At 45.6% G+C, this 72089-nt stretch overlaps 2 protein-coding genes across 5 annotated transcripts in view; one reads left to right on the top strand and one right to left on the bottom strand.

Moving 5' to 3' along the window:
• Positions 1–38554: 38554 nt before the first annotated feature.
• LOC146202296 (uncharacterized) lies at positions 38555–50113 on the top strand. 2 transcript variants are annotated; one of them, XM_084584352.1, is made up of 3 exons: positions 38555–38712; positions 39896–40188; positions 49971–50113. In XM_084584352.1, exons 1-3 carry the CDS (start codon positions 38701–38703, stop codon positions 49972–49974), a joined length of 309 nt encoding a protein of 102 aa, XP_084440478.1. In that variant the 5' UTR covers positions 38555–38700; the 3' UTR covers positions 49975–50113. The 2 variants fall into 2 exon arrangements, with proteins under 2 accessions (XP_084440478.1, XP_084440485.1); XM_084584359.1 differs by lacking the exon at positions 49971–50113 and having other exon boundaries at positions 39896–40192.
• Positions 50114–70094: 19981 nt separating this feature from the next.
• Positions 70095–72089, bottom strand: part of LOC146202295 (protein FAM13A) — a 107552-nt gene continuing 105557 nt past the window's right edge. For all 3 annotated transcript variants that reach the window (XM_084588067.1, XM_084588068.1, XM_084588066.1), the window contains one exon: positions 70095–72089. This exon is cut by the window's right edge and continues 1077 nt beyond it. The gene's annotated coding sequence lies outside the window, so the exon portion shown is untranslated.

The following is a 72089-nucleotide window of genomic DNA, read 5'->3' as shown; positions in this document are numbered from 1 at the left end:
CGTAGGTGATTATAAAATGTCTACAACACATTTCATTTCATTTCATTTTATTACCTTAAAGGCCCCTAAAAAGAGGTGTTACATAAGGGGTGGCAAGAGCAAAAATACATCATCACAATAACAGGAAAGTTTTGACACTATCGATGAACTGTGGTGTGCAAGTGATGAGAGCAATGTTGTCCGAAGGCCGTTCCAGTCTGCAGCTGTTCGAGGAAAAAAGGAATTTGAAAACGTGACGGTACGTGAACGTGGACGGGCAACTTGTAGCTGATGGCTGTTGCGATGAGATATGCGTGTGGGGGGAAGAATATAAGGTGCGATGCGCATAGGACTGTGGAAAAGTTTCGCTAAAATTAAAGTCCTTATTTCTTATGTGTCTGTTTCTATGAATTGGTTGCGCTGTTGTGAGTGCTATGGAGTGCTTAGGTGCTTGGACGGCAACTGCAAAATATGCTCACTTTGATTTCTGCCATTTATAAAATGTTCTTCGAGAGGAGGAAACACATATGCGACTTTGAGCGTGCTACACTGCACGACAGCACAGATTCTAATAACTAGCCGAACAGTAGCATTAGTTTCTGCGCTTTCACTAACGTTTCATGGGCCTCAAAAGAACACACCGAGAAGAATATGTTGATTAAAGAACTCCAGGTAAGCGTAGTTAGCGCAGGTCTAGCCATAACGGCTTGCTCTATTGCTCGCAATGTCACTGATGCAAGCGAAAAATCATTGTGACTAGTTCCAGAGTCCTCTATGCATGTACCAAATGCCCATCCCTTTCTTCCTGCCTGCCCTTTTACATCCACTCTTCGTTTTCCACCAGTTCCACCAACCACCACTACATCGCTTTGGATAGCCTCCCTGTCTTTTTCGTTTCCTTGCTCTCCATCCAAATACATTTGTGGTAATACTTAACACTCTAGTGTAACAATACTTTTGAGACTCAGAAAATATTCGTGTCATTCGCAGCAAACCAAAAATCTGAATGTAAAAGTAAAGAAACTGCACTTTTATACCGCTCCTAAATACTAGTTAAGAATGTTTATGGGGCTAATCTTTGCACTCTTTCCTTCAATTTTGTCAGGAATAGTGCTCTCGGAAAGAAATAAACGTGTGCTCGTCATCCCAGTTGCACTGGCGATATAAAGGCAGGTCGGAGAACGCAATTTTTCAGCCATCATCGTATACTCGGTGGGAGAATGTTTAGACTCTAGCGACAGAGCCATGAATATCGCTTACGTTACCGGCCGTAGTTGCCGGCTACGTAGTCGTCATTGGTGGCAGCCTTCGTCAATATATCTTTTGGCGAAATAATGTGGTGACATCATATAATTTAACCCCACTAATCAACAGGACAGAAACAAAAAGTAATGGCTGTGGCACCAGCAGAGTAAAGAATTTGCTGGAGCCACAGGAAGCGAAGATTCGAAACGCAACGCCGAATGACAACAAACTGTAGACCTCGTGTCTATTATCATAATCAAGATCCGCTTCTACTTTTGGCTATACGCTCTCGTTCCTTTTACGAAAGCGACCTCACAGCAGTCTTGCCCCGTTTATAGGCCGCCACGGTGCCATAGTGGACTAGCGATGCCAAGGACACGGGTTTGATCCCGGCCGCGGCGGAGGTTTTTGATGAAGGCGTGGTGGCGAAAGGCAAGGCGCTTGTGTGCTGCGCGATGTGCTGTGCTGATACGTTAATCAATACCAGATGGTCGAAATTTCCACTACGTCGCCCCTCACAGCCTTCGTCGCTTTGGGACATTAAACCCGTATAGACAAAATCTATCTGACCTCTTTTCCATTATTATTTGCCAGCCTGTGGTACTCTGGTAACTAAAAACCTGCGCAGACTGTTTTCGACCTTTAGGCCAGTTCATTTCACACTTGGTATTGTGTTGTTGTTGTTGTTGTTGTTGTTGTTTTTTAAGTAACGGTGCGTTGTTCTTCACGCTCGTATATAAAAAAATAATCCACTTTCTATGGTAAGCACCCATGCCTCAACAACGAATCACTTGCATTTCTTAAAACTCAAGGAGTACATCGAGAAGCTGACACCAATATACTCAAGTAACTGCTTTGGTGGACAAGTTTGAGTCATTGGCTTGCCATGGATTGACGTGGTGGCGAGCCAGACAGTGCAGTACATGTGCTGGCACTCACCGGTTTGTCTAGACTCTTAACGCTGAAATCTCAGGACGTTGGAGTACTTCCATTGAAAAACGAAACAGTGCTACGAGAGAACGGGACACAAACTGCTTTATTGGTCTGCCGTTCGACTACTCGTGTCCCAAACTGGTGTACCGTCGTTGACTATTATAGTTTATTTTCTGTCAATCCCCATTTGATGACTTCTATCCTAATCCTCTCTTACGCTGTTCCTAACGAAATTAAAGTACCAAGCAACATTGCCCGAGAAAACATCCCTTCGTTTCTGGTACGGAACTCGACACATATTAGACATTCTGACAAGGAGATTCGAATATTTCATAGTTTAGTATTTGATTCCCGCGTGATCGCAATGCCCATATTGTAGCGCCCGAAGAAGACGAAGCGCGATCGCTTCGATAAAGAAGACACTGCTGTTTAGAGACCTCTGTTATTGAGACGGAATTAATCGCTTTTTTTCTGGTCAGTAGGGCCTTTTTTTTTTTTTTTTGTCTATCTAATTGCATATTTGGTGAGGGTGGCAGATTGGGCGAGTTGGTTGTTCATGATGACAACTGAAGCGCTCGGAAACACGGACAACACGAAGAAAACAACACATATAGCGCATGTGTTGTCTTCTTCGTGTTGTCCCTGTTTCCGAGCGCTACAGACTTCATCTTATTGTATATAATTTAAAACTCTATATAATAAGGCATGTAATTTAATCCCATCACACTGTTTAATTCTATTTCTGATGGTTACATGTGTGGCCAATCCCTCTCGCAGGTATGTGCATTATCTAAGGGCACAACAATAACAACAACATCTGCTCGCGTTCTGTGTTCCCTGTTGTTGCGCTGGTTCTCAAACCAGTACCTCGCCGTTGCCTCCAGAGAGACCTAGATGCTCTGCTGGCACTGATCGGGGGTCCATCCGTTATGGCGCGTAACCCGTTCATAATACTGGACTAGGTCTTCAAAGTCGCCCAGGCCATCGCCACGAAACGGGATGAGAGTCCAATTGGGGTCATAGGCACGTAGATGACCAGCGGCGCAGCCGCATCGTCAGGTTGTTGAGAGTGGGAGGCCATGTTGACGTTAACCCGAGATATCTTTCCCTCGGGCAAGAGTCCGAATTTCTGAGTTTGGCCTTGCTGACTACGGCTAGCACGGCTCTCGTGTGCTGCCGCGGACCCCCAAAAAATTCGGCGGCCATGAATTAACACCGGGCTCGAATTACATGTTAGAGTGGGTGGCACGAGATTTTCTCCCAGCACCTCCCGCAATGTCAAGAGTTAACATAGAGACAGGGGGGCCACAGAAACGCATGATTCCGTTCTCTCAGCGGTAGGATCGTAGGGTCCTCTGAGCAGCGTCACCTGGCGACAAAAAGCAGAAATATTGTTAAAACGAAGACGACCGCAATCAGAGCCCTTTATTTTCAGTGTTTTTGTAGCGCAATGGATTAACTTTGCGTTTCTGAACGCCGAAACATAAATTTCAGTCCACTTTGTACTGTTTTCTTTATCCTGTATTCTTTTTTTTTTTTTTTTTTTTTTTACAATTCACCACAACAAAAAAAAATTGCTAACATATTCCCTGTGGGTTTGCTGCCCTTTATCTTGCCTTATGACAATTTTTTTCTGCACAAATGGCAGTAAAATCAGCCGTGAACGAGCCGGGAGGCGACATCAAACTTTGGGGTACGGCAACGCATGCACTATGTAATTGCCTCCACCGAAATTATTGCCAACATCAGTGGGTGTGTATTACCTATAGTTTGCGTTCACAGATACTTCTGCGCAGCAATCACCTTTTAACTCGCTGACAGACAAGCAGTGAGGAGAAAGAAGCCCGTTGAGAGATCTGAATTACGCCACAGAGACCCAAGGCCAGCAGTACAAATGGGAGATAGATAGATGGATTTATTGAAGGGAAATGCAGAGAGGTTGGCCGGAATAATTCAAATCTGGCCTGAACCAACGCAACAGCAAGGAACTCACAACATGAGGTCCCTCAGCAGCAACGTCTTCTCCGTCGAAGCTATCGCGCATTATCTTCTTCGGGCGCTACAATATTTCGATTTAGTACACTATAGTGCGGCAGGAGATTTGAGAGTGAATTCTGAAGGCGTGCATGTTTGGCTAAAATTAATGAGGGGAACAGTAACAGAGTCGCGTTTCGTGTACAGCTCGAAGATGATTTTCAGTATTCTTGCATGCGCGTGAGGGACATACCAGATAGCTAAGTCGCCTGGAATTCCTTTTTGTATGTTTTGTTGCCAGTGGTCAGTACTATTTGAGGCTCTCTCGCAGGAAGTATTTAAAGGTGTATTTTTAGCTTGCCTTTTTCTGCCAGGAGCGCGAAACGAGACTTGATTATCCGTAGAAAAGTCAGAGGATGAAAAAGCTATTTGTAAACTACTGCACAAAACCTGAGATTCTTGTTTGTACAATGAAAAAAAATTCAAGTCCCCGTGTCACGCTTTTTTTTTTCTCCTTCCTTTTCTCTTCATTTGTTTCGCCATTTCTTTCTTCCTTTCTTTCCTTCTTTGTCTTTTATTTTCCTTTGTTTCTTTGTCAGCCTTTTCCTTGGCGCATGTGGTTTAGTTCCCATTCCTAATTTCTATTAACGGAAGACACACAGAACGCGAAGTAGCGGCCAAGCACTAGAGATCAGCGTGGCGAATGTCTTATTTCCCTTTCTGCCCTGCTTTGGTTGTTCCTTACGTCTCGCCAACTATATGCGGCAAGTCCGAGTTTGCCTTTGATGCCCCGCATCTGGTCGTTCACCTTTATCTGGAGCAAGGTCAAAGTTCGAGCGCGTCGCAGCTGTCCTTTTTCCGGAACGGCATCCTGTTTGTAAACCCAACGAGCGCCTTTGTTATGCAGGCCTGCATGGGTTTAGCGATGTCCTGCAAGTCGTCCATTCTCATTTGGCCTCGTTCACAGGCCAACAAACTGAGCGCTCGGTTCGGTCGTGCCTTCTTACTGTGTACTGGGTCGCCAAGTTAGATAACCGCGGCTCCGGGCCAACTCTGCCGAAGTCACGGCGGCCTGTCATCTTCAATCCAGACAACAATCACTGAGGAGGAGTAGGCCTTCAAAAACGCACAAACAGCGTCTCACCGAAGGCGTGCGTGGATAAAACGACAAGCAGAACCCGGAAGTCGATGCAGTACTTCATATGTTAGCCGGAAGTTGTGGACGCTGAGAGGCGCTGCGCATAGTGAAAGGTGATCGCGCATATCATTACGTTTTGTTGCGTTGCACGTGAACGAAGAGGTTGAACATAATTCGCTCCCGCTTGGCCCGGAAGATGGGGAGGGCGAGGCAGCGTGAAAGTGCACTTCCTGTACGAATCGAGTCCGGAATGAGAGCAGGAAAGGCAAGGAAGCTGTATAAAAGACGACTGCGAACCTGAATGAGCATCCACTGCCCGGCTTGGATACGTAGCCTGCACGATGCCCATCGTCGGGTGGAAGACAAAAAGGGAGTTCTTGGTAAGTGCCTACAGCCGCCTTCCACGCGTGTCTTTCTCTTAGGGAAAAGTTTACTTTTGGATCACATTACCAAACACAGATCATTCATATTTGATGGTCCAAACAGAATTGCTATACGCACGCCGGTCGCAATAATTTGGTTCACATGTGTGTATTTGTGAGCTGGTCACACAAATACACGCATTCAATGGCTTCTCAAAGCCTGGTGCTAACACGAGCGTTAACGCACAGGCTAATGTTTCTTTCTCGTTATTTATAAAAAAAAATTAAGTCACGCACTTTCTAGTCTCTATAGGATGGCCGATATGCGAACAATACTATGAGGTAGTTGCTTAGGGTGAAGGAAAAAATTGGCTGGGACTTATCTAAGGTTAAGCCTGGATATCTCGAAGCGAAAAGCTTGGGTGATGCTTATGGTTTAGCTTATGGTTATGCTTTAGGATTAAACCAATGAATATGCTTACGGTTTAGCTTGTGGTTATGCTTTAGGCGTTTCCAACTCGGCGTTGCTGCGTCGTTTAGCCAGACTTTCTTCTCGTTGTTCGGGTGTTTCGGACGCTCGTTGAGCTTTCAGCCTTTCATTTCTTCGCTCCTTTTCAGCCAACTCCCGTGGTAGCACTTCTGTATCGGTAGTATGTATCGGCGACATGTTAAAGACGCTTCGTGTTTACTCTTATTTCAATGTCAGGTTTACGGCTAGCACGGCGCTAAGCTTTCGTGCCTAAAAACTGTGGATGCTTGGGAGTGAAAGTGGAAAGAGAGAAAGGGGAGTCGTAGTGGAGGGCTACGGAGTAGTTTCGACCACTTGGGAATCTTTAACATGCGCTGTACGATGTCAACGCACGTTAAAGATCCCCAGGTGGTCGAAATTACTCCATAGCCCTCCACTACCGAATCCCCTTTCTTTCTTTCGACTTTCACTCCCACCTTACTGCCTATCCTCTCCACAGAGCAAGTGTGACAGATACTGCGTCTTTCCCTGCTTGTGATGTCAACGCACGTTAAAGATCCCCAGGTGGTCGAAATTACTCCATAGCCCTCCACTACCGAATCCCCTTTCTTTCTTTCGACTTTCACTCCCACCTTACTGCCTATCCTCTCCACAGAGCAAGTGTGACAGATACTGCGTCTTTCCCTGCTTGTGACGCAGTCGGCGGCAGCCACCTGCGCCGAGCGTGACGTCACTCATTCTCCGACATAAGCCGGCTCACGCGAAGCGCGTTGTTTACTAGCGTAGTGCAGCTTTTCGCTTCAAAATTTCCTTCCAGAGCAGAAACGTTTCCAGGGGTAGAAAAAAGCCCCCGACAAAGCGGTCTCTAGGTAATCGAGTCCTCAAGGAAAAAATTACCTAAAGAGTGCATTTCTTGGGGAGCCACCTAAAAAAGAAAAAAGAATCACTTTTGAGTGGACGTTCTTTACATCGAGAATATATGTAAGCGTGAAATGTTTTGCGGCTCCAGATCCCCCATGGTCATGCAGTGCACGTCACGCTATAAAAGGCCACACCTCCAAGCACTTCCGTTTGCGGCTTTGTTTAAGTGCAAAACGATGCAAAGAAGCACGTGTCTTCCGCCACTCCATTTCCGTCATCGATCATTATCTTTACACGGGCGCCCCACGTCTGTTGACGGTCTCATCGCTTACATGCTGACTGGTGGAATCGCTGAAGCAGACAGTAATGCAGCTGGACGCAGGGAAACCCATTCTACTTTTTGATGGCACATTGAAAATCTACAGCTTCTTCGGAGCGCAAGGCATGAATGGATTACCACACTGTTGAACGGCCATGGCCCGCAATTCTCCCCCGCCTTCTGTTCTAGGCATCTTCATGAACGTTTGTTTGGTGTCATTCATCAAGAGTCCACGCTCCACCGTAGGAAAATAAGTTCGCCGCACCGTTACCATGTTGTTAACTTTCTTAATGTAGCCTTAGGTACCGGAAACAAACGTTTTCCTAATTTAATCTAGTATTTTTTCTGGCATTAGACCTTTCAATACACTCGCTGTAGCTTTTGCGTCGTCAAGCGGCAAGAAAGCGAGAACATTTAACTTTTCCATCAAAGTACGAAATTCTTGATTTGGCCTGTAAATGATCATTTGGGCGAACTTCTGTATCGTTCGCCTGGAGCTTTCACACAAGAGGAAGGAGAATGGCTTTATGATAACATCTTTTCGTCTCCAAAAGCAGCTTTGATAGCTTTCCCGGTCGCCCTTTCAAATTAGCGCATAAAGACAGCGATAAACCATGCGCTTTCATTGTCATCATCATCACCATCATCATAATCATCATCAGCACACTGCAGAGCGAAGGCCTCTCCCATATTACTCCAATTAACCCGGTTCTGTGCTAGCTGCGTCCACTTGATCCCACTTATCAAAACTCAGGACTACAAAGCGATAACAAAATTTAAAAACAAATTATGGGGAACACTTAAGCTCCGCCTTTAAGGGTATGACACGAGAGCGTTGACTACCAACCCACATATACTATAAAGCACCACTTCAACCAAGCCGTCTAAATGTGTCGGCGTGGCCTAGGGGTAACGTGAATGCAATGGTGCTGGCAGGCTGGTTCTGATATCATCCTCCCATAGGAAAGGGTTGGCAGCTCCCGCCAAATGTTTCGTCACGGCGCAGCCACGCTGACGGCTCGAAACCTTGGCGTAAATAGCTCTCGCTACAAAACAAAATGCTGCTGGTAGCTATTGCACATTCACCCACTCCTACCAATGTTTCATTCGACCACACACTTGATTGCATTTTGGTTACGGAATGTTCGATGGCACCCGTTTGTAGATCCTTTTTTTTTTTTCTTCTTCTTTTTAAGGGAGTCTTTTTGGGGGGACGTTCCTACCTCTAAATACTTCCCGCATTTTGAGATTGCAGCTCATCGCAGCAAGCTGACCTTAAACGTTTGAAACGAGCGACACAACCGTGGGTTTACTCATTGACGTCGGACAGGTATTGATGACATTGCTATCACTGTGCTTCACAAAGCTCATTCCAATGGTTCCGCGGAAAAAAGTTATTTGTCGTCTCTGACGAAGAATTTCATGCATGCTTCATAAGACCATTAATCGCTAAATTTCACAGTGCAGATTTCACTTCCCCCGAACGCTGATGAGTGAACCTGGGTTTCTAAAAACACTTCATCGTCAAACTGCTCAAGCAAAATCTGCACCTCTAAAAGGCGTAACAACATGTCAGACTGTATATACTGCTGGTAGGACGGCACTAAAAAAACGGCGTTAAATTCTATGGCTGTTTGCGTTTTTCATAACGAGACGACCATATTTTTGGCCAAGCCAGTAAATAATGATAAATAACATTAAGGCTACCGCACAGACGTTGCGGCCTTACTGCCTGAGAAAGGTTATCCCGGTATTAACAACAATGGTAGGATTTATCTGTTGTTTAACCTAAAACTTACATGTAACTAACTGCCTGATGTATATTTTCTTCGCATGACACTTAACGTAGAAATGTTATTCGCACAAGTTACTGGCTACAGCTGAAAAACAAAATAAAATCAAAACGTTTCAATATGTTGCAGCTCCCCTTTCACGTATGATTCCTACAAGATAAGAATAGGACGCTTTGAAAATTTCTGGCAAATATAGGGCAATGCCATCCACTACGGGCCTAATGCATGATGCAAAACAGTTCAAAGCATGACGGCAAGAACGGGAACAAAGGTTATTTACTGTTCTCACAATGCACAGCACTAGTTTTTGTGCTGTCCAATTCGTAGCCATACCACTTACGAACCTTGCGGTCGCGGCACTTTCTCGTTCTGTACAACTCCCTGATGCTGACGCGTCTGCAGGTGACCCTTGCCTTGGCCTCTGCGCTGCTCCACTCCTGCTGGGGCGGCTTCCACGGAGGTGGCGGAGGTGGTGGCATCATCATTTTGACAACGGGAGGTGGCCACGGCGGTGGTGGCTTTGGAGGCGGCTTCGGCGGTGGTTTCGGCGGCGGCGGCTTCGGCGGTGGCCACGGAGACACCTTCGTCTCGGGTCCTTCCTATCTAGTCAACACGATTCACCGGGTGAGCAAGATCGGCCATGGTGGTCATGTTCTCGGAGCAGTTGGGCCTTGGAAACCCTGGTGGTGATCTCGCTTGGATTCAAAGAAGTCCGGCTGCTCGCCCCTTCAGTTTTGTGCCTCCCTACTCTCCTCTGTGATCAGCTGCTTCTCTTAAAGTGAGGAACAGTCTGTACAAAGGATACTGATGTATCATCCTTCTCCAAACCAAGCGAAAATATCACGACAAGGCATTGTGTGCGCTGCATAGTGCGGCTCTACAAAAGCCATGTCATTCACGTCTGTCGTGTCGGTCTCCCGACACTTCATTTCCATCTACCTGTGCTTTTAAAACTGCGCATTTTCTCGAAGAAACATGCAGCCGTGTTCACGGTTTACATGTTTCTCACTGCAAGACGCGAAGCCAAGCAGCTGCAAACATTTGTGACTCTCGCACATGAGCCACTCAGCTCAAGGCAGAAACGAAGTTCAAATAAAGGTTTACAAAGTTGTTTGTCCATGTCGTTGCATCTACTAAAAATTAAGCTGGCACGCTTCAAACATGAAGACAACGGGAAAATCTCGGCTAGAAAAACACCCATCAAATTAGAATGGAACATCCTGTTTTGACGACTTCAAATTGTAGCACTATATCGGAGAACAACTTTGGCCAGCATATTTTCACCTCGCTACCTTCAAGAATGCACTATTCATGCAGACTGTATTCTGCAGCCGAAGACAACAGTTATGTGTAAAGTAGCTAAACTTGGAAGCCTCTGCTCGATACCCGTCGCGCTCGTTCATGAGGGGCGGCAGTAATTTGAGCCCCCGGTCTCCAAGGGGTTTCTCGCCCTCATATTCCGTGCTCGAATGGAGGGTCTGGCGATATTTTGGGGTGGGCCTGCGGGCACCTTGGAGAAAAGCTCGGATTTCGATAGCAGAAATTCAACCACGCTTGTTGCTCCAGGTCTCTCACCACCCTCCACAGGACGCGATTAAAATACATCCTGATAAACAAAGCACACCACTCACATTTCGGGTCCACGCCCTGTGGCGAAACGTGCCGTCCCCCAGTAATGTGTTCCACCTCGTGCCTGGAAAGAGTCACCAATAATTTCATCACACGCACTCTCTCAGCGTCGTCGAGCTGCGCGTGACTGCCGGGTTCCAGGTGATACGGCGCCGTCGCCCCCACCGCTGGTCCAATGAACCACCGCAGCGGCTCCGATGGTTTTGAGAGTATACCATGGTGCGCATTAGCGAAACTTTGAAAGGTCGGCTTAATGGCGCCGGTCGCGGGCTCGTTACAGTTTCCGAGTGGCGTTGATGAGTGCGATAAGGCCTCTAATAGAAAATTTCGTGTCCTAAATTCATCCTATCCCAGTACCAACGAACTGCTACCAAGGTTCACTATTTAACATTCAGAGCGCTCATTGGTTGAACTACTGCAGACGGAGAGGAATGTTCACTCCAGACCCCTCCATTCCCGTATTTTTCCCACTTTATCAAAAAGAAACGTTCAGCTTTAGTAGTATGTTGAAACGTTACAGTGCTGCCTCTCTGCAGTTTATCATTCAAGACAAAAGCGGTTTCCCTTATCGACCGACTGTAGACTCGCCGCTTTTTTGTTGTTGCTGTTGTTGTTTTATCAACGATCACTGCGAAAAGTATTCACCTTTTTACGCCTCTTCCAAGGGAAAAAAGTGCAGCAGAAGAAGCCCCGAAATATGCTTAGGAGAGTGTTGCTAGTTTGTATGGCATATTCGTGCGTTTGTAATTTACTTGAAGGAGGGCAGAAGCCTGGATGTTGGGATGTTCGGAGCAGCGCGAGTTAATACATGTCATTGCTGTTTAGTATACATGCTTTCCTCAGAATCGAAAAAGCGAAGTTGGGTGCACTTTAGAATTCAGGAAATATGTGCCACATTTTCATGCGGCACTAAAACGCCTTCATTCATGCAGCTTCATACGGCTTCTCAATAGGCCATAGTTTACGTGTAACTGCTGGAAAGGACACTGCATCACGCCACCTTTTTGATACTGTCTCTGCTCCGGCGGGTATTCTCCAATGTCCTGAGAATACGTTATGTCACCATCCGTCTCTTTTCTCTTTATCATAGAATAATAAACCACAATGATCGGGTAACACTTAAAAAATCTCTAAATAATATAGCGCAGTGGTGCGCAAAATAGCAAATTGTGATAAATCTTGAGAAAACAGTCTGCATGTCCGGTAAAAAAAAAAAAAAGCATATTTTTCCTATTTCCTTTATGGTTTTGAAGCTATTGCTCTTCAAAAAGAAACATAGTATATATACCTAGGTGTTGTAGTCTCTTCTTACCTTGGCTGAGAAGCACACTGACAACCCACCATACCCTGAATAAACTGTGTGTGTTTTTTTTTTCTTAAACAAAAGTTATCTCATTCTGAACCAGTCAGACAAAGCAATTTACCTACGTCACTTTATTAGGCCAGCCCCTGAATACGTCAAAGAGATCTCGCTCCCACATTCCATAATCCAAGTACTCACGCTTAAATTAAAGGGTGCAAGAAATAAGAGCGCACAGATTCATCAATGGAACTTCTGTCTCGCGTGTCGCAACACTTGAATGCAGAGTGAAGGCTCGGAACTAAACTAAACACTTCAGCTTTCATCTCCTACAAACGAATCGGATAAACACGACATAACCATGACTAAAGACTTAGGAATTCCTTTTGTAACAACGATAGTTCCCGTTACTCTTTTCCTCCTGCGAGTTGTATAGACGATGGAAAAGTTTAAACCCTGTCATAACGGCCCAGTCCAGTGTACAGCAATTTATAATGCATTTAAAGGACATACTGATAAGTTGACCCTGCCATATATTCACCATGCACAAGGCCACGCTTATACTGCAATAATAATCAAAACATTTACTTGGTTGTTGTTTATAGAGAAGGATTGTTAGCCGTTCTCGGGCGTGACCATTTTATGACGACTGGCTTCATTGGGACTGCGGAGTTGCTATATCTCCGCGGTCGCGTGTTCCCGGTAGCCACGATTAGCTAGCCTTCAGGCGCTGTAGAATACAAACATATTTTCACCGCACATTTGTGCTGGAACAATTTTATTTGTGTTGTCGTAGAGTTAAAATCAACGCGTTATTCATGGGATTTAGTTTTACACTTAGGTTAGTTGTGCTGATGCTCAGCACAAAGCCGCACTATACCGGGGAAAACGTTTTTGTACGGCTCCAATGTAACTGCACTTTCAGTGCGCTGTTCATCCTTCCTGCCAGCCAAAGCGCAAACCTCACCAATTATGCTGTGTTGCCGCCTGCGTGGTGCTGTGCCAGTCACATCAAGAAACTATCGCCGTGTGCTCACCTGAGTTGCCAAGCTAACAGGAGGCAACTTTTGTAGCGCTTATTTAGAAACACCGCCGCATTAGGAACGTTTCTTTTCATGCCTGAAAAATCTACAGTGCCTATCAAGCTGTTGCGCCTGCATGTTACGAATGATACACATTTTTAAATCCGGCAACTACATTGTCGTACATGCCAAAAACAGCAACAATAGCAAAGTAATGCTAGCTGGAGCACGATAACTATGTTTTCATGTGGTATATGAAGTTAAGCGTCCCAAAGTGACATAGGCTATGAGTTACACTGTAGTGGAGTGATGCGAAAATTCAGACCACCTAAGGTTCTTTAACGTGTGCTGACACCGCACACTTCACGAACGCCTTCTGTTTCGTCTTCATTGAAGCCACCTGAGCCACTGAGTCACCGACGTGGGGCACAACACCATTGCGCTATTTGTATTTGGTCTTAAATAAATATTAACAGAGTATCCAGCTCTCGCGACTTTTTTAGCCAGAAGACGAGTATACAAATCTATTGGTGTGTGTGAAAGCGCTATGTAGCCGTTTGATCCAGTGTCATAGCATGTCATGAAATCGTGTTAATTTGTTGCGTCTCAAGCAGGTACTAACTGCTGAAGGATACTACGCTCAAGAAGTTTCCAAGCAACTTCTCTCTGAAATACGAAAAAGACAATTTGAATTGCTGGTGGTCGCGCTTACATTGCCGCTAAGGAACGGTAAACGAAAGCCGAAGACGAACCTCAGGTGACCGAAAACACGCGTTTTGGCTAAGCATCCTTCATCGCGACGCTCGCCGGTCTAGTTACCTCTTAAAACGTGGAGTAAGATAAAAGAAAAATCTGTATCATCATGCGCAAAATCAAAACGCGAAAAAGAAACATGCGTACGTTTATCGTATGTGAACGACAACCACAAAAAAAAAAAAAAACAGCACATTTCTGTTCATAAACAGTTACTTCCAGTCCCTAACCTGCATGGCAGACTGCCCTCGGATATCGCGTCAACAAGGAAACTATGCGCGTCATATAGCTGTAATTCTCTCTACTCTCTAGAGCATGGAAAAATATTACTAGAGATGCACAGCACACACCTACATGCATAGGTGGTAGAGCGCATTAAGGGGAGAACTGAAGAGCGCATGCTGAAACACACATTCTACGAGAGACGGCCGCGCGGTCCTCGGGCCACTCGCTCCTGGCAGGTGGCGGCTGGCGGTTAGAGTAAGAGCGCGCCGGCAGCCTGCATGAAAGGGTAATATATATATATATATATATATATATATATATATATATATGAAATTATGTGATATTAGGAAGATATATATATATATATATATATATATATATATATATATATATATATATATATATATATATATATATATATATATATATATATATATATATATATATATATATATGAAATTATGTGATATTAGGAAGATAGTTAGACACCGGAAAGCATGGCGTGATATGGTGCATAGGGTCACAAAGAGTCGGACACGACTGAACGACTGAACTGAACTGATATATATATATCCGCTATTTATGTTTTATTTCTATATTTTAGCACAGTGGCGCCTTTCGAGTGTGGCATACTGGAGACCGTAAAGCGTGGCGTGATATGGTCCATGGGGTCACGAAGAGTCGGACACGACTGAACGAATGAATTGAACTGATATATAGGTATATATATATATATATCTATATATATATATATATATATATATTGTTAAGCGGGGATCCAGGCACTGGTAGCGAGCAGGACCGGAGCGGGGGTGGCCTAGCTTGCAGTCAGCTGGTCCGCAAAATCACTTCCTCTTCCTCTTTCTCGGCGATCTGCCCACCTAATCGGAACTTCTTTACAATCTTGCCTCCGCAGAAAAGAGGAGCCATCCTGGCGAGTCAAGGAGACGAAAGGAATGCGGGATCGTAGTAAGGCTTCAAACGGTCGACGTGAACCATCTCACGCCCACGGCGGCGAAGGTCGGTGGAAGCGGCTAGCGGTTCAACTAGGTAATTGACGAGAGAAGTCTGTTGGAGCAGCCGGGTCAAAATGGCGCAATACGGGGGGTGAGGTAAGCATCGTGCGCAATTTCGTAAAAGCAGTATCGGAAGCCGGCGACCAGGCAGAAAGATCTTTGTGGGCGCTGAGAAGTCGCGTCAGAGGAGCAATGATGGTCGCAAAGTTCCGAACGAAACGCCTAAAATAGGAGCAAGCCTATGAAGCTGCGCAGTTGCTTGATAGATGTTGGCTTCGGGAACTCAGCGACAGCGCTGAGTTTAGATGGATCAGGAAGGATGCCATCCTTGGACACTGAATGCCCTAAAATAGTAAGTTGGCGAGCGGCGAAATGGCACTTTTTCAAACTGAGCTGCAGACCAGCGTCGCTAAGACATTGCAAGACAGTTTCAAGGCGATTTAGGTGGGTCGCGAAGTCGGGTGAAAATACGACGATGTCATCCAGGTAGCAGAGCATGTGTTCCACTTCAAACCGCGGAGAATATTGTCCATCATGCGTTCAAAGGTGGCGGGCGCGTTACACAGGCCAAACGGAATGACGTTGAACTCATAAAGCCCGTCGGGAGTGACAAAAGCTGTCTTGGGGCAGTCGTCTTCAGCCATTGAAACTTGCCAGTAGCCAGATCGTAAATCGATTTCCGCGTCTGTACGGGAAAAAAAAAAAAAAAGCGTGCTGTCTCACGTGCTCTAGCAGCAGTTTGGAGCTAGAAAGCGTTTTCATATCAGCTTTGGTAACGGTACAAACACCACGCGTACTGCGCCAAAACAAATGAGTATAATTATAGCCAGCATGTATTAAACCGCAGAAAGTTATGCTCACTCCAATGAAATTAATCTTCGCAATCAGCACAATCACAGAAAACGTAATCAACTATTCTATCAATAAAAGAATTGTTCGCGACAACATGGCAAGATGGTTTTGATACAAGCATTAAAAAATCAAGTTAGAATGGCGCCGACTGGGATAATATTTCACGCAAATCTGTCGGAAGTCGAGGTTAGCTGTGACGTCCTGCATATTGCAAAATTATTTAAAATCGGCATTTTTTGTTAGCCTCTTGTGCTTTGGTGCTTCAGTAGCTGTACGAAACTCCAAGCAACTCAAGACTGCTATCAATATAAGCATTGTTCACCAGCAATGAAACGTTCCTGTCGATACCACCATTCGTGATATTAAAGTAGCGCTTAATATTTCGCTATCACCTGCAAGTGCAAGCAATGCGGCTTCAAAAGCGGGGGATTCCTCTTGAAACGCAATTTCGTCACAACTTTTTTTTTTTTTAAGTATTCTCTGTCTTGCGGGGAGATTGCGACATTTTCTTACATTTCTTTTCCCCATTCATATGCTTTTTCTTTACTTGCTTTCTTAGACCTCCTCCCCTTGACGAAGTTTCCTTGCCGCGCCATTTACCCGCTGTTTGCATTTTTTTTCTCTCTCTCTCTTTTCTTTGTTCAGTTTTCTCCTCTGCTCCTTTCCTCACCTCGCCCATCACCTCTTCCTTTCCCTTCACCTGTGCGGTAGTCGTTTTGACTTCTTCTTTACTGCCTCGAACCTTGTTTGCCACTCCGTACTTGTTTTTGGTTCTGGTTGTGTCTATATAATGGCTCTTAGCTCAACTTGTGAGCCACATGCTTTACATGATTTCAATTTGTCAAGAACCTGTTCTGCGTTTGGATCGACTTAGGTTGGCGAGAAAAACTATCAGATTAACTATTTGCAACGAGGTACCGTTTGCGTAGCTCCAAAATGAAAGGGAGTGAAATTCCAAATCTACTACTTGAAAATAGTGCTACCTCAGCATCTCAGACAAAAAAAAAAAAAAAAAAATTCCCCGTCTCTTATATTCCGCGTTTAGTGTCGCGACTTCTCGCAGCAGTTCAGAGTTGGAACGCCTTCTTATGTCAGCCTCAGTACAAACACCGCACGTACTACGGAACAACTAATGGGTACGGATGTATATCAAGCCAGTATCCAAGCTCAGCATAAATGCGCACATCTATAATATTATTCATGGCAGTCAGCGAAATCGAAGAAATCTATAGGAACATATATAATAACTGTCATCAATAAAGGAATGGGTCGCCAGAACTTGCAAAATGTCTTTTGGTGCACTCATTCAAACATACAACTAAAATATCGTTAAGTTTTGCAGGAGGTCACGTTTAGCTGCGACACCCGGTGCATTGAAAAATTAAAAAAAAAATACCGACGATTACGTTACTTCCTAATGCGAAATTTGAGTGCAGCAAATAAGCTGTTTCACCTTTTCGATAGATTGAGGCAAAGAAATCGAGCAACACATGTATGCGCTATCACATAATTTTTTAGAGCGCGCGAAGAAAGGAATTAAGTTCGAGCCGGCACTTTGACAACCGGAGACTCGCAGGAAGAGGGGGGAGGGGGGCGACGTGTACACCCAGCGGCAAACGATGGGGGCAGAAGCGCGCGCAGCAAGCGGACAACGCGATAAAGGGAGGAGGGAAGAGATAGCAGCGACTGACTGATGCTGCTGACGCCGATAGTGAGTCAACCCCAGCTGCGGAGTTGGTTTCAGGGACAACTCCGCCGATGCCGACGCAAACAATATGATACCCTCGCTTCCGCAGCGCCAAGAACCAGGTCTAGCCGTGGGAAGGTGGTCACGTATTCGTCGACGTGCCAGGGCCTACGTGAAATAACCGGCGCGTCGGCAACTGAAGAGCACCCTATCCGCCACACAGAAACAGGGGGGGGGGGGGGGGGGGGGGGGACCCTCCCCTCCTCTTTCTGCATGGCGGCGACGGTGTTCTATGCAGTCACGTTATATTGACTCTCTAGCGGCGTCAGCGGCATCCAGCGATATCAGTCGGTCGCTGCTAGCGCTGGGGGGATGAAAGGGGGGCGGAGCTGGTTACGAGGCCGACGACGATGCCGACGCCGACACCGACGCGAAACCCAGGAACGGACGCCAAAGAGCTGCGCTCTAAAATAAAAAGAAACGGCATCTATTGTCTCTTGTCAGCGCGCGCTTCGGAGGGCACCAAACAGGAACGCAACCCCCGCTTTCATCTCTCTCTCTCTCTCTCTCTCTCTCTCTCTCTCTCTCTCTATGTGTGTGTGTGTTCGCGCACCGCCGTCTGCATGCGAGCCCGCGATGGCCGCGCGGCCGCTCCGCCAGCGCTCGCTCGGTCGCGACACGCAAGCCGTGACGTAGAGTCGCGTGAGAGAAGCGAGCACGCTCACTGGTCCGTCTTTCGTGGGGCGGAGTCCGCCGCTCGCCGGACCGGCGGCGCCTTGGAGCGAAACCCACGCCGCCGGCGCGACGGAGGCGACGGAGGAGAGAAAAACCGGCTGTGAGAATGAGGCCTAACGTCAATAACCGACACAGCAGCACCAGTATCTACAAGCGCAAGAGTACAAACATTTGCAATGGTAACCTCGATTAAATTGTTCGGTGGCGAAGCAGGACTTTCACTGTTCGACGAAAGCGCAGTTCTTGCCTGCGGAACTGCGGCCGACGGCGGCACAGGCGTGCAACATGGCCAGGGATACCACATGCAAAGCAAATCGGCCGATTGTCAGATGTGCGCCAAGGGCGTAGAATAGGTGACGCACGACGCTGAGTGAAAAATGCCCGCTGAGGCGAACCGTACGATGGAAAAGGCGTAGGAGGGGGTGGTCTCGCGGCAACCTCAGCATAAGACAGTAAACTGGGTCCGGGCGTCAGGACAACGTCGGCATGAATGAGCGGAGCTGTGAGTGGAGCGGCATGAAGAGGTGGTTGTCGAGGGGGCGGAAGTGCTTCGGCAACTTGTTCCTAGATAACCTGGCGTATGTTCGAAGCGAGGTGTGAGCTGGATTGCAGAACATTTGAAATTAACGATAATTGCCGGGCAACTTCTTCCCGTACGAAGTCTGATTTCTTGAATAAGTGCGGAGCTGACAGTGCCATCAGACATAGCCGCGATCGTGCCTTCAGGTTGTAGAGGGACGATGCGTTGGCGACGAAGTTCGTCGTAGCTTTGACACATCGTGACAATATCACTTACAGTGCGGGGCTCTTTGGCCATGAGAATGTTGAATACGCCTTCATGGATGCCCATCATGATGTGGCGAATCTTCTGAGCTTCAGTCATCGATGCATTTACACGATGGCACAAATCTAAAACGTCTTCGATGTAGCTTGTGAAGGTTTCGCCTGTCTGCTGCACCCGCTCGCGCAAACGGTGTTCTGCGCGAAGCTTGCGGACCGCAGGGCGACCGAAGACATCCACAAAGCGAGATTTGAACAAGGCCCAAGTTGGAATGTCAAAGGAAACCAGTTCGAGCTCAGCTGTGAAAATTGCGGTGGTCAAAAACCGCGTCTGCCGGGGCGAGAAAAAAGAAAAAAAAATGAGCCTCGTGATTTGTGAACCCCAACTTTGCGACTTGTGTGAGGTAGAATATCACGTTGTTTAGCTTCAAGATGTCATCCCACTTATTGTAGGTGCTTACGCGTTCATACGACGAAAGCCAGTCCTCCACGTCCTGATCGTCGGTACCGCTGAAGACTGCCGGGTCCCGCTGGCGAAGCACCCCGGAGCATGGAATAGAAGGGGCCGAAATAGCGGGGCCGGTGGTGTTAGTGCTGGAGTCAGTCATTGAGGTATAGGAATTCGGCGGCTGCGGGGCTCCAGGGCGAGGAAATGGAAGAGAAATCCCGCGACCTCCACCAATTGTTAAGCGGGGATCCAATCACTTCCTCTTTCTCGACGATCTGCCCACCTAATCGGAACTTCTTCTTTACAATATATATATATATATATATATATATATATATATATATATATATATATATATATATATATATATATATATATATATTGTTACCTTTGTTACCGAGACCCCCGTAAGCTTGTAGCTTACGGGGGTCTCGGTTCTGGCAGTCTTGAAGCCATAGGTAGCGTAAGAGGGTTCTAGCACAGCTTTCGCCCTCGCTCTTGATCACGTTCTACGTGACGCTGGCGGTAACAAAGGACGTTCCACGTCCGCCGCTGTGGTTGAGGGTGGCGCTGGTGAACACTCTCAAGGTTCGTATACAGACAACATAAATACCCAAGCAAGTAGCAGGGGGGACAGCGGCCGATGTAGCTCAGCTGGAAGAGCACCGAACGCGATATTCGCAGGTCGTGGGTTCGGTTCCCACCATCGGCACGTTGTTTTTTCTTCTACTTTGTGTTTAATTATCTTTCCCCTAAACAGATTACATTACTAATTTCTGTGATTATCCAAGTAAACATTAAAAACAAAAAGACATAAAGTACCATCCCCAACGCTTTCCTTGTCCTCGCCGACTGTTGGCTTCTTTCCTTCATATATATATATATATATATATATATATATATATATATATATATATATATATATATATATATATATATATATATATATATATATATATGTGTGTGTGTGTGTGTGTGTGTGTGTGTGTGTGTGTGTGTGTGTGTGTGTGTGTGTGTGTGTGTGTGTGTGTGTGTGTGTGTGTGTGTGTGTGTGTGTGTGTGTGTGTGTGTGTGTGTGTGTGTGTGTGTGTGTGTGTGTGTGTGTGTGTGTGTGTGTGTGTGTGTGTGTGTGTGTGTGTGTGTGTGTGTGTGTGTGTGTGTGTGTGTGTGTGTGTGTGTGTGTGTGTGTGTGTGTGTGTGTGTGTGTGAGAGAGGTTGTAATTAATGTCACCCCCCCCCCTTTTTGCATGCCTCTGAAGTTTATATATCACTCCTTAAACGTGCCCTAACTTTAAATTATTTCGAGTTTTATTCGTCCTATTATCTGCAGATATTCGGAACCAACATGGGCACTTTATTCGCGCTGACTTCCGCGAATATATTCATGGGAGTTATAGAATCCGAAACACTAAATTAAAATCCTGAAAAACCACTCAAGTATGTACCTTTGCTATTTTGGCGATATATTCATGACATAGCAGCATGGACCAGAATCACTCCAATCATTCTCGCATCTCAATAATCATCACAGTAGCATTAAATTTGCTTGTCAGTCTTCGCAATTGAAAGTCAACTTTCTCGATAACCATGTTGTCAGTGCGAAAAAGAAAACGCTTGCTTGTAGAGAAAGCCAATGGATAAGCTACAATAACTAGATTTTACCAGTCATCCTCCGAGACATTTTAAGCAAGGAATATTTGTAGGACAGGCGGCACGGCTTAGAAGAGTATGTAGCGATGATAATGACTACTAAACGAACTACATTCAGAAATCAACACTGATTCAAAGAAACTATCCCGGTAACTTCCCTAATATGGCCTTCGAAGAAGCAACCACTTTAAACCGCAACGATGTGCTCCCGAAACGATCAAAGGGCAACACTGAGTGCCAGGCTTCATTTGTAACAAAATACTCCAATACGTTTCCAAACATAAACAATACTCTTCGGAAATACTACTCTATACTGACGTGCAATGAATGCCTGAAGGAAACATTAACGGAGGCATCAAGGGCAACATACAAACGTAACACAGACCTCAGAGTTATTCTAGTACATTCTAAAATCGACAACAAGCACCCAATACAACCACACCCTTGCTGTCGACCCAGATGTAAGACGTGAAATTATATACAAAAAACACTACGGTTAAAAGTACTGCAAGCTATTTCACTTTTCACATAAAATCAGGCTTTAATTGCACATCTACAAACGTTGTCTGCATTCCAGATTGCTCTTTCTGTCATAAACAGTACGTCAGAGAGATAGGGCAATCAATGAATATAAGGTTTGATGGCCATCGGGCAGACATAGGCAAAAACCTCCCGAAAACAGTTTCCCAGCATTTCAATCAGAAAGTTCGAAGAAATGAAATTAAATATTCACCAGCCAGCCTTAAAAATCGTGAAGGGACAGGTAATATAGAGAGGTAAATCTAATCCATATATTCGGGACATTGGAACCAGCAGGAATAAATACCTCGAAAGGAACATTCTGTGCCGTCAGCACATGTGCACTCTATCCCTCGCTGCAATAACATAAGCTGCATGTGTTTTTCCAAAGACGCTTTCTTCTTATCACTTCCTACGTTGGTTGGCCCTTAACCCCCCCCCCCCCCCCGCCATATACACATATACACACACACTTTTTTTCCTTCAGGACGTGGCAGGTGTAGTTCACTTGGCCTGTTATTATTCAGTTTCTTTGTCCTTCTCCCCTCATCGCGGAATGCAATTGAGAACTGTTCCCCTGCAGATGTATTCTTTATCAGGGTCCTTTGGAATGCCTGTTCCCTTTCAAGAAAGGTGTTGACTCATCATCTACCCCCCCCCCCCCCCCCCCCGGCTTGTAGTTGTTCCTGCTGCTACCGATATTTATTTTCTTCTTCAGGCTACAGGATCACCGGTTCCAGGCTGAAAAATACATACCGAAGAAACATTTTTCACTCCTTGACCTATACTTTCTTCTCCGCCACCCTCTCCCTAGCTTTCTTATTCGGAAGCAAAATCGTATTTAAACCCCTGGCAGTGATGATCGCGCTGCCCAGACGAAAACAAGTCCACCTGTCGAAACGTTGGCTCCACTTGCGAACTGAGGCTTCCCCCCTCTGCCCTTATTCAGTGCTTTTTCAGAAGTTGTAATTCTGTTACGCCATTTTGCTCTGCCGGTAACTTACATTGTAACATCGTTAGACTCACACTTGAGTCCATCCGTCTAAAAATCCCGCGGGGGATAGAAAGTATACTGAAATAAAATAAATAAAAGGTGAGAACATATTTATTTATTTATTTATTTATTTATTTATTTATTTATTTATTTATTTATTTATTTATTTTATTATTTATTTATTTATTTATTTATTTATTTATTTATTTATTTATTTATTTATTTATTTATTTATTTATTTAATTTATTTATTTATTTATTACAGGCTCCTGCAGCGCCCAAAGGCATTATTGCAGGGGGGGGGGGGGGGGGGGGGGGGGGGGGAGATGACAAATAATCTTGCTGGGAACACCAGTGGTAGAATAAAATACATAAAAATGAAGAAAATAACACGGCACAAGTGATAATGCAAAATGAGAAACATGCATCTAAAGGGGGCAACTGCGCGACGTACAAAGTGATGAAAACACTCAAAAACAAAGTAATGAAGAAAACACACGCAAGAGAACTGGGCGCCACGTCACATATCCGATAAAAAAGCCCGAAATAAATTTTCAGTGCAACACTCAGTGATGCCAGCCGGCAGTCGGTTCCACTCATTGATCGTCAGTGGAAAGAACGAGGTTTTATACATATCTGTCCGGCATTTTATTTCTCGGATTTTCCTCTGGTGATCACGCCGTCTAGATAAAAAGTGAGGTTGAAGTAGATACCGATCTTTATCAATGCTGAGCTTTTCAAAATAAATGCGATACATGATCTGCAGTCTCAAATGTTTTTTGCGGTGAGCTAATGATTCCCTATCAAGATGATGTTTAATAGACGTGAAACTAGATGAAAAGTTGTAATTGTTAGACACAAATCTGGCAGCATTATTTTGGACGCGTTCGAGAATGTCAGATAAGTAAATAAACTGGGGATCCCATACAGGGCATGCATATTCAAGAACTGGCCTTATGTAAGTGAAATACAGGAGCTGCTTGACATTTGACTGCGCTTTGTTGAAATTACGCTTTAAAAAATTAAACATTCTGCAGGCTTTCTATGTAATATGCTCAACTTGTCTCGTCCACGCAAGGTTAGATGTGAGATATACGCCGAGATACTTATATTCAGAAACTTTTTGCATGGGAACATTATTTATTGAGTAACAGGTCTGTAGGGGGAACGCTTACGAGTGAACGAGACAAGTTTGCATTTTGAAATGTTCAAAGACATTTGCCATTTTGAGCACCAGTACTGGATAAAATTTAAGTCTCGCTGAAGTTTTAATGCGTCAGAACTTTCCACAACATGGTAAAGCACATAGTCGTCAGCATATAGCCGAACTTGGCAGGTGAGGTCAAGAACAATATCATTAATAAAAATGAGAAAAAGAAGGGGTCCAAGGACAGACCCCTGGGGCACACCTGAGGAGACGTTTACGAAATCGGAGTGACAACCATTAATTATAACACGCTGCATGCGGTCCTGGAGATATGAATGAAGCCAGTCGATGATATTGGGATGCAGACCAAGACAACGTAACTTATGTAATAATAGCACATGAGGTACAGAATCAAACGCTTTTTTTTAAATCCAGAAATACACAATCAATTTGATATCCGTGGTCAAAAGAGGAAAACTGATCATTACTGAACTCAAGCAACTGGGTGGTACAGGAAAAACCCATTCTAAAGCCATGCTGAACTGGCGTAAAAAAGTCACGAGTCAAGGTGTTTCATGACTGCACTGTAAATTATATGTTCCAATGTTTTAGAACACACGCTAGTCAGAGAAATGTGTCGGTAATTAACAACAGACATTTTCGAACCGCTTTTATGCACTGGGACAACATTAGCATTTTTCCAGTCATTTGGCCAACATGCCTAGTTAAGCGATGTTTGGAACAAGGTGACTAAATAAAGAGCAATTTCATTCGCACATGATTTTAAAACAAAGGTAAGTACACCACCAGGGCCGCTGGCGGAGGCGGCCCTGATGTTACTAAGCAGTTTTAAAACACCCTGGTAAGTAAAAACAATTTCAGGCATGGTTTCGGTAATAGATTCACGAGTGTTCGGAAGTTCTCCGATGTACGCTGGCGCAAAGGCAGACTGAAAATGTGCATTAAAGCGGCAAGCTTTATCACAATTAGTAGTAACGAGGTCGTCATCGACGTCTAAGTTTGGGATTCCGACTGGTTCGCGTCCGTTGTGTTTCAGAAACGTCCACAATTCCTTGGGGTTACTACGCAGTTTAGAACCCAGATTATTAAAGAAGTTATCCTCATGAGCTTTAATTTCAGCTTTTAGTGTACTGCCAACTTGCCAAGGGCCCGAATTGACTGCAATACAGCAGGGCAACGATTCTTTTTATACGATTGAAGAAGGCGATGTTTTTTCCTGACAAGCCGTCTGATTTGTCGCGTGATCCATGGTTTGTCGCGGCGCCGCTTACCAGAAAGACGTTTTGTTGGGATGTATTTATCAATTAGGCTGCCCAATTTATTTTTGAATACCTCCCAGAGTGAACTGCAGTCTAAACTGGCTTAGAATAATAAAATTGGGAAGGAAGGAAGCAAGTTCGTTATTCATTGATGTGTAATCGCCCCTGGTAAAAACAAAGACTTTCCTAGGGAGACCTTTCGGAATTAAAATTAAATTAAAACGCAATTGACAAAGTAGCGAGCTCCCCTGGCTGACCCTTTATTACAACGTCCGGACGCCCGTGTGCCGATACAGTGAGAAAAGTTAACGAACCAAGATCAAGTAGCCGGAATTCATCCGGAGCCCTTCAATGTGGCGTGCGCTGTATCCAGGTATCACAAATAAAGACGGAAGAATAAAAAAAAAAAGTGTTCTGTATCCGTTCCTGCCTTCTGGAAAATATAATGTAATAATTTGTGATCGACTTAAAAAAAAATTAGAGGGTCTCTCAGATGTCTCTTAAGAGGAGAATGGCGAAAGCCTACCCTTCCTATCCTATAATTTGCCTCCCATCGTTAGCCTCTTGTCGGCATTAGTTGCAGTGCTACATATAATTATAACTGGTTTACGGGAAAGGAAAGGCGCAGTGTCTATCAGACTTACTCCGGCCAGTGTGAGTTTGGACGGTACACCATCGCTGCTGTAGCGTGGCTTCCTTGGCGCGCGGTCAAGTGTGGCTTTGCACATGGTAGGGACGCATTCCGTCTCGGTCAATCAGAACGCCGAAAAAGCGGGACACACTTTGTCCACGACAGCATGAGCCATTAAAATCTCGCGCCTTAACATTCTAGCAGCTGCACAGTGTCCACAATTAAATGGCCGGAAGGTCGTTTCATCAACTGTTTTCAGGTAATTTAGATATCGGCCAAGCACCGCGTGGAAAAAAAAAAAAAAAAAAGCTGTTCTAATGCCTTCATAAACAAAACAATGCCGGGAATAAATACCAGCCGGAATTCTGACCTTAGTTGCGAAGTCTGATGTTATTTGCCAGGTAACTTTTACGTATGCATTGATATACCACTCAGGCTGATCCTACCTACGCGAGTAACCCAACAACACAAGATGCAGCCTTACAGATGAGCTAAAAACCTACAAATTATTACTCTTCGAGCACGAAGTCTATTTCGCGATGATTAGACTTTTATGAGCCGCGTTTTCAGCCGTCGCTCTAGCGCTTAAAGATGAATGCGGGCATCAAATCAGAAATTCAGAAAACGTGTTCACAAAAATAAAAACAAAAATTGTTCCGCTTTAATAGAGAAACTTGCTACTAACACCACACGACGACACGAGTTTAGGACCCGCTGGCTGCGACTAAATGTCTGCCTTAGCGTAAACAGATGATTGAGGAAAGCTTCCAGAACAGCAGAAAATATCAATAGATGGCATATTCTGACTTCTGTGTCAATGCCCTGATAGATTTGTGAACCCCACGAAGGTCTGACGAAGAGGGAAATATGCGCGAAAGAACGGGTTAAAGAAACGTAATTTGAGTGAGATGCAAGATCGGGGACCCCTCCAGTCGCTTCCCTCAAGGATACATTTCGAACAACACCATGCATGAGACATGTAGGGCCCATCGATTTTGAACGTTATTACCACGATAGCAATAAATGTTCTTTTACTAAGCAAATACGGCGTAGGCGTAGGCGTTAAAATCACGGATGTGGTGCTCGCAGGTAGGATATAGCTGGCAGCTGGCATGGCCGGGCGCTGATTCTTCGGTGGTTCGTTGGATTTAACAAGACCCCGTGATATCGGAAATTTGGGAGGAGCTACCGCCTCGGGTTACTCGTTTGAGGTGCGAAGGTGGAATAAGGATCGACCTTCCAGTACTCTTGAATGAAAAGTCATGCGGCCTTCATACGGCTTAGTTAAAGCGGGGCTTTATATATGGGATGGCCGCCTACACGCTACCGCGTCATACCCTTAAAGGCGAAACCTGAGTGTCCCCCGTGTTTTCTTTTTTTCCAGAACTCAGGGGCTAACAGTGGGACGATATTTCCTCAGCTGATAATCGGATACAAATTAGGTTATTCGCCAAAAACTTCCAAATTTCGGGCTTTTTCGAGTCATCTTCTGCAGCACAAGCAATTTATTGTTAGCATTTATCTTTCTATAGGTAACAAATATAAAACGATCTACTCTATGCTCATTCTCTCTATGCCTTCCAAGGTCATGTTTGGCGAACGTTTGACCTTCACCACAGGTAATGATGATGATAATGACCTCCGACAAAATGGCACATGCCCACGGCGGGGGATTGGCCAAGGTGCATTGTAGATTTTAAATATATATGGTCAAGTACTGGAGTATTCAGAAAAATATGGGTGTTAAACTAGAATTTGAAAGAAATAAAAAGGAAAAGAAAAAGTAACGAATTCATACCTAGCATAAGAACCTGTTGAAATTATGTAATCATGAATAGAATCGCACACTGGTTTTAAGGCATATCCCTTGGTGCTTCCCCCGAAGGAGGGGAGAACTAGAATGGTTAGTGGAAGGCCTAATCTCGAAAGGGGAGTCGCTAAGTAAATTTTGCGGAGAGATCCGAACCTCCGGCAGAAGAGGAAAAAATGATCTATGGATTCAATTTCTTTGCAATACTCACAGAGGTTAGTAGCGGATAGCCCCGAACGACATAAATACAGATTTAGTTTCGGTAATCTGCAGCGAAAAAGAGTCATAAACACTTCACATAGCACTGAAACACACATGTAGCCACGCCAAGGCCATCTGAGGTATTGGTAATTTGGTGCAGAAAGGAGAGGCTCGCGACTGAGGTGATGGAAACATTGAAAATTTTGAAATCGTGCTAAAGTAAACGGCATTAGGTATGCACGGAACAAGAGGTCCACCAAGAGCGGATTTTGCTAACAAATCTGCCCTTTCATTATATGTAATAACACAGTGAGTGGCCAGGGCCGCGCGTTGTCCCGGCGGTGTTCTCTTCATCTTCGCTTCTTCGCACACCTGCTAAACTCGCTACGTAGAGGCGCAGCTGAGCGCGCTCACCCGCCTCCGCCGCTGTGATACCGCGTGACTATAGGATAAGATGCTTCGCCGGCGGTTTCTCCTTCAGTTTCGCCTTGGGTGAGGCGCGCGCTAAACCGAATGCGTCAACTCTTCTGCGCCGTCGTCAGGCCACGTCTGATCATCCTGCAGAGCTATTTGCTCTGTATATCAAGGTTTAGAATAGAAGAAGAAGAAGCTTTAGAATAACTGAACCTCACCAATTATAGAGCGTCAGTTCTACTACGTTATTTTGAAAGTTTCGCGTTATTCCAACTCATAGTGCCTGATGCGTTCTACGGATAGTGGCACGCTGTCATGCGCCGCATATTTTTTCATCTCGCGCATGCGCATTAAACATCGTCGGCTTCATTGTCTTGTGTCACAGAGCACTATGCTATCTCCGCAGCAGATCACGCCTCGTGTAAGACTGCAAAACACTCTCATGCTGGGCAGTAAACATCGTCGTCCTCATCAAGTTTACCGTGTAAATTACTCTCGCGCTGTACAATGAACATCGTCTTCTTCAGTAAGTTCCGTCTACGCCGCTGCTTCTTTTAACCCAAGCAAATACACTGTACGCACACGCCATCTCGCTAAATGCAGAAACCGCAGCCGCCTCAGTCAAGCAGCCGAGGGCATAAAACAACGAGAAGCCAGACTAGCCTGTTTCCGAGAAGCTTACCAAGCACGGAAGTGAGCCAAGATAAAAGCGGCAGTAGCAACTGCGGCTGCGGCCGATGGCTGTTTCAAGGATTGTTGAACATCGATATTTTTTTCTTCTTCGAGTGTGGCGATCACTTCGTCGTGCTTTTCAATCTAATCTGTGTAGTCTTGTGTCATTGCAAGACCTGCCTGCCTTCGAACAATACGAAAACATCAATTCAACATCATAGTGGCTATTTGAGACGCGTACAAAAACCTTGGAACAGCAGAACGTCATTAGCGTTGACAGCGATTGATGCCGTGATGCCGACAAGGTGTCTACTCTGTGCCTCTGTTTCGGCCTGTCACTTCCAAGATGTACTTTTTCGAGCTTATCCTGCTTACAAACGAGCTTACAAACTTGATGCGTCATCGATAAGCACAAAGGGTTAAAGAGGTTTGAGATCACCAGTCGACCCAAAAATTCCGAGAGCACTGTGGAATCTCCACTGCAAAAATGCGAAAGCCTAAGCGTTGCTGGTGCACACGGTGCATAACGTTTGCTCTCGTTATCATTATCAAGTAAATTCATGGCTACTGTCATCATTGTCTTCATCACGAATTGCAGCGTCATTGTCATCGCTATATATTATCATCCTCACGGTAGACAAGGAGAATTATGATGTTCGTTTCACGATTGCGGGCGTGGAACGGTTGGTTAAAGCGCTCGGCTGGGTATCCGAGGGATGGAGGCTGTATTCTCGGTGGAGACGAAATTTTTATTCCAATGACGTCATCAGGATCATTGACAAGTGACACATCAGCACACAGATCCGACGCACAGATCCCGCGCAGAGTATTTCGTTCCATGAGCCTAGAAAAGCTTTCGCCTTAATAGCACACATCTGGAATATGCGCAACAAATCCGCTATGGTTTGTGCAATGTCTTCAGATTTGCGCACTGAAAAATATGCGTATAGAACCTTATTTTTCAGGTACAAATCAGGTCCGATCTGCTTTTTAACAAATCTATTCGGGGTACAAAGATTTGGGAAAATTGGTTTTCACCCGAAAACGAAAAGCACTACGCATAATGCGGCAAAGCAGGGATATGACGCGCATATACCTCCAGCAGGCAAATATAAAAAATAAGGACTACGAAGAAGGCCAAAAGCCTCCGAGATCAAGGAAAGTACTGTAAATTCTTTTTTGGGGGGGCTGATCATTGTTAAAGTGTTAATGTAATAATTTTGTAGGTGAGTGATAATTGATTAGAAAGCAGCATAAACAACCAGATACAACATTTAGGATCCAAAACCACGGCTTCCGAAACGAAAAGAAAAAGAAGGGACCAACGCCTTGCTTGTAGTAGGTGGTTGTACGTATACTTAGTAAGGCTTTAGTAAATGCGCGAGATTTATGCCAGCAGCCTTACCTTACCGTAAATCAAATAATGTTGGGATTAATTTGAATAACGTGTTTGTTCGCTTTCAATTGACGCCTTTAGAAAAAGACGAGTGAGAGTCCGCTACTTCCCTTTCAATCTAGAACTCGGGAGAAGCTGAGACAATGAGCCATTCACTGTTGCCATGTTAGCGCGTTATTAAAAATAGCAGTGTAATAAATAAAATTCTTTCCAAGTCACTAGCCTGGAAACGTGCTCACTCAGCAAGCATGTACGGCTGTTGTGCCAAAGTGAAGAACGCTGCACGACTCGAGCAGCGTTTCCCACCGGAATTTTACACTGCGCCTGAGAAAGAGAGTCTGCAGAAACAAAAAACAACGGTTAAAAAATGACGTAGCATCACGGTAGCGGGAGTTATGCTGAAGGAAAACACATCGTCGCAGTATCCCTCCGGCTTTAGAATATTTCTTGCGTGGGAGGCACGCTTTTCTAAATACTGCGACACTTACGAACGCAACCCTTAGCCGGCTTGTTTACGCCTGGAGGCGCCTCCGCCAAAGGGGGCACAGGAGCGCGGAAAAGGGCAGGGGCCGCCGAAGCAGAACCATTTCACTTTCTGATTAACACGTACGATGGCGTGCCACTGTCAGGAAGGGAATGCCGCAGCGGGGCACAGGTTACACTAAGTTGAAAGTGAATATCTCAGAGCATCAGCGCTCTGGTGCACCAGGATAGCTCCTCGGCGCTCAGTAGCCAGGGGGTCAGGAAAGCCCCCTTAATTTTCTTCTTGCCTTTTTATTTCTCGCGCAGCAAGGTAGGGCCTATATAACGCCGAGGTCCCAAGGGTGCTGCATATCACTGATCCGCCGAGAAGCCTCGAGACGACAGCACTCCTTCGCAACTCAATCCGAGGACCATGAACTCCCTGGTGAGCGCACGTGTAACGGGGCACGCAAGGCATGGCACACGGCGCGTAGAGATTCAGATTTTGGAGACGCAAGTTAGATCTTGCAAGCGATCAAGTTTTCTTAGGCAGTGTTAGCAGCAAGTTTAAGAGATTACGGCCAGCAGTGTTTCTTTAGTGATTGCGAAGGGCGGCATGAACTTGGTGTATATCGTGAAACGTGGATCGCTACGGCCTCAGTAGCGCGCCGCTTTCACGCAGTGTCTTGTTCAGAGGCACCTTGGCGTGTCTTCGGCTTGCCGTTATTCCTCGCATTAGCGCCTTGCAGACTAGGGGTAAACGCAGCGAATGGGCCATTCGTCATTTTGACTGCAATCCTAGCTCTCGCTGAAGCCCAACGCGGCTAATGTTTGGCTTTTGCAGGTGGGCACTAATACGGCAAAGACAACCACGTCAGTTTAAGGGCTCGTCACTCGCCCCACGGCAAGAACATTAGTGCTCGTCAGTGATAATGATGATGATAAGTGTTTACGGGTACTCTGTATCACCGGTTTACAGAAGTCTGTCAAAGACAATGAAAGTATGTTCCTGGCAGATGCCTTTGCCCGCAAATAACGCCAGCTTGCCCGCATCGATGAACACCGCGAAGCAAAATTACAGTGCTTTGAAATGGCTAAGTCGAAAATGTTAAGTACAAAGTCGCGGCCACTTTGTTCATTTATGTCAGCGCAATTTCTCTCTCTCTCTCTCTCTCTCTCGGCTTATCCGCTCAACAAACTCTATCGGTCGCAGGTGATCGCCCTTGTTTTGTGTGGCCTTGTGGCTACGGTTCATTGCGGCCACTTCGGCGGCGGCGGCCACAGCGTCATCGTCGTCAAGGGCCTCCAGACCGGCGGTGGTGGTGGCGCAGGGTTCGGCCACGGAAGCGCAGCCTCTGCCACCACCGCGGGAGCAGCAGGCCCCCAAGTTGTACAAGGACCCACATACGTCGTCAAGACGTTGCACCAGGTACGCGCGGAGACTTGCTGGAGGCAACGAGTTTTCAAAGCTCCTCCCTCATCCATTTCCCCGCAGACAAAGATATCGTATATTTTGCATTACTTCCCTATACGTAATCAGATAGGACGAAAACGTGAGCAAATTATTAACCGGGACGGTGAAGCAAGGGTACACAAGCAGAAAGCTAACAGTTACTTTAAGAATGAACTTATGCACTGGTTCATAAAGAAAATAACCAAGACATAGCCGAATATAAGCTAAAGCCCGGTGCGAACAACGACGCGTGCGTAATTTTCCTCAGAGCGAACGGATGAACTCTCTGGAATGCGTTTGTAAGAAGAAGAAAAAAAGTTTGATCATTGACTGTTTCCATTGAATTTCTTCTTTCTTTTTTTATTTCTACAGGTTAAGAAGGTCTCCCACGGCGGAGCCATCGTCTCAGGCGGATCGGGTGGCCACTCCGGTGGATACGGTGGCAGCTTCGGGATCGGCGGCGGATACTCTCACGGTCTCAGCGGCGGCTTCTCTGGCGGCTATGGTGGCTTTGGAAAGGGCTACGGGGGCCTCGGCGGTCACGGAGGCTGGTGGTTAGTACAGTTCTACCATTCAATCTTTACCTAAGCTTCGCACGCGGCTTATTTGCGCAGGGAAAGAACAAAGAAAATGCGCCACGTACCTCGTCTGTCAGTAGAGACGACGTCACCGACAACTCTATCGTTTCTTTATATGCATTGCGGTAAGCGCTACCTATACCTCAGCCTATTACCTGCTAATCCCTCTGAATTCTTGGCTTTTTGTTTTGTTTGTTTGCGTGGCCACTTTAATCCGGCCGACACACGTTGAAGCGGATTATAAACTAGACTGTCACTATGAACTCATTATGATTCTGCTGTAATTATGAATTTGCTGTGCCTTTCGGCGTTCTGCGTCATCGATGGTGGCTCTCGGTTCGCTCGTGCAAGTAAAAGAGCTGGGGGGCTGGTTCGTTAATATCACCGATGAGCTCATTCTCCCCTGCGTTCCCGCACGTGCAAGAGCTTCAGACGAACCATTCCGGTTTAGCGCACTATTTAGAATAGGTTTTGTGAGGTTATCATGAGTGTACTCTGTCTTAAACAGTCACAACATCCGTACGCATCGTGAAGTTTGCACAAGACACGAGGGCACGCCTTTTTACGTCGACGCGAGCACGAGTCTAACGACCTCATGTCATTTCAGGTGACCAGCGTTGACTGCCAATCGTTCATCCTAAGCAGCAACAAATGTCACGTCATCGGTCAACATTCATCCTTGGAGCGACGAACATCGCCTGCAGGTGTGTAGGCAAAAAAAATGATGTAAATAAAACGTTGACCGAACATACTCCAGCAGTTTCCTTTTTGTCAAGTGTCGCCTATTCCTCGGCATTGCCTCGCCTTGCGCTCGCACGGTGACACACAGTCCTATACCGGCCACGCGTCACCTGGCGCCAAAATTGACCGCAGACGCAGCAGGCGAGCCGCATGCGGTGCAGTTCGGAGCATCACAGTCACGTGGCACTCCTTAAGTGGAGGAAGTACCTTCCGCACTTCTCGTCCGGCATGTGTGAATGGAAGCAGCCGCTAATCACTGCGGGGTGGTCTCGCCGCAGCGTCGGCCGGTGCTCAATATAGCGTCGCTTCACCACGCTTCAGGGACGTTCAGTGGACCGAACATGATCTTGAGATGGGACCCGCCAAGAGGCAGAGCATACTTGAGAGCCCTTCAGCACGGGGCGATATAGCCGCCTACATCCCGCTCTTAGAAGGTGCGGTTCGGCGGTGCACGCTCCCGTGAACACTGCCCAAGCCGAAGGTTAGCCCGGAAGACTTCTCTAAATATGTCACGCGGACCTCAAGAGCCGCAATTTTCCTGCATATACTGAAAGTAGTTTCCTTTTTCAGAACAGCTGCCTGTGCTATATTCGGTCGTGTTATTTATTGGGCGGACGCGAGATACAAACACAGCACAACTGCGGCTGTGTGTATATTTCCTCGGCCGCAAATGTATTTTTGAATCTCCACAGTGGGTAGGAAATTGTTCAGGCTCGGGAAACGCAAAAGGAGAAATCGTTGATGCAGAATAAATGAAAATAAAGTTCAAATCGGCCTTGAGTTGCTTCTGTTGGAGTAAGACACCCAGCGCGCTAACAAAAGCAAGTGGCAATCGGAATACTAATTATAATGGGCTGTTTGTCCTGTCGTTGAATTTAGCTCCTCTCGGTATGCACAGAAGATTCCTGGTTTTTAATTACTGGGAAATATAAACACGGCATCAGCGTTAATAGGTCACCACTGTATCCACCTACACTAGAGTAAGAAGAAAATTTAGTTCCACCTTTATGCGTATGACAATACAGCGTTCGTTGCTCCCGCTTTCCTGACCTCATTTCGGATGCTCGTTCACGTACATGTGCTTTTCCACTCGCCTAATTACAGATCCCTTAATTTGTTCATCTAATATCTTGCACCACCCACTCTTTAGCGTACAGCGCCGTATGTTAAAAGACACCCGACATAGATATTAAGCCCCCGCCCCACATACGCACACTTTAACCATGCCATGCTAGCGTTCCTGATTGGCCTAAGACTATCCTGCCTTACTCGGGATCCAAAGGTCCCAGTGGGTTTGATTCCCATCTCACCATCCCATATCAAAATGGCAGCCTCAACCGGCAACTCCTGTCATGCTATGTGGTCCTGATGCAACAAGCCACCGACCAATCACTTTGTCCCGCCATGTCACCTGCCAAAGTCAGGCCCGTGATTGTTCGCTGTCAGCGTCGACAACACCCGATCTCCTGTAGAACGGGGCGTTTAACGCTATCGCGGAAGTGGCGAGAACAGCGAATGAAACAAACCGCTTGCTTTCCGGTGTATACATTCGTTTTCGCCTCAAGATTACCTCCTGAAATATTTGCGGGGCGCACGAGGTGCCAAAAGGAATGTTTTCATACAGCCAGTGCACGCGCTCTACACCAATAGCTAGCAGTTTGCAGTGATCCCGCCATAAAGTGCGTGCAACTGGTTTCGACTGCACGTTACACGCGATGGCTTTTCGCAAATTCGTCATATATTCTCTACTCGCTCACTAGTAAAAGTTTGACGTCATGTGTACTTGTCATCAACGGTCAAAAAGACGTTGAAAAGTGCAGATTCTCAGTTGGAGCATGCAGTTGACTCTTATATTCGTGCAATACATTTTTCCCCGCTTTGATTCGTTTCCAGAAGAGGAAAGAACTACGTACGTATTCTCTATTTGAAACCAGAAGGCAGAAGGCCATGAAACGAAACCTCACTGATTTCATGAAGGGGCCGTCGTATAGGTAAGTCTTGTACCGCGCTCGAAATTCAGCGCGTAGGGCGTTCAAGCAGGGCGCAAAATTGTGGCACATAGCGAGCTTGCCGAGAGCCCGGCGACAATATGCGGCGGCACGCGTGTATGCACGTGAAGCCCATTTCTTGCGAACCACTCAAGTCATTCTAATTTATTTTGGGCACACAAATTAATTATACCATCACTACTGTGTGTGCCCTTAAATCGTGTGGGTTTCTGCGAGCGTTATGCGCGGCTCGAAAATAGTCCTGCTTCCGTAAAGGAAATCATATTCGCAATAAAAGTGACCACCATACACCGACAAGAAGTGCTAGAAAATGCCTCAAAACGAGACTCACTAAAGGCGGGCAGCAAAAACCTATAACTTACTTGATAAGCTTGATAAAGCAAACGCTATCTCTCTCTCGCTCTCCCTCTCTGACCTTCCCTTTCTGTTCTGCGCAAGTGACGCGGCGTGAAACGTAGAGGCAGGTTCAGAGATTGCAGCTCCTGGGATCCGTGACCCGCCATGCGTAACCGCGCGGCGCCGTTACCTTATTTTATGCTGATGCATACGAAAAGGGTGCGCTCACCTCCTTCAGTGCTGCTATATCGGTCAGCGGTCGCATTTTATTTTTCAGTAGCGCGCGCATAAATAACCCTGGCTCCTCTGGGCATCTTTAAGTAAGGCAAAGATCGCAAAAGAACACCAGAAATAGTCAACAAAGATGCTGTAGAGTAGCGTTTTTCTTTTTTCCTTTTGTAGCATGAGCTGCAACTTTTTTTAGATTTTACGGAGGCCCTCCTGGAGAAACCAGTAAGGCACTGAGGCAGTGAAGTCCTTATAACATTCACCGGGGTGCGATCTTGTTTTCTGCACATGCGTGACAGTATGCATGTGCATGAAATTCTGGCTCTCGTCTACAGGCTGGTCTGCTTTTGCGGCTAGAAACAGCCACTCAGTGAAACCCAAAAAGTAGCAGCGGAAACAGTGGGTTTTACTGTGCAATCGAAGAGGAGTGCGGCTTCTCTCATTTCGCGCGTCAGCATGCGTAACAATGAGTGTGTAATTATGGAGTTGCGAGGTCCAGGGCAGAAAACTAAGTGCCCGTGTGACCTGAGGCTAAACGAAGGCAGTGTAACTGAGAATAACAGGTAACCTCAGAGAAGATCCAAAGTTACAGCCGCCCCGACTTTCGCCCAGAATCCTCTGAAATAACAACTGCATGCATGAGTGTCTCGGTCAAAAAATCTTAGTCTCTATTCGGTCTGCGTCTTTGCAGACCGAAAATGCAAAGCTGAATGGATATGGCCGTTGAATTGACGCTCTGATCCTGTTTCTGATACTTGCCCTGATTCCTGCTTCTTACCCTGTTTCTGATCCTGCTGCGATCGTCTCGGCATCGCCGGCTCTCTCGGCGCTTAAGAGTTTGTTCCGCTTCAGGGACGCGCAACTCGAGATCATCATATCGCCTTCGCTTATGCTGGACTTATCGGCCGCGTTTACGAAGTTCGTCCTCCGAGCACACCTTCGAACCAACCGCCTACGCTGCAATTTAGCGAGTAACTGAGTAACGGCGAGCTCCCAGCCACGCGACGCGATATGCTGGCGGAGTATAAGCGCACTGCTTCGGATGACGCGAAACCGTCCCGATTCTCCTTACAACTTAGCCCTGTGAAGTTTGAACGTATTGCGATTCACCCAACCTAACAATGCGACAGAATATGAAGTGAACCTTGCGCAAACATAAAGTGCACGAAACAAACCCGCTAAACTTACACCGCGGAACACTGTCGGCATACATACCGGCAGGCAAGGAGCGATTCCTTGATATTGATTCGCTGCGCAACGTTTGCGTTGGTCTATAATCTTGAAAAAGGGTTCTTCACCGAGGCACTCAATCATGCAGTTGTTATTTAAGAGGTTTTTGACGAAAGTCGGGGCGGCGGCAACTTTGAATCGTCTCCTAAAGTTACCCACTATTCTCAGTTAACGTACCTTCGTTCAGCCTCAGGCCACGCGGGCACTTAGCTTTCTACCCTGGACCTCGCAACTCCCTAATTACACATTCATCGTTACTAGGCTGGCGCGCGAAATGAGAGAAGCCGCACTCCTCTTAGGTTGCAGCAAAGGTCCACGTTATGAGAGCTGCTAGCTGACATTACTTGTTATCGTATGTGCATTCCTTAGGCAGCACTTCGACAAGCCAAGTTAAAAGGCAACTTTGACAATTGAGAAATGAATGCTTTAGAAACGGTGGTACGTTCGCGTGATGCCCATGGGTACCTAACATACATTGAATTATAATCGCTGCGTGGAAAGTCATGCATTCCTTCAAACAAAAATGCACGCTCTTGCAACCATGTCATCCAGAGAAAATAAGAAATATTTGCGCTCAGTAAGTAAACGTATATTCTCGCAACAACTTGTAATTAAAAGAACCAATCTTACATTCGGCGGCGCGGTCGGCAATGGAACAAGGTTTCGCAGATTAGGAACGGTATCGACGCTACAGGTACGCTGTAAACGGAGCGTGAAGCATATGGTGGCGCTGCTCAAAGAACGAAACCAGAACAAACGAAATGCATAGCATCCATTCTCGCTTCATTGAGGCTGCCGTTTACCACAACTTCCGAACGAACGCGACAAAGGAAGTGAAAACGGGGCAACAGGCGCGGAAGGGCGCGTGACGAATAAAAACGGCGCCGAAGGCGAGAGGGCATTTCACATTTATTCCGTCTTTTAGTTTTGTTGGAATAACGCGAACTTTTGCGCGAGGTTGGGACTCGCGTACGTAACCGAAACGATCTTGGCAGCGGGCGGAGCTCGCGCGCACGAAAGTCGGTCCGCGAATGACGGACAAAAACAACACTTCTGTTGACGACCGTTCGGGCCCACGCTTACACGCACTCCCACGCCAAGGTGCCGCGTAACAATGCACGCCAGCCGTGTGTGTGAACCAAATCTGCGCTTCTATCAGAGGTAACGCAGCGAGTGCCAGCAACAAAATAAGGAAATGCCCGGCCGTTGCGCACACACGCACAATAGAATGAACGGAAGAGAATGTGGGCGAAAACTAAATGACCGGCCTGATAGGCCCCGCGCGGAAGTCAACGTCACACCTCCTCCACTTTCTAGCAGCGCGCGGGCCCACTATATAAAACCAGAGCTAGGGCAGCCAAGCGCAGCAGTTGAAACCCGAGCAGCAGACGTTGCGTGAATCGATCACCCGCCCCGCCTGGATACGAACATGAACGCCTTGGTGAGTTGCCTCGCTCTCCCGCGCAGCGGTAGCGTTGAAAGGCTTACCTCGGTGCCCGACGGTCTCCCCGTGCCAGAGGCTGACAGGGGGTGACCGCCTTGACGGTTCAGTAAGTGTCGCAGGGTACACATGAAGCGCTGCGAGGCAAAGAAGGGCAATGGCCGGTCAAATTAGATCTTCGCGTTGGTCACGGGCCGTTATCATTTAGCCCATGTCGTTTAGGGCGTATTCCAGCACCGCCTCCAAAAAAAAAAAAAATAATAATAATGCAGTCCCTTTTCTGACCAGTGTGTAGCAAACTACTATACGTCGTATCCGAGAGCAAAAATGCTTTAATATATGCGCAGTATATATTATTTCTAAAAATTTCCCTGAAAGCAGAAACATCGCACTTGTCGGTTCCGTATTTTTAGAGTACTGCGAACAAAATTCCGTAGCGAACTGCTGACACTAGAGGACGCGCCCAATCTGCGCACATGATATTAGCTACTCTTTTGCTAAATCGTTCAACCGTTCAACTACGTACGAGTAGATACTGTTATAAATTTATTCGCACATCATATGCATCTATTTGTGTACACGAAGCTTGTGCATGGTTTTATGTGGTACTTTTTTATTACTTTTGATACTCGCTCGAGAGCCTAAGCAGGCAGTGCAAAACAAACGTAGTACGCCTCTGATATGCGCCAGGTGAAAGGAATTTTTCGCCAGTTACTTCGTTGACAACGATTTGCGAGATACGAAGATTTTTCATCGTCTTCAATTCTGCACTATCGGGCCCCTTTCGCTTCGGGGAATATAACACCCTTAAGCGAAAGTGGCTAGACAGTACAGAATTATGAGCTGTGAACTAAGAGCTAGCTATATGCGTATTGAATACTGCGTTTTCTAGCATTACCATAAGGTACTCTTGAAACTTGAGACTCATATGAGCTAATTCAATGCACTGCAAGCGATAAGACAAGACCTTGTTCTGCTCTTTTGCGACGTTGCGAGCTCGATTTCAAGTCCTCAGAAACGAGCCGCAAAATGACGTTGGCCTCAAATACTCACTCGCGGTGCGGTACGCGTAAAGTTCAAAGAACCATAGAGCAGTGGATATTAATCGCAGGTTGCAATAACCACACTAATCGCAAGCTAGTCGCCAGCATAACATCCTCCTGGCGTTTACGCTCTTCAAAAGGTCCTCGCCTTGGTACTCTGCTCCGTCATGTCGGCGGCAATGGCCGGGGGATATGGCGGCGGTCATGGTGCTATCATCTTGACTGGACACGGTGGCGGTCACGGTGGTGGATACGGCGGAGGATACGGCGGCGGATACAGCAAGTCAGTGCCTGGGCCCTCGTTCCTCGTGAACACTGTCCACCACGTACACAAGCTGAGCCACGGTGGAGCCATCATCGGTGGCTACGACTTGGTGCCTCACGGCGGAGGATACGGTGGAGGATACGGTGGAGGATACGGTGGACACGGGTGGTAATAATGCACGCCCCCCATAGCATTCTGTTTTGCGTGTGTGCATGTCGATTACAGAAAGAGCCCTAGCGCCGCTCTATATCATTATGGTAGCATGGATTATCGGCTCCTAACCTAAGAGCAAGTAACCTTACTTTTTTTTTTCCCTAATTTTCAAGAGTCAGCCAACAGCAGAAAAAGTGATCACCAAAACTTTTGGCACCGATATGTGGCTTGTAAGAAGTATTGGTACTTGTAATGAAATTTGAAGGAGCAACTGTCACATTTCGTAAATTCCTCACGAACGAGTGAGTAAAAACAAACGAGTGAGTTTGAGAAACCTAGTTATACCGCAACGATAACGACGTGTCACCTCTGCGTATACTATCAACGGCTTGAACAGACGTCAATACTTACAACTGACGACGGTCGCCAACAAATGAATTCAGTAAGAGGCGACATCTTGAAGGCCACCAAAATTCTTCTCGTTCGAGCAAGGTTACATGAGTGGCGAAGAAAATCGTTTTAGATACTTTAACGCTCATACACCATTTTTGTCTTATAATGACAACCAATATGAAAGCGTGGCGACGCGCACACAAGCGAGTAGATCACGGACAGCCACTGCAGCACGTCCTAATCATGTTGTTTATAGCATGGCCAAGTTTGAATGTGAGGAGAGGGCCTATGAACCAATCTATTAGTTTTCGCTTTGTTTTTTTTTTGTTTGTTTGTTTTTTTTTTTATACTTCAATACAGCGTTTCCCAAATAAAATGGCCCAAGATTTAAAAACAACCGAAACTTTCTTCCAAGATGAAATCAAGCGAAGTTTTTAGGGTTGTTCTAAAGTATCGACTAGTATTCATTCGTCCCGCCCACTTGAATTAGTCGACATTAATTAAGTAACTTTTTATATATATGGCTAGAAGGATGAATAGAAGGATTGTCGACCACGAGAATGCACAGATCCAGATGTTTCCAATGAGTTACCCTTAACGTAGCCCTTTTTATTCGACAAAAATAAAATCCCATGAATCTTAAAAAATGCCACGTGACAGCGTGCTACATGTGCCCCAGGGAGAAAGGAAAAAACAGGAAACGCCCTGTCCATACAACACCCTGGGAGGAAATACATCCCCGCGGTGACACTTACGGCCTTCGCTTTGGGTACCTTTAGGAGGACACTGCGAAGAAAAAGACGCAGTTTTTTTTTTTTTTTTTCGATCGGGAAGCCATTTAGTTCAAAGCTGTTGTTAGCGTCGCTTTATGAACTTCGTGTACTTAGCACGTGTTGAAGCGCGCTCAACATTTAGCAGCGATTGAGCTGACTTCACTGGCGTTTAGGCTATAGTATACTGCACCAGTGCCCGGCACCGTGGGCTCGGCAAAAGGCCGCTGTTCACAAAGTGGCGTCCCCATAGTTCGCACGCAAGTGATTTAATACGGCGTGCGCTACCGAGCAAGTCGTCGACGCATTGTGAAAACGCTTTCTGGTGCGTGCGTGCGTGCGTGCGTGCGTGCGTGCGTGCGTGCGTGCGTGCGTGCGTGCGTGCGTGCGTGCGTGCGCGCGTGCGTGCGTGCGTGCGCGCGTGCGTGCGTGCGCGCGTGCGTGCGTGCGCGCGTGCGTGCGCGCGTACGCGCGCGCGCGCGGGCGGGCGCGCAGAAGCGTTCACACTTCCGTTTCCGTGCTAGTTTTCTGGCAGGTCCGTGCACGGTGCTGGTTCTTATGCATATCCTTGCAACGCCTGAGCGATCGGGACTGGTGATGGTCATAAAGTAACTAAAAGAACTTTAGTTTTCCGGCGATGTGCGCTTTGGCACTCAACTGTACAATTATAGTTTTTAAGTTTCGTTGTCCAGACTTAGCGTTTTGTGCACAGTATTGTTATTAACTTTGGTAGTTTACTAAGGCTCCACTTGCATTTGTGGGCCTTTTCTCTCGTGCGTTTACTGCCTCCATGCCCTTTGATAATGTGTTATTTGCCGTGAAAATTATTTCATGTGCATTGTATTTCAACGCTGCGTTTGATTATATTAAAGAAAAAATTAAATGCGTTCATTAGGGACTGTATATTCACTTTAATTGTCTGCACTGTGGAGCACAAGTAAGGGCGCAACTGTGCCGTGGCGCTGCAAACTATGGTGTCTCGCCAGGCAGAGGTAATTGGTGATGAAAGCTGCAGCTGTTCTTTTGTTTTTAAGTCTCGATGCGCAGAGTTTCAATAATATTCAACATCACGTAACTTCTGTAGGTTATGGCTGCCCCTTTACTTCCAGGAGCAGTCTCGAAAGCTATATGGTCATGCATGTTAGTTACTTCGCAATCTACATTTGTGCGCGTGAAACACGCAATATTGAAATGCTACGATATGCGCTCTCTCGTCCTGTTTCTGTCGCTTTTGTGTTGTGGCTCCTGGAGTTGTGAATCAGAGGACACTGCTGGAGCAGCATTCTTTAACTCATGCTACGAGCCTTAATTTGTTGTTGAACCAGGTCAACAACTAAATGTTTTTCAATATAATTGCCTGTCCTCACTGCTGTATTTTGGCACCACTGGCTGAGCATTCGGAGGTCGCGGGTTCGAGTCCCACTGGCGGCATGTGGTTATTATTTCTTCTACTGGCTTATCTATTATCTGCATGGTTACGTTATCGTTAGTCACGGATTAACTAAAAAAAAAGTTGCAAGAGCACTGCAGAACCTGCAGTGAAGAAATGCGAACACCTGAGCGTTGCATGCTGCACACGGTACATCGCGGGCCCCTTGTCGAACACAAGCAGCGTACCGTTGAGCGCATCAAAGTTCACCGACGTTCTATAATTTGTTTACAGGAAAGGAAATGCGCAGTATCTGTCACTCGCTGAATGTCGCTAACTCATCTCGCCGACGCGAGACTTTCGCCAGGACCTAGAAAGGCTTTCGCCTTAGTAATTGGTTCAAAGGAAGGGAAAGGCGCAGCATCTGTCACATTTGTTTCTGTGGACACCTGAAGTCTTTTTAATTGGCGTACCATCCAGTCCACACGCCGGCGGCCGGATTTTCGCGTGATGGGGACAGTAAATTTTTAATCTGATGTGATTGGATATGAAAGAAAAATCTCCTATGCTTTCCTTGGCGTCAGCGCGGCTCCCCTCGCATGCATCTGAGACTACTATCTCCTTTCTTTTTTTTTTTTTTTTTTTGCTTACTGGCATGGGTGGCCACAGGAAAACACGCTATGAACCAAAGAACTTTTTCTGTTCTCACTGCTGAACCGAAAGGCATTGTGCCATAGAAAGTGAGAGGTGCATTGTAGAATTGTTAAAAACTCAGCCAGGAGGATAAACGTGCACATTTAATCAACCTAAACAGGGAAAGTTGGGCTTCCATCAGAGAGCGTTGTTAAAAGGGGGCAGTGCGCAAGAGGCCTATTCACAAATGCAGTTACATGCAAAAAAAAAAAAAAAACGTTACATTAAAATATTCCAACACAGCTCTCAAGCATAATGTCCTAAATTCCCTCTTGCGAACTAAGGCATAACACAATGCAGCGAAAAAAGTAAAGCACTATTTGAGTGTCACTATATATAGTAGTTTATTTTTAAAAGTTAGGATAACCTGAACGTGGGTAATCTCCATTGTGTAGACTTGGTTCTCTGCTTTTCTGTTATGTTTTCGCAGCTGCTGTGTATATGCGCAGTGCCTTTGAACTAAATTTTCAGTTATGAGTTGTGTGCATCTCCTCGTGCTACCATTTTCTTCAGTGTACCCCTCCTATTATGCCGAACGCTTGGGGAATTAAGTACTTGAAGCTTCTATTTGTCATGAAGGTTCGTTTGGATTATTCGCTCAGTGGTCTTAAATTCTCTCAGCTGCATTTTTCTAATGATTCAGATTCCTGATGCGGAAGCAAACGTAGCTATAATATGTCGTATAGTTGCTACTTACGGACCCAGCAACGTCGCGCTGCGTACCATGAGAGGAGCAGCATATGCGTACTTTGGCAAACTACTCGAGCTGCTCTCTTTGGTTGTGCTCACTGTATTGCCGGTGTTCACGCCGCTCCCAAAATGAAATTCAGTGCAAAGCTGCCCTAATCTCCACATTTAAGAGCTTTCTACATCGCGCACGAACTTCACATACTAGGCGACTGCGATGAGGACGATACGACGATTGCTCGACGCTAACGGCTATGGAAAAGGCCCTTTTCACACAGTGGCCTTCGCGCTGTTTATCACCATGCAGTATTCAATTCGGCGTGCACGGCAGGGCGATCGCCAACGTTTAGAGAGGATATTTGTGTTTGTTTGTTTGTTTGTTTGTTTGTTTGTTTGTTTGTTTGTTTGTTTGTTTGTTTGTTTGTTTGTTTGTTTGTTTGTTTGTTTGTTTGTGTGCTTGTGTGCTTGTGTACGTGCGTGCGTGTACGCACGCGTTCCCCTGGTGCTCCCGTTTCCGTGCTAGGTATCCACTCGTTGCCACTTATAGGTGCACTCGCAAACCTCCAGCGGTCCGAACTCGTGATGTTCATAGAATAACTACTAGCTGTTCTTTTTTTTTTTTTTTCGGCGATTAAATCAGTACGTTTTTTTTTTTTTTTTTTTTTTTTACTTCAACTTTGCAGCCTTCGTGTTTCGTGCATGGTATTGCTGGAAACTTTTACAGTTCAGTAACGCTTTACCTGCATCTGCTGTCCTTTCCTTGCATCGGTTTATCGTGTCCACATTCTCTGGTGATGTGTTATTTGTGGTCAAAGATAGGATGACAACGCATAAGTGCATTGGATTAGAATGCTAAGGTTATACTGAAAACAACACAATGCACGCAATACATTCGCTTTCACTCCCAGCATTGTAGATCCCATGTAAAGTGTGCCAGTGTGCAGTAACCTCCTGAAGATTATGGGCCCTCTTTAACTACTAGGTCCAGGTTCACAAGTTATCGTCATGAATATTATACTGCAGGCCAGATCTGTCGATGTGAAACACTCAATGTCGCAGTGGTATACCACAGACTATATCGCCCTCTATGTTTCTGTCGCCTTTATGTAGAGCCCCTAAAGCTGTGAATTAGAAGATATCAATGGCATGGCCAACATGCATTCCTGTAGAGTCTAGATTTGACAGGTCAACAACTATTTTCAATATTGCCGTGAAGCATTAAAACCTCATTTGTTTTTTTCAGCAGCCGCCGGAGTGTGTCCTTATAACTTTTCTTGCAACGCGCAGAACAATCTTGGGCTCTTTGTTCACGCTTAGTGTCACCAGGACGCGTCTTCATTACTCTCTTTGTAACGCAAGCTGCGCCAAGATTTGCCTCAAAAGATTTTAGCCAAGCGCAACTGTTTCCGCGCTGTTTCAGACTCCGCGCTAGGTTTTCTTTGGCCGGTTTATCCGGATGTGATTTTTTTTTTTTTTCTCGTCGGCTTTAAATTGAGCGTCGCCGAATGCCGCAGGCATTTGTAGTCCAATGACCAGCAACCATGTTTGCTGCTGTAGCCACCGCCGAGTAGCTTATTATTTGCAGGCGCATGTCAGTCCAATAATGAGCTTATTTCAGTGCTACTCTGCCTGCTCGTTTGTTGCCTTCGGCATTGTTGCCACCACGTGACAATATAGTTGCCTATCCTTACTTCTGCATTTTAGAAAGCATTACTGACACGGCCAGTCGCACGAAAATATGCTATGCTGTTAAACGGTGCCAAAAATTAATCCCTGCAGGAATACTCTATTATATCTGCTCCAAAAGGCTTTGTTGATGCGATCAGCCGCACAGACAAAGGCAATGGCTTCAGACTTGAGCATTCAGCCTCAAGAGTAGTATTTATCGCCGGAATAAACACTAAGCTTGGGTGTGATCGGTGCATAGCAGCATTGTTAAGAACACTCAGTCAGTCAAAAGCGGAGAAGACGCGCTATCCATCAGAGGGCGTCATTAAAATGGGGCTTATACGTAAGGACATTTTTACAACTGCAAAGCCATCCAAACAATTTGGCATGAAAATGCTTTCTCGCGGCTTTTAATCACGAAGCTCTAAATGTACTCTAAGAAACAAATATGACAACACGCCTTAGCGTAACGAGCAAAATTTTATTAAAGCGGCATTACATGTAGCAGTTTATTTCGGAAAACTAGAGAGAACCGAACATGGACGCTCTTCAATATGGTTTCGTTCGCTGATTTTAATGCGAAAGCATTTTTTTTCCCTCGTGAGTGCCTTGTACACGAGTTGCCACCATGGAATTATGCCGCCTGGGCGCAGCGCTTAAGAGTTGGCACGCGGTCTCTCCAGTAATGTGCACAATGCTCGTAGGCGTTTGAAGGGACTTCCTGACGAACAGTCCCTATTTCTCATTATCTAGCGTAAGTGCGCTGGAGGACGCTGAGGAAAAGGATAAACACAGCAGCAAGTAAACAGAGAAAATTAAAAAAGAATAAAGAAATAACAAAAACAAGAAAGATTAAGAAGACAAAGTAATAAAACATGTAAGAAAAGTAAGTAAGAAAGTAAAGTAAAGTAAAGGTAAATTTGTAGACGTGGGGAAAGCAACGAAACTCAGAACGAGTTCAGAACAGAACTAGGCATGGAACTAGCATTGTTTTCGCCTTTTCGCTTGTAAGGAGACTAAAGTGCACTTTTTCCGCAGCAGTTCTGTATTTATAAATTGTATCAGTGAACCAAGGTTTCAGTTGTGAATGCGGTGTACCGCTCCATGCTCCCTTTCTTTTTCTTCTATGTGCTCCTCGCATTATGCTGAATACTTCATAAAGTGGTCGGAATTTGTGTGTTGCATGAAGGCCCATTTGGATTATCGAATCAGTTGCGCAAAATCCTCTCCTCACTCGCACTTCTCTAATGAATCAGGTTCCGCAGGGGGAGCAAATTTTACTATCATACATTATCTTCATATGTATGCTGAGAGACTAGAGAGTGCTATCAATTGCTTGATAAATTACGGATACAGTGCTAGATAATGAATTACCGCTGATATGTTCGTCTGAGACAAAATAGCACCAATAACACTGCTCGCCTCGTGTAAGAAATGTCTAGTCAATCACATTAAGAATTCCCTGACACATTTTGCAAGGATTTGTCATCATAAAGCAGAACCCTGGTACATGAGGTCGTGTAACGGAAAGCCAGTTGACTTCAACTACCTCGGGTAATTGCTCTGCACCAACGCCACACGGTGCCAGGATGAGATTGCATTCCCCTGGCACTGAAGTAGGAGTTCAATGACTGAGATCGAATCTGCGATTCATACTCAGTAGCTGAATATCGAATATCCTAACATCTGTGTCGTTACGATAGCAGGTTTTCATTTGGGGTTACTTAACCGCAGTACACGTCTGTATGCCCCACATGTCAGAGAGGAACTCTCACGGCATAAGCGTTATTTTTTCCTGAACCACAGATGCACATCCTGAGTTTCCATAGCGGTAACAGGTGTTGTACTGCAAAAAGAATGCATGCAGACCAGATTTATGTGCAGTGATAGCAAAACGTTTTCTGCCCACGCAGCGTGTATAATTACGCCGCATTTTAGCAATATGCCTTCGAAGGCTGGTACAAGGCTTCTTGTTGCCTTGAAGGGCCGGGTTAACAGTTTATGAGTGCTTTGAGTTTTCCGATAGCTTCAAAGCAAACTGCGCTCTTAGTTACCCTTTCCATCATGTGGCGAAAGCAGCCCTTTAGCCCTACGATAAAAACGAGACGACGATAAACAGGATGTAATTACCCCAGAAAATTTCGCAAAGCAAGGTGGCCTCCAAGGAACACAAGGGACGAACGCCTCTACCTTCGCAAAACGACACAGGCATAGGAAACGACAGGCGCTGCATATGGTGATGAGTCGCCGCAATAACTGAAGCCCATAGAGGTTGCCTTTGAGAGTAATCGAGTCAAATTTAAAGGTTCTACGTGAAGCCTACATTTTACAAATCATTTATAAATTTAAAACTCCTCCTGGTGACCACTCGTAACCGACTAGGGCGACTCCTCGCCGCACACCCCCTTCCCTTTGACGTCTACTGGGGCTATCTCGGTGGGCCCGCTCATTAGACATTCCCAAATAACGCTGACAGGACGGGGCGCGGTGGGGCGCTGTAGCTACTAGTTTGTTTCTTTCTTCTTGAACTCCGGAATGCCCTACTTTGAGCGAAGAGAGGAGGAGCATAATCTTCTAACGTCGATATATATTTTCCGCGTTAATGAAAGTTGCTGAAAAAGCCTTGCGCTGCGGAGGGGATTGATGAAATATATATATTGCTCGTGCGCGTTTTCTAGTTTTAGTAAATAGTACTTCGTGAAACCCTTAATTATAACGAAGACTAGCTGCTCCTTTCGAACAAGAGAGCGAGGAAGACGACGAGACAACGCAGTCCAGTGCGTTGGGTGGAAGCATTTTATTTGCATGTTTTTTAATTTTCTTCTTTTATTGATTATTGTTCCTACCACCCCAAGAATTTTCCAAATTATTTTAGCAACGCTAATTTCAAATTAATAAGTTATATATCATACAGTCTAAGTCGGGGTCATGCATTCAGTTCTTACACATGCACTGAGCTCTTGCCAATCCCCCATGCCATAAATGCGGGTGTAGCTAAAGTTATTATGTAATCTATGTGATAAGTAGAAGGGACGCTTAGCTAATCTTGGCTAATTATTCAAGTACGTGGAAAGAAAAAATACTAACCGGTACTTTAGAAACATTCGAGTAGCATTCACTTCGGCTCAGTTGGGAAGAACCTTTATAGGTTGTTAGTTTTCTGCCAAATTTAGGTTCATTTTAGCTGGGGCACCCTGAATACAGTACCATTTATTTTTATTCTGCAGTTATGTGCGGTGCTGAAAAGGGAACACTTTAGTTTTTTTTATTTATATCCAGCATGAAATTTATAGGCTAAAGCAGAACTAAATGTAAAAGAGTCCAAGAGACATCCCCTTGAACGCATTGCTAATATGTGACACATCTGTTCTTAGAAAAATACTTTGCCCATAACCACTAGCACGGAACGCCTGCATTTTCACTGTAAATTAAAAAAAAAAAGCAAGTTAAACCTCTCCTAACCCCTTACCTCGCTAAAAGCAGCCACTGCAGTAAGTTGGAATGGATATAAAGATAATGCCGCAGGTCCTTGCATTCGCATATAAAAATTAAAAGGCATATGATATTAGAAACAACAAAATGTTCCCACGACAAAAATAGAGTTCTAAAATTAGGTATCTAAAAACGTTGACCACGAAGAAAAATTAGAACAATAACAATGTTTAAAATGACGGAAATGACTTTAATGGTTGTTGGCTTGGTCAATCGATAACGTTATCGTTTAAACATTCATCTCCAGAAATAACAGCGAGTGGAGAAAAGACAGAAGTCTCATTCGTATGTGTCACCTAATGAAGCAGAATCCTCAGTTCAGTTCAGGAGATCTTAAGAAAGGGATGTGCTTGACGTAACCTACTTTTTTTTAACACAATACGGGTTGACAAATGAAAATCTAGGCGCTCGAACCTAAAGCGTCAAAATACGCGAATTCTGTTGGAGAAACCAGAGTTCTTTGGCGTTCAGTATATCGAATGTGTGCAGGGTACACAGTAGCGATAGAAAGAAGTGTCACACGCACGATTGTGAATTTCGACGATTTCCTTTTCACTAATTGTTTCCCTTTATGTGTCATTTTATTGCTTCATCGCTGCCGCTAAGCGCAAGTCACCTTACCACGATCATGCCTTCCCTTACCTTCCTGTTTGTATGTAAATCATTACTTTTTTTTCCTTTCTGGTGTTTAAATGTCTCACTTACACCAGCTCTTCATCTCCTAGGTGACATAAATGCTTTTCTGGAAGATGCTCTGCGAATACTTCATCACAAGCCATCATTAGCCGACAGCGCCATCCTCCAGTTGCGTTCAAGGCCTACTTTTTCAAAGACTGCTGTACATAAAAAGAAAATAAAAGTTTTAAAAATCAAGATTCATGGGTTTATTTCAAAAAGATACAGACGTCCATAAAGACTTGGGCACCACCAGATCATTATTTGAAGGAAGAAAAATAAGAGAACACAGTCTATGTGGCAGTTTATGCAGGTATTGCATACCTCCTTCAACGGCTACAGAGGTGCAATGTTTTCTTCAGGTGCAACTAATCACTGCCTAAATGAGTAGCGCAGAAGCCAAGTGGCCTTGCAAAACTGCAAAAATTGCAGTCGTCACAATTAAAAAACCAAAATTTAGAGCAAAGCCGTTGTTCTCTTTTCTTGGGGCTCGCGAACATCACCCAGCACCTTCGCGGGCTTGCCAGCCTGCCAACTGAGAATGTGGAAGCATAAATAAGGACTGGATTAATTTTTAGAGCTTCAGAGAAGCGATTGGGTAGAATATCGATGTGAAGGCCAACGGTATCAATTTTGCCTGCTCGACTTTCAGACGAGTGCGTAAAACCGTAGCTGGACGAAGTATTTGCGAAATAAGAACTGCTTTTCTTCGTTGTATTCCAACGCCACATAAGACATGTATATGCAGCCTGATCTGAGCGCGTGGATTGTAATCTCCAGCATTGATTATAACCCCAAGAACCTTGGCTGCCTTTTTAAGCTTCGTTGTTTCCTGGAAGCGTTGGCTGACTGCCGACCAACAGCCAACCATCGGCTCTAATCGGCAACCGACCTGGTTGGCTAAGGGTATTCGGCCAAATGACGGCCCACGGTCAGCCACGTACCAGGTTGGGCGGAAGTCGGTTATCGTCCAAGGCCCAAGCTCGGACACTCTCCGACTAACGAGCGTTGTCGCCACCTGTACGTCCGTCTCGAAATGAAGGTGGACGCTTGCTTGAATGCAAAAAGAATTTGATCATTTCAATAAAGGCAGCCTTGATATGCAGGAAGAAGCACTGATAAAAAGATGTTGGTTTTCCACCAGGGCCAGGAGCAGAGTTTGACTTAATTCAACCCACTCAACACAACGGATACCTTTTCTTCAGTTACCGGTGCACGAAGAATCCTGTGGAAACCCTCTTTCGCTACCGAGATGCCCTCGCAGAAATCGCAGACACAATTTTTGAGGGAGCAATTTGAACATTAATTGATTTCAGCTGTAAACAAAAACTCGAAATCGGTCGTGAAAGTATACGCGGTCACTTTCCGCAAAAAACTGAGACCCGCCCGCTAAGACTACAAAAGGGACACAGGCCTGTGGTTCGTGGTACCTGAACGCACGTGTCTAAGCCCGAACTGATCTGCAATCAGTCGTCCTTGGGCGAGCGTGCGGGCCGCGACACGCGCGTAGTCTGTCGCAAGAGACGAACAGGTGGTTAACCCGACGAACTCGGGTCGAGTCGGCCTATCGGGATGAAAACCGGTTGTCGGGCTCATGTATACGCTAGGCGTCGAGCTCGACCCCCTAACCCGACTCGAATGACCGTCGAGTCGGGTTGAGTCAGCCCTACTGCAGTGGGGAGGTTGGCTGGATAGGCTCGACCAACACCCCCTCGCCCGATCGTTTGGCGAAAAGCCCTGAACCAGGGGCGAGCAGCGCCACTCCTCCTCTCTGGTATGTGAAGACGCGATGATAGCAGTGGAGGCGCCAAGGTAGAAAGCGCATGCGCTACGCAGTCTTTTGCTCACAAACTATCTTGAATAACTGAAAAGCGTCTCTATCTTTTGTTCTTTATATTTTGTACGCTTTTTTAGACACCCTACCCCTGTACTGTCTTTTCGCCCCCTACTTTCTTCCCCCCCTTCTATTTCCTCCCTTTTCGTTTCATTTACTCCCGCCAGAGTTTGGGTTTTAACAAGTGCCGTGGCAAGCAAAATCGTTTCATTACATTGTTGTTCTAAGTATAAGAAAAAAGAACCGAATAGAGATAATTACCAAAAGATTAATAGATTAACAGCGCTGGTATGCGCGCGTCACTGTGAGCTGTTCCAGTTTCAACTCTTTCAATCAGGAGAAAACGAGCGACCCCTGAATTTCAATCCCCAAGCGAAAATGTTTCGCCTTGGCAGCCTTTCGTGCGAGTTCCGAACACTTTGTTGGTAGAGAAGGGACAGAAAAAACTGAATACCCGTGCAACAAACAGCCGTTGAGCAACAAACGGATGGCATTTGCGGCAAAAGTTCACGAGCTGCCGTTTGGCGAAGAAAAACTATTCCGGCGCAGTCATCTGAAATTTATAGAGGTATGAAAGAACATGCTTGCCCCGCTTGAAGTTTACGATGCCTAATAAATTACAAGAGTGAGCAATGACGGGCTAGTTGGTACGAAATGATTACAAAACATAAAACTGAGCCGGGCAAGGCACAGTAGAGAAGCAAACGAACTGTATACCCAACTGAGCTCTCGTCCCGTTTGCTTCTCTCCGGTGTCTTGCCCCTGCTAAGTTCTATGTTTTGTAATCATCTAATAAATTGGTTCTCAAGTTATTTAGTGAAAAAGCGCAACAATATTTGATTTTTTTTTCTGAAAACACGCATCCCCGAAGCTTTTGCTGCTGATAATAAATGTGAATGTGGCCATGGAAACAACAGGCATTCCTTAAAATAAAAAGAAATGAGACAATGGGCTATAATAGAACTTTTCGAAAAAACTTTTGCTGAGGCCATTATGAGGCATTATGGCCATAAGGTCACTATTTCATAAGGATTAATTGCCCATTTTCTGTTTCAGCTGACCGCACGTCAGCATGACGGCAGCATCAGACGAACGCTGATACCGGTCAATCACAGAAATTCCAGTACAGCAGGTCCCGCCTTCTACGAGAGTCATCGCCACTCGCTACAGGCACCGGCGAACCAATACTGAGTCATACAGCGAATGCTGAAATTCGGCCGCCAAATACTCAATGCTACGGACGCTTGAAAGCTGCGGCTTTTTTACTCAACAAAAGTGACCTAGTGTACTCTAAATGGATCCCAAATGGATATATATATATATATATATATATATATATATATATATATATATATATATATATATATATATATATATATATATATATAAATAAATAAATAAATAAATAAATATATATATATATATATATATATATATATATATATATATATATATATGTATATAAAAAATATGTATATGTATAAATAAATAAATAAATATATATATATATATATATATATATATATATATATATATATATATATATATATATATATATATATATATATATATATATATATATATATATATATATATATATATATATATATAAATAAATAAATAAATAAATATAAATATATATATATATATCCATACAGATAGAACCCCATAATAGTTATGAGAACTCCACGCATTAGCCGCTCAAGCAGTAAACAGAGTACATGCATGATCGGTGTGCCTAAAAAATGAACGTAGCACGATTATCATTACTCCTAAAATGGCATGAAACTGCTACATTCGCTTCCTTTCACTGCTCAAACTATTACGGTAGCCCGTGTCTAAAAATTATTCAAAGATAAAAAGTAGATCGAAAGCTGCCCTGCATCACTCGCTTCACCGCCCTCGCGGTCCGTGCTATCTGTTCCACATAAAGATTTACACACTAATTGTAATCAGGCTTGTTCTTCTCGGTCGACCCGATCAGGCGCACACATGCCGGTCATTTTTGACCGAAGGGCTGAACTGCTACTGGAAAGCTTTTTTCGTTCAATCAGATACTTTCAGAATGCCAAATTTTTATGTGAAAGCTCTGAAATTCTGATGTGTGCTACTTGTATATTGTTCCGCGGAGGCAACGGCATATACCAGCATAGCGGTTGTTCCCAGCTTAGCCGCTAGACGGCGCTACCTATTGCGCCACCTATATCGAAAAGAGTCTGCAAGCATGCAGTCTTGGTTTTAGTCTCTCGTGTGAGTTAGGCGAAATGAACGTAAAGCAAAGGTTTTCAGGATAAATGTACGCGGACGACGTGTTATATTAGCCAATAGCCAAGAAGATTTACAAGCATTGGTTAATATATTGGGATACGAGGGAGATGCAGTCGGCTTTACTTTCATCGCAAATTAGGTCGGGTCTGATGATATTCAATGATTTCAATGATAAAAAGCTTAAAATGCAAGGGAGTGAGATATACCAAGACTGGCGGAATATAAATATATCGGGGTATGAACTGACGAAGGACAGGTATACACATGGAAAAATATGAACAGACCATCAGGGCGAAGGGACGAAGAAATGCCGCGAATAATGAAGCACGGGATATGAAGTAGTAAAAGGTATTTGGGGAAAAAAAAAATAATGGCACCAGTGCTTACCTTCGAGAATGCGGTTTTGTGCTTAATTAAGGGCAAAAATAAATGCAGAGATATTTACGAAGATTAGCACTTGGAGCCCACGACAAAACTGCGAACCTTCGTACAAGGAGAAATGGGCTTGGGCGTCTTTCGAGACACGAGAAGCACAGAGTATAAACATTGCGCGAAAACAGCCACAGGGAAATGAACGACAATAGGATGGCAGCTAAAGTAGTTAAACACTTGTACCGAAAGTGCATTGATTCACAGTGGCGGAAAAGGACCAGAAAACTAACCAGTAAGTATGTAGGAAGACAGGGCGGAGAAATAAAGAGCATTAAACGACAAAGAACACAGAGGCTTTTTTACTTAAATAATTCAATGCAAAAGAAGCCGACCCTATAGAGATATATAGAAAATGGAAAACTCGGACTACGAAGGAAACCTTCTATAACAACTCAAGAGGCAGCGGCCTTCTTTTTGAAGCTAGATCAGGATGTCTTGGAACGCGAAGCTACAAAAGGAAGTTTAATCAGGAAGATGAAACTTGCACTATATGCGGTAGATGCCCAGAAACAATTGAACATCTTATAGATACTGAAGTGTGGCAGAATCCATCCAGATGTCGCTGCGGAGACAGTCACTCTAGCTGAGGCTTTGGGGTTTAGAGGTAACAAATTAAACTTGAATGAATCGGCGGTAGAGGTTAGCAAGAGGCGTTTGGAAGATTGGTAGCTAAATAACAGGAGACGCAAGAGTTCTAAATCGAAATTAAAAAAGGGTATTCAAAAATATCCTGGGTCTAAATTTAAGTTAGCCAAAGTCGAAGCGTTGTCTAAATTTAAACGCATAAAAAGAAAGGTTGGACATAGCGACGACTATCCCCACCTTGTTTCAGCCCGTTCGTCCTTCCATCCATCCGTATACAGCGCCCATGACAGGAGCACGGAACCGTAAGCTCTCAGAACCGTACTTTATTAAGAGAGTTAGCTCTTACTTCTCGCGTTTGGCGGTTTCTGTCGGTCGGTCCGGCGGCTCCAAATTCAAGATGTTGGACCACGGAGGGGAGAGGGGGGGGGGGGGCATTTGGTTCAAAATTGTGGTCTAATCTCTGGTCACCCGAGGTTCAGACCTGTGTTAAACGGTTCGTTGGGTTAATTGACACAAACTGCTAGTGGAGTCGAGCTTTAAAATGTGTCAGGGACTCGTATTGACGACCTCTGGACACTGAAACCATAGATGCAACTTCCGGGGGCCGTGGCAATAAACTGTTAAATTGGTTTAGAGGAAAGAAAAGGCGCATGTATCTGTCACACTTCTCGGTGGACAGCTGAGTGTGAACCGCGCCGTAAGGGAAGGGAGGGAAGTGGGAGTCAAAGAAGAAAGAGAGAAAGGGGTGCCGTAGTGGAGGGCTCCGGAATAATTTCGGCCACCTGGAGATCTTTAACGTGCACTGACATCGCACAGCACACGGAAGCCTTTGCGTGTAGCCGCCATCGAAACGCAGCCGCCCTGGTCGGGATCGAACCCAGGTACTCCAGTTCAGTAACCGAGAGTCTTAACCCTGACCAGCTTGAGCTTTTGCATTTCAGCGCCTAACGGCGGTGGCTGCAGTTTTTTTTTTTTTCTTTCTTTTGCACTTTCAACGCATTTTTTCTTTTCTGTCAGCTTACCTTGTCTCGCTTACAGTTTGATTCATGATTTGGTATAGGCATCTCCGTCGTTCCTAACTTATGCTTATCCGTGCGTGAACGTGTAAAAAAAGGTCATCGTGTGCCTGGGCTCCCGCCTGGGTTCCCCCAGTTGACAGTCTGCGCCTGTGGTGTTGTGCTCATTCCTTCCCCTTCGTCGTTGTCTTGTAGCACAGTTTTAGTGATGCAGCACTACTACCCGCATTCTCGCAAAAACCCGATTTGACCTTTGACCTTTCCGAGGGACTTCAAGTGTGCACAGAAACAACATGTGACAGATACTGCGCCTTTCCTTTCCTGTAAACTAGTTATAGAACGCCGGCGAACTTTGACGCATTCAACGGAACTGGTTGTGTTCGACAAGGGGCGCATGATGTACTGTGTGCAGCAGCAACGCTCCGGCTTTCGTGCAAAGTGTGATGTGTATCCAACGTCATATCTAATAAAAGCATTACTTTAAGAACGTATCTGTGAAGCACATGCAGTCTGTGGTCTGGAAGCATGGCGGCCTGATTAACACAGCAAAATAATGTTTAATAATTGGGACACAGCAAGCACAATCCTGTCAAAACACCCTACATGCTGCATGATATTCCGTGATTAACAGAGTTAAACCATCTTCAGAGAAAGAACGCTATAGCAGACGACGGACCAGGAAGATGAGGGCACACACACACATGCGCAAGAGGAGGACACACACACAGCGCATGTGTGTGAGTCCTCCTCTTCCTGGTCCGACGTCTGCTATAGCGTTCTTTCTCTGCAATGAATAACCAACTCGCCCAGCAACATACCCTGTTAAACCATCCGTATTTTTTTCCTTTATTCAGAGCTGTTCGTCTGTGCATTTCTCGTCTTCCACCTCTCCCGCCTACGCGCGGTTTGTTTTTTCAATGAAAGGTCTAGCAACGATCTCGGCCTGACAGAAACGGGTTCATGTAAACCCGGGTGGGTCGGGATTACTCAACCCACCAACCGGCTCGCCCCGACTCGACTTGCTATAGCGTCGGGCTCAAGTATACAAGGCTTATCATAGAGCGCGCTCGCAGATGATTCGCACAGTCAGTCATTATAAACGGAAGCGTGTAGCCGCCCTCTATTATGCGAAGACTTCGCTGAGTCTCATTAAGCTCGCGCGTCATGCGTCCACGTCCTGCTTTACCGGCGCTGATGAGTGCTGTTCGCCATTCTCCCTTCGAGCACTCCCACTATGTAGGCCAGGTGCTAGGATCACAAAGGGCAATGAATTAGCAATAAACGCCACTCTGACACTCTCTGATAAGAAAATACTCGTTCATGCGTCAAAGCGAGTGCGGTGCCCGGTGTCATCAAAGCACAGGCGGGTCTGTGGTCAGAGAGTCTTGGATTAAAACCTGCATGAAAATTACTGACCTATCAGCTCATGGCTAAGCTAAGGTCAGGGGCTAAGCTCACTTGGAAAATAAAACCGGTCAAGCCGACTGCCCGACCAGCCACTGTGCCACGTTGCTGAGAAAAACGCACCGTGAATTTGTGTCCATGCATATATCAAACGAACGAAACTGCTCAGTGATGTCTCGTAACGGCCATGCACCGTTGCAAGGACTACCTTGTCCCTGACCACGAACATCCCACACAGGGTGTGGCAGAAAATTAAAATTACCAGCCATGAAAGTCGGATAACAATCTAATAACAAGTAAGAATCAAGGGAGTCGAGAAAATTGCAAGTCACTGTGCTTTGCTGGGCCGTAAACAACTACATCATCATCAGCAGCAGCCTGACTATACCCACTGCAGTGCGAAGGCCTCTCCCATATTTCTCCACTTAACCCGGTTCTGTGCTAGCTGCATCCACTTGACCCCTGCGAACTTCTTAACCTCATCCGCCGACCTAACTTTCTGCCGCTCCCTGCTACGCTTTCCTTCCCTTGGAATCGCAGTTTGTTACCCTTAAAGGGCCTGTCACACTAGCACGACATGACGCCGATTTGGTCTGCCAACAGCGCGTCTTCCTGATGTCTGCGTCTATGTCACACTGCGCCGACGGAAACAGTCGGCCGACAGTCGGTGTCTGCGGCGCGTCGCTCGCAAGACGGCTGTCGGCCGACGGTCGCCCAACTCCTATGTCACACTAGCCAGACAACGTGGGAAACCTCCCCACCGACCAGGCCCACTCATTCTCACTCTCTTCTCGTGTCATTATACGTTCATTTTCTTAATCCTTTTATTTTTTTTTTTTTTTTTACAATGCGAAATTCTCCTTTTTGTATAGCTACTCCCTATTTTATTTTTCATGGTTTATTCTCGTAACTACTTAAGGAACGCTTAATTTTAATTCCATTTCATATATTCGACCATACCAAAACATGCGCCTCAACAGTCGTGATTATGGGCCGAGACTGAATAGTGCCCTGTAATTTACGGCTCTGGTTGCCGGATCAGAACGACGTCAGTGTTTGAAAAACAAAAGCTGTCCACGGCGAATAAGAGACAGTGTATATTCAAAGCTTAAAAAAAAAAAAAAAAAAAAAAAAACGCTACCCTTGGGATCGAACTCACGACCTCCTGTTTGATAGCCAGCTGCGCTAACCACTGCACCACAAAAGTTAGGCGTAACCGGCACTTTCAGAGGTTGGGATATGGTTCTAGCTAATACGCTGTCTTGCAGTGTGAAAGTTGCAAAGGTAGCAGGAGCGTTTACCGCTTAACTGACTGTCCAGCTTGCTGAGAGTAAACTGCAGATAGTTTGAATCATGCCACAGTAGCAGGTAAAACTTTCGGCAGATTTTCTAAAACCTTAGGCGGATTTCACAGGGCCGGCCGCGGGACCACGACTGCTGTTGGTTCTGTTGTAAAGTTTAAACGCAAGTTCTGCGCTTTTTGCGCACACAATTCTTGAAACACATTGAATTATGCAACAAAAAATTATTGCGTGATGCGTAAAATAGCGTTGAAATTGGGTTGCGAAGTAGCGACGCAGCGGCTAGACGTTAAACACAATGATCGAAGTGCGCAGGAGGATCGGCATCTCTGCTGGCTTCAGGAAAATAATCGCTTCTTTTCATCATTTCTTTGTCACGTGCTATGTTCATTTTGCACTATTCTGTGCAGTTCGGAAAAGCGGAAAGATTGCTCACGGTCCCGACGAGCGCCACAAATCTATGCGCCCCGAATTCACTCGCCCCGAAAAGAAAACGCTGCCGTTGATATTCCACACGCATTCGGCGGCCTTGAGTATTTTGGCGGCTCACGCTCGCGTTTCGGTCAGGGATTATGCATTGACTCTACTTTTTTACGTATATTAGTGCTGAAAGGTATTCGCTGTCGACGTGGTGTACTAGTCGGTTTTGCGTTTCGAGAAAGTTTTTGCTCGGCGGCCGATCTCTCGAAGACTCGGCCACCGACAGTCGGCAGACTGGTTTTGTCGGTGTCCCCGGCCTCAAAGCCTGTCACACTGGGAAGACATTTGGTTTTCGGTCGTGTTGGTGTCGTCGTCGGCCTAGTGTGACAGCTTGGTCGGCCGCAGACACGGTCGGCCGACGAGTTCGCCGACTGTCGGTGTCGTTGTCGGGTCTGTGTCGGTGTCGTGTCGCGCTAGTGTGACAGGCCCTTAAGCGACCATCGGTTATCCTCTCTTCGCACTACATGTCCTGCCCATGCCCATTTCTTCTTCTTGATTTTCACTAGAATGTCAGTAACTTGAGTTATTTCTCTGACCCAATCTGCACGCTTCCTACCTCTTAATGTTACTCCTACCATTTTTCGTTCCATAGCCCTCTGAGTTGTCCTCGACTTAAGTAGAACCCTCTTGGTTGGCCTCCACGTTTCAGCCCCATAGGTGAGTACAGGTAAGATGCAACTGTTGTATACTTTCCTCTTGAGCGATACCGGTAAGCTGCTAGTCATAATCTGCGAGTGCTTGCCAAATGCGCTCCATCCCAATCTTATTATTCTTGTTATTTCCTTTTCATGGTCCGGATCTGCGTTTACTACCTGTCCTAAGTAGACATATTCGCCTACTATTTCCAGTGCTTCGCTACCTAACGTAAACTGCTGTTCCTTCCCAAGGCTGTTGAACATTACCTAAGTCTTCTGCATATTGATTTTTAAGCCTACCTTTCTACTTTTCCTGTCTAGGTCATCAATCATTATTTACAGTTCATCCCCCGAGTTACTTAACAAGACAATGTCATCAGGAAATCGCAGATTACTGCGGTATTACCCATCTACCCTTATCCCTAACTGCTCCCTTTTCAAGTCTCTGAATACTTCCTCTAAGCAAGCTGTGAATAGTACTGAGGAGATAGTGTCTTCTTGCCTAACACCTTTCTTTATGGGATTTTTTTTTTCTTTATGCAGAACTTTGGTTGCTGTGCAGCCACTATATATATCTTCCAGCACCTTCACGTACGGCTCGTCTACCCCCTGATTTCGCAATGCCTGCAACACCGCCAAGGTTTCAACTGACTCAAATGCTTTTTCGTAATCAATGAATGCTAAGTATAAAAGCTGGTTATATTCCGAGCATTTTTCTATCACCTGGTTGATGGTATGGATATGATCGATAGTAGAGTATCGTTTCCGAAAACCTGCTTGATCCTTTGCTTGATTGCAGTCTAAGGTTGTCCTGATTCTATTAGCGATTACCTTAGTAAATACCTTATACGTAACAGACAGTAAGCTGATTGGTCTGTAATTTTTAAGGTCCTTAGAGTCCCCTTTCTAATGAATAAGGATAATGTTTGCATTCTTCCATGGTTTCGGTACCGTCGATGACACCAGGCACTGCGTATACAGGGTGGCCAATTTTTCTAGCACGATATAAAAAAGAAAAAAAGACTGCAACCAACGCCGACAAGCATTAGAAGCTGTTCTCGGAACACCCGCAGGTTCGATCCCGACCGCGGCGGCCGCGTTTAGATGGCGGCTAGACGCTAAGGGCGTCAGTGTGCTGTGCGATGTCAGTACAGGTTAAAGATCTCCAGGTGGTCGAAATTATTCCGGAGCCCTCCACTACGGCACCCCCTTCTCTCTCTCTTCTTTGACTCCCGCCCTCCTACCTTCACTAACGGCGCGGTTCACACTCAGCTGTCCACCAAGAAGTGTGACAGATACATGCGCCTTTCCTTTCCTCTAAACCAATTTACCGCCATGGCTCCCGGAAGTTACACCCCCGTACGACTTCAATCACCTCAGGTCGTCGGTACGATTCCCTCACACATTTTAGAGGTCGACTCGACTAACAACTTCGTGTGCATTAACCAAACGAACCGTTTAACACCGGTCCGAACTTCGGTAATCGGCGATTAGGCCATAATTTTGAACCAAGTGGTCCCCCCTCCCCTACCCCATGCTCCAACATCTTGAATTTGAAGCCGCCGGCAGACGGACAGAAATCGCCAAACGCGATTAGAGAATAACTAACCCTCTTAACACCTCTGAACTCAACCCAAGAACACGAATGTATGAAGGCTGACGGCGCTGCACTTGATGGACGCTCTAAGTAGTTTCACGTTATTCTTGGGCTGAAGTTGCGCCTTGCATGGATGGGTGCTGGCCTGCGCTGCGGCCGGCGCATCGCGTCTTTTCCTCGGAGTCTTTGAAAGCTTCACAAGAGAGGTCATGGAGATTTAAGTCGAGAGCAGCTAGGGTAGTGAAAGCTTAATTGTACCAACCGTAGCAGAACCCGGCGTTGATGTTCACGAAAAATGGTCCTGAAAATTTGACGTGGCGTCATGGGGCCAGTCACGTGATCACAGTGGTTCACTGCATAATTAATGAACGCGTGCGGTGCACAAGAAACCAAAGGGGTTGGATTACGTCAAGGGTTGTAACGTTCAATTAAGGGTAAATTATGGTGGATTACATTGGATGACGCTGGATTAATTAGTTGAAAAATCAGTGCATCAGGAGTAGATTAAGTTGGATATAGGGCATGTTGCAATGGATTACGTAAAATTAAGTTGCAGTAAGGTGGATTTTTTCTCCTTCACAGAACGGAAGTAGGTTTAAATGCCCTCCGTGAACGTTTTGCTCTCCGCGAACTTGACTTTTCTTTTCTCGCGACAGTCGCGTGAGATGCCGAGGAACGTGGACTTGCGCCTTCCTTGTTCCCATCTGCCAGCCATGCAGTCACTTGCTCTTCTACCAAGGGCACGGGCGTCCCAGTTTTTCTGCTGCCTAGATTTCCTCCCCCTGATTTCGGCCGCCTGCGCATGAACCTGCCTATTACTTGGATTTACGGCAGGCCGCTGCTATGAGTTACTTTTGACTGCCGCATGGAACTGCTGTTCATTGGTGGCCGTCGATTACCAATATCGAAGGTGCATTGCCTCTGGCATTGTCTCAGCCCCTCTATGGGTTTCCCTATAAGTATTTCATCCCCGGGACTTTTTTCACACCTCGAACCTTATGCAGAGGCGGTCATCGTCGCCCCGAGCAAGTTAAGCGGTACGGTCTGCTACCCTATAGGAGGCTTGCTGGCGTTTTCCGGCGTCTTCCGCGACTGCATGCATCCAATGTGGATGTTAAATTCAAGACCTGCATGGAGGAGGGGGGGGGGGGGGGGGGGGGCTGTGATCTCAAGAAGTGTGGAAATCTTGCTATTGCGGGAATTACGATGAATGGGTCATCGGTTACGCGCTTACCACCATTCGATTGCGTCATATTGTCACGTGGTAATGGCTATGCCTTAGAGGACAAACGAAGAGTTGCAATGAAAGAAACTCTTTGTTGGGCTGATTTGCGCCTGCAAAAGAATTAAGAAATGCCGCGGCGTCGAAAGCAGAAATCCTGCTTCTCGGTCGTCGACCTCAGAATGCCCGTTTCATTCGGGAGTGCTCAAATTAAAGTCGGCGCAGAAACGTCTGGGTAAACCAGCCAAGGGATATTAGGAAAGTCCGGAATAATACGGGAACATCTGTGCTTGCCTGAGATCATTCCAGGCTAATCTCGCGCAACAAAGAAAGCGTAAAGGCGCGTTTCGCGATACCGAGCATGAACAAACAAAGAGCACAAAATCGGTCCGTAAACCACGATCCCAGTGGCGCATGCCGACGGCTGTTGAAAACAACCAAGATTTGAATGGTTCGCGACAATATGGCGCTAACAATGCCTTAATTTAACGCATTGCTTGACGCATCAGTTCCGTGGTGCTGCAAATTGCCCAAGGAATTTGATCATCGCAGTCAAAAGCCGAAAATGTGGTCACCACATTGTATACGCCCGCCACTTGCGCTGCATCTAGAAAAGTCATTGTAACGTATATGCATGCATCGGCGAAATATTAACTGAGCTGCAGGAAAAGCGCTTACTTTTTGTTAATTTACTGGGGCTGACATCGATTTACGCACGCAGCATACAGAAAGCGTGCTCTGCTGGTGTAAACTAACACATTAAATGCAGCAAGCTAATCGAGAAAGCAGCGCCTACAATTCCCTCACTAAGTACTAGAGCAGAGAGGCTAAAAACGCTGTTAATGTACGAGCCAAATAGTCGAATACGCTAATACGCTCGTAAAACAGCATTAACCGCAATGTGCTTGAGGTCGCAGCCGGCGCAACCGGCTGGAGCTCTGGGCCTCTTTTGATGTGTATTTGCCGCTGCTCTACCGTGTTGTATCCAACTACAAGCTTGATGGGCGAGATTTAACTGATCAAACGTTCCTCCTGCTGATTGTTTCGAGAAACCGCACTGATTTCAATGAGTGTTAAGAACTGTTCAAAGGAAGCTGCTAGAAGATGGTGACGAGAATGTTTGACTAATGTACTTGTCCCTTGTATAGTAAACCCCGCTGTTGTGCTTCCAGATCCTGTATAGCCCTGAAGTTGTCGGCTGCCTTTGAGCCATATCTTTTTGCTGCTTCTGTTTTTCATAATGTACCATCATATGTTGATAGGCGGCCGCGCTTTTCGGTGGGGGCGAAAAGCAAGGCACCCGTGTGCTGTGCGATGTAAGTGCACGTTAAAGAACCCCAGGTGGTCGAAATCTCCGGAGTCCTCCACTAAGGGGTCTCTCATATCCTGAGTCGCTTTGGGAGGTTAAACCCAACAAACCAAAACCAAACCATATATATATATATATATATATATATATATATATATATATATATATATATGCAGATCAATCAAGGGGAAATGAGGGTGCTCGTTATAATACATAAAGGAAAGAAGCAAACAGTCGGCGAGGCCAAGGAAAGCGTTGGGGATGGTACTTTGTCTTTTTTTTTATAATGTTTACTTGGATAATCACAGAAATTAATAATCTGTTAAGGGGAAAGATAATTAGACACAAAGTAGAAGAAAAAACAACGTGCCGATGGTGGGATCCGAACCCACGACCTCCGAATAACGCGTCCGGTGCTCTTCCAACTGAGCTACATCGGCCGCTGTCCCCCCTGCTACTTTCTTGGGTATTTATGTTGTCTGTATACGAACCTTGAGAGTGTTCACCAGCGCCACCCTCAGCCATAGCGGCGGACGTGGGACGTCCTTTGTTACCGCCTGCGTCACGTAGAACGTGATCAAGAGCGAGGGCGAAAGCTGTGCTAGAACCCTCTTACGCTACCTATGGTTTCAAGACTGCCAGAACCGAGACCCGAGACCCCCGTAAGCTACAAGCAGATCAATCACGAGGAGATGAGGGCGCTCGTTATAATACATGAAGGAAAGAAGCAAACAGTCGGCGAGGCCAAGGAAAGCGTTGGGGATGGTACTTTGGCTTTTTTTTTTATAATGTTTACTTGGGTAATCACAGAAATGAGTAATGTAATCTGTTTAGGGGAAAGATAATTAGACACAAAGTAGAAGAAAAAACAACGTGCCGATGATGGGATCCGAACCCGCGACCTCCGAATAACGCGTCCGGTGCTCTTCCAACTGAGCTACATCGGCCGCTGTCCCCCCTGCTACTTTCTTGGGTATTTATGTTGTCTGTATACGAACCTTGAGAGTGTTCACCAGCGCCACCCTCAGCCATAGCGGCGGACGTGGGACGTCCTTTGTTACCGCCTGCGTCACGTAGAACGTGATCAAGAGCGAGGGCGAAAGCTGTGCTAGAACCCTCTTACGCTACCTATGGCTTCAAGACTGCCAGAACCGAGACCCCCGTAAGCTACAAGCAGATCAATCAAGGGGAAATGAGGGTGCTCGTTATAATACATGAAGGAAAGAAGCAAACAGTCGGCGAGGCCAAGGAAAGCGTTGGGGATGGTACTTTGTCTTTTTTTTTTATAATGTTTACTTGGATAATCACAGAAATTAGTAACCTGTTAAGGGGAAAGATAATTAGACACAAAGTAGAAGAAAAAACAACGTGCCGATGGTGGGATCCGAACCCACGACCTCCGAATAACGCGTCCGGTGCTCTTCCAACTGAGCTACATCGGCCGCTGACCCCCCTGCTACTTTCTTGGGTATTTATGTTGTCTGTATACGAACCTTGAGAGTGTTCACCAGCGCCACACACACACACACACACATATATATATATATATATATATATATATATATATATATATATATATATATACCGCATGTACCACCGCTTCTGGCGCTCTGGCTCCTGCGCCGAAGGCACGCAAGTACGCTTTTACGGGCTGTGTGAACCTTGTTGCAGTGGTGTGTACCGCCGCTACGACGCGAGCATGAGGCGAACGATCAAAAACGAAACTATGCCGTCAGCACTGTGGCTGCGATGGGCGACACGCAGGAAGTGCTGTACAAAACGCGCTGAGGAGAGTTTTTTGTGCCGTTTGCAGACTACACAGCCGAAGATTGTGTATAGGACTAAAGCTGCTGCCTTGAATGCAGCGCGCAAGTGCGCCCTCAATTCGCGTTTGCTGCATGGCACTGAATTCACTGTTATATCTCCCCCCCCCCCCCCCCCGCGCGCGCGCACGCACGCACGCACACGCACACACACACACACACACACACGCACGCACACACACACACACACACACACACACACACACACACACACACACACACACACACACACACACACACACACACACACACACACACACACACACACACACACACACACACACACACACACACACACACACACGTACGACTGCTCAGGCAAACGGAGAGCAATCTCAGGGCGTTTGAAACATTCTGCACACGTTGTACACAACGGAGGAATCCACAAAGGCTTACGAATTACAGAAAAGCGTGTAGCTCTATACGAGTCAGTTATTACGCTTTCAGGTTGCCGAGTTTTTTCGTGTTCCAGCGAAAAAAAAAAAAAAAAAACAACTGCCGAATCGTACTGCGTTTTGATGCACACATTTAATATTGATACATAACCGCAAACTAAGATTACAGTGATAGCCGAGAATGATGTTTGCAAATATATTTTTGTGCGCATGAATACCACTCATATCAAAACTGCCGCACTGACCAAAAAGCCGCCGTCAAGTGGTGCCTCAGCTGCAACGTTTTCTTTTAGGTTGGGTACCGTGCTCGAATGACGAAGAGGCTACCTTCCTTGAAAATAGAGCTCCCGTGAGCTAGACGAGCAAATTAATCATAGTTGTCAAGCCACAGGCTTCTACAAGCAAGCTGCGACGCGTCAAGTGCATTGTATCTTTTTTTTTTCTTTTTTTTTTTTTTTGGTCACAGATAAGTCCTCGACGTCGTTGCCCTCACCAGATTTGATTAGAGCCACGGCTAAAGGCACTCCGTCTTTCTCCCAATAAATGCATCATCTGTAATATACAACTGCCAACAGAGCTAAAAAGAGCTCAGTTGTGAGTTAGAGCTCTTTTTTTTTTTCTTATTTTTTTTTTTTTTTTGTCTTGATGACAACTACAAGCACAGCATTTGCTCGAAACTTGGACCCCAAGGGATTTGGTTCTGAGCCGTGCAGTAAGGCACTTGTAACACCCAAAGAAGTCCAAGTTATGGAAATTTGAAGGAAAAGCTCCTCTAACCTGAGGGAGTGATTTGAAAAGTTGGCAATGCATTGTGTGCCAACAGCGTGGGTTAAAAGCACCCCTTTTGGCAGCTGCGCAGCACGATCGACTGTCGTAACGCTCACTCTGGTGTGACCTGGCACGTCCACACAGCCCCTAAATAGTATTGCGCCTTTCCATATGCCATGCTTCCTAGATGAGGATCCAGGGTAGAACATGAGAAAGATGGCTATAGTATATGAAACGAGCACTGGACAAGGGTTGAAGGGGGGCTTCAGTTCGCAAGCCAAGCCAACGTTTCGACAAGTCCCCTTGTAGAAACGTATGGCTCGGCTTGCGAACTGAGTCTCTCCTGCAACCTAGATGAGCGTGACAACCTGCACCGGATTCACCTCGACGTTTCGAATACTAATACCCCCCCCCCCCCCCCCCCACACACACACACATGCTATACTCATGCGCGCACACACAAAATCGTACTTCCCAGCAGTCCACAGTGCTTGGCATGTGGTGCCGGTCTGGTCTGTAGCTGCTGTAGAATATCATCCCGCAGAACAGTGAAAATCGATTTGGGTCTTCGATAGAGAAGTATATCCTAGCTGTTCAAGGTGCATGTATAAAATTGGCTCCTGATGCGATGCAGCTTTGGCACAAAGTGTAAAATAATAAATAAAGGGATGTACGTGTGCGCTTAAGTGCTGTGTGTGCCATGTGCTTCACTTTCTTCACCCCCATATTGAGTAGCCAGTCATTTCACAACCCCCGGAAAAACCGGTTTGACTGGGCTCTCTTTCCTGAGCTACGAGCACGTGGCTACGAGAGCAGCGCCAGCGCCCAATATGGCAGCACCTTCACACTTAGTGAATTTGCATTATAAACATTTGTGTTATACACAATGCTACCATTAAATTATGCCTCGTCTTCCTCGCTTCCCCTCCTCCCCGGATGCCCCCTGCAGTGAACGGAGTGTAGAATCCGCGATGGCTGGCAGCGATCTTGCGCAAAATCTATCGCAAACCAGATCTATTGTTCGGAAACTCCTGGAAGCCTCGACATGCGAGGCAAAGAAAAAAAAAATGTGTAGAGACTATATTGCCTGGCTTTTTGACGTAATTTAGCGCTTGTGGCGCAACATGCCGCAGCGGTTCGTTTAGTGGTTGGTGAGAAATATTGATAGTTGACTTATTCTTTATCTTTACTTGACTTCCGAAACGTTTAAATAATATTAAAACACTGCGTCATAAGATATCAGATCGGCCACCTTAAAAAAACATGTTCAGTCGCCCCCCTCTGACCACATTTTCACTGCTTTCACGTAGAGTCACTGCCCTTGAGATAGTCACGCTCCACGTGCGTAGGGCCCCCTGGAGCTGGTATTATCAGTCAACGTACAAGCCTTTTGTGTGCAGGCTAGTAGGCCTTGAGTGTGGCTGGTTAGGTATGTAAAACATCCTGCTGTTGACGGTGTTGTGCGGCAAATACGACGCGTTCCGTGGCGGCTCTAGTCGTCCCACTAGGTGCTACAGTGAGACGCTCGACACAGACTCTGAGAATATCCGGGTATCACGGGAACTCGCGGACTGCAGCATTTTAAGATATCGCGCTGTGCATTCACGCACCTAACACAAGCAAGCCGAGCGACCGATCATGCATGGCCCCTTTTCCAACACGTCCTCCGCCGCATCGGAGCACCACTACAATTGGTAATAATGATGGCCTGCTGTGATCATTTTACCCCCCCCCCCCCCCCTATTTTTCTTTGGCGTACCTCCGACGGGCAACGATTTTAACATTTGCAAATGATGACACGCCGCTGACAGACGCTTCTGGCCTTAAAAGCCACAGCTACTATTTTCCGATGCTGCAAATGGATTGTATGTGCATATATGCTTTGTTAAGTTCAGTACAAGCTTCGCATTTAGCATTCATCTGGCAGTTACCGATTGCAAGCACAGCATTTATTGAACAGGGCAGGAAACAAATGTTCATAATTTTTAAAACATGTGCACCATGAAGTTGTTGCCAATCAAAAATGCCGTCACAGATGGTTCGCAACTTATGTCAGACTTCTAACAGCAAAAAAGTGCACTGAAAACTGTCAGCTTTGGCCACAATGCAAACATTGCTTCCGCTCAGAGTTTAAAGCGGCAAGAGAAAACAAGGCCCCATGCATAAACTCAGAAATAATAAGACATAAGGGGATGTTTTTTTCGTCGACTAGGTTTTATCACAATGATTTTCAGGGTGATCTGATAGGCTTGCCCATACAGAGACAGTAACTTATTCTTTTCTTCCTAGGCATATAATATAGAGGTAAAGTTTGAAAGTTTATGCCACCTTTGGCCACACAGAACAATGGTGTAAAGAAGATTAGACCGCTTTTATGTTTTCTGCTCATACTGTGTGCTCCACATGCCCAAATTAAATTTATATCAGATAACCTGCTGCCACAGCTGCGAGCAAAAACCAACTTGAAACGCACTAGAAGCGCTGCTCGACCAAACTATACGCAAGAAGTTGAGTAGAAGACGCCGCACCAAGCTGGTGAAGGACTCGCCATTCGCCAGGCACCAACTCAAAGGCGGTACCTGAGGTGGCCACGTGGTAGCGGCACTGTATGTAAAAGTTGCAAAATTGCGTTTGGCTGAGAACTGAGCTTCTGTGTGCCGGCGGACAGCCTCCCCAACCCTTCAACATGCACCCTCATTGAACCTCTCGACTACCATACACCACTGTGCACCAATGCTGCCGCTGCCATGCCACATACCCACCAATAAATCACACCCAAAGCACGCACTGAAAGCCTGGCGGGTCATGCTGAGAGAACCTGAAAACAATGATGATCAATGCCCCCCTCCCCCCAGTCTCCCAAAGATCGCTTTCTGTGTGTAGCGCAACTAAGCATGACTGCTATAGTTGAAACTTAGCAGACACCAAGTGCAGGATGTACTCATAGTCATCATCCAAGGCGCTGTTATGCTGTTCACGTGAAATTCCCTCCCCTGTACCTTTTCTTCCAGTTGCCACCAGCACGAAGCTTTTTTGACTTGCATGTCCAACCTAACAGTGAATGAATATGTTTGCTGCCACAATTTAAGGCACAAGCAAACCACAAAGCCTCACAAATGTTTAATGAGCAACCTCCATGCTTCTTGTATACCACTTTCAAGGAACGTGTGGTTACAATAATGCAATACACAAGCAGTGTTCACAACTGCAGCATACTAATTGTATGCATAGAGCATACCCAGTAATGTACATGGACATCATACAATGGCTACTATCAAACTTGTCCCACAAATGGTACACACTGCTGAACAATGCAACGTCAGGACAGCAGCATACCTTCCATAAAAAAACGCAAAGCGCAATATACTGGAGCACGCCATTTTCGAAGCGGCAGCCCATACAAAAGTGCCAGTATAAGTGTTATACAAGACTGGCCGTTTCTTTTACTAGTGCACTTATTCCTTACGAAACCTCACGAAAAGTACCATAGAATGAAATTTATCTCTAAAAAGTATCACATTTCACTCTTTACAAAGAAGTTATAATAAAAGGGAAAACAAAAAATTTATGATCAAGCCACTCGATACTATCTAAGCCACCTTGCAATGTATGCCACTGAGATGCCTGCAGCAATTTTACTTCAAAGCACAGGGCAGTCAAGCAAGTTAAATGATCCACTCCAAAGGGCCACAGAAATAATTGAAAGCTACTAGCTGTTGCAATGAAAGTATAAAAGCATTCAAAGACTTTTTTGTTAAGTCAGCTGTAAGAGAACATAATTATTTTGCAATCAAAATTGGCTAAAATAATTATCGAATGAAAAGCAGTTGGTGCAACCTCCTTGGTGTTCTTATTAACACAGAGCGTACAAAAATGGTACCATGTATTACATAAAATTACAACATCATGACCATACCATGAACATCATGGCTAACACTTAGTGTAACGTCCATGAAAAATATGCTTAAGGATGGCTTTTAGCCATCCATGTCATAACAGGTAGGATACTGCCTTCAAAGAGGCATTGAAACCAGCACTTGCTTCGGGAAGTGTAATCAGACAATCGCAAAAACTCTCTAGAAACTCTTTAATCCGCACAGCATCACATTCACTGCCATAAATAACATGTCCAATCATCCATTCAACAACATTCTCACGCATAATACTGTCATCCATGAACATTTCAGTCTTAGTCTATGCACTGACACTTGGACAAATAGTATTTATATATGTATATGTATGTATGTATGCGTATATATATGTTATATATATTTGATATTTATACAACGCTTTGCATACTCAAAATATCATCTGACAGTTCGCTCTCTTCACAGTAAATCACTTCACTCCTACATAAAGAGGAAAACAAGAAATGCGGTATGCGCCTACAGGTAAAACAAACATAAAAAGGCACAAGAACATAGCATCACACTGGGTCCATAGAAGTGAATAACTCAAGTGAGAAAGTTTCACTAGACTAGCCACACACACAACATGGTAGCATCTACCATGCCACGCACATAGCATGTGGAGACTAAAAATGCCGTGGCTTTTTATATCATGCCTCTAGAGAATAGGTGTAAACCCATGGTGACAAATACACACACATATGTCAGGTACAATATATACCAGTCTACAAGCGAAGACAAAGACACACATGCATATGATGAAATAAAAAAAAAAAAATGTGGGGCCACCGTTCTCGCTACTTGGCAAACAAACAACACTTTGTCCCGTTCCATCCGATCAAGGCACTCGATCGTCCAAAACGCGGTTGCAGTGCTGCCCCCATAGCAAACAAGTTGCCAAGAAAGACGGGCACTCGCTACCACCAAAAGCTTCCAAATACCAAGCCAGGCACGCCCTTGAAAGATGTAACGCAAAAACGAGATGACAAAGGTGGCCAAGGCTGCTCCCTTTCTTCCCTATCTCACAGGCCCAGTCTAAACAAAAGCTACCATGAGCGATCACACCACTGCCGTATACTCCAGGCAGCCTGGAAGGCAAGCACTCAAGAAGACAACAAGTACAAACACTAAAAAATGCCAAGAGCTTCTCTAGCGTAACAATAACTCTAAAATAAAACAATCACCGGCTCAA

Source organism: Amblyomma maculatum, chromosome 1, assembly GCF_055883805.1.
Source record: "Amblyomma maculatum isolate TAMU_Amacu chromosome 1, ASM5588380v1, whole genome shotgun sequence".
In the NCBI taxonomy this organism is placed as follows: domain Eukaryota; kingdom Metazoa; phylum Arthropoda; class Arachnida; order Ixodida; family Ixodidae; genus Amblyomma; species Amblyomma maculatum.
This window is presented reverse-complemented; position numbering and strand designations above follow the sequence as displayed.